The following is a 72,089-nucleotide window of genomic DNA, read 5'->3' as shown; positions in this document are numbered from 1 at the left end:
GGGGCATTATATAGAGAAGGGGGGGGGGAACAGCCTGCATGGGGCATTATAAAGAGAAGGGGGGGGGACATCCTGCATGGGGCATTATAAAGGGGGGGACGACATCCTGCATGGGGCATTATAAAGGGGGGGCAGCCTGCATAGTGCATTATGTGGGGGGGAACAGCCTGCATGGAGCATTATAAGGGGGGCTGCCTGTATGGGGCATTATGTGGGGGGGAACAGCCTGCATGGAGCATTATAAGGGGGGGCTGCCTGTATGGGGCATTATGTGGGGGGTAACAGCCTGCATGGAGCATTAAAAGGGGGGGCCTGTATGGGGCATTATGTGGGGGGTAAGAGCCTGCATGGAGCATTAAAAGGGGGGGGGCCTGTATGGGGCATTATGTGGGGGGTAACAGCCTGCATGGAGCATTATAAGGGGGGGACAGCCTGTATGGGGCATTATGTGGGGGGTAACAGCCTGCATGCAGCATTATATGGGGGCCAGTATCCTGTATGGAGAGTTATAAGGGGACCGGTATCCTGTATGGAGCGTTATAAGGGGACCGGTATCCTGTATGGAGCGTTATATGGGGGCCAGTATCCTGTATGGAGTTTTATAAGGGGACCAGTATCCTGTATAGAGCGTTATATGGGGGCCAGTATCCTGTATGGAGCTTCATAAGGGGACCAGTATCCTGTATGGAGCGTTATATGGGGGCCAGTATTCTGTGTGGAGCGTTATATGGGGGCCAGTATCCTGTATGAAGCGTTATATGATGGCCAGTATTCCGTATGGAGCCTTATATGGGGGCCAGTATTCTGTGTGGAGCGATTCACCGGTTTCTGAGCTATTGTGGAATTTACAATAGATATCACTCATGTAATGTAAGAAGTGAAATCTTTGCATTGTACTATATATATATAGTATATATATATATAGTATATATATATATATATATATATATATATATATATATATATATTTTTTTTTTTTTTTCTCCGCTGTATCTCTGCATCATGAATCGTGGTATGTGTTGAAGGGGCCCACTGAGACTCTTTCGCCCGGGGCCCAGAAAAACCTGGAGCCGGCCCTGGGGCAGGTAATGAGATGTCTAGCAGTTTAGGGCAAGCAATGGCAACCCCGGCAGCAGCAGTACAGTTTAACATTATAAAACACAGTGTGGAGATGTGTGGCTTTGCAGTGGCAATGGCAGAAGTTGCATAGAAGAACATTAGGAAGGGGAAGCAATGAGATGTCTGGCAGTATAGGGCCACCAATGGCACCCTTAGCAGCAGCAGTACTACAGTGTAGATGACTTGATAGACAGGGAGTAGATGTCTGGCTGATTATGGGTCATCATCACTGGCAGCAGCAGAAGGGTGTAGATGACAGACCACATACAGTCTGAAAGACTATTATTAAATATTACATATTTATTATAATATTATATTTATTATTATTAAATATGGGAGATTTAATCATTGTAATCAGCCGTTGGTGATTGAAAGTTGGCACTGATCCATGCCTAATTCATTTTGGATAATGTAAGGTTTTCCATGCTTGTGGCAGATAATTTAACCTGGTCCGTTTGTGCTTGACAAAGACACCGGCCATGCTGAATACACTCTCTGACATTACACTGGAAGCTGGACATGACAGTATGCTCATAGCAAACTGGGCAACTTCTTGCCACTGGTCCAATTTTCTGAACTAGAAGTCCATGGGATGATGTTAAGGACAAAAGAAAGAGAAAGGACAAAGTAACCTGGACAAAGGACCTGGCTGTTATTACGGTGTAACTGTTTGCCGATGGGCATCAGGTTTGTGCAGCAGCACATAAAACATCTGGTCCATCATGTCAGATATACTGTATTCACTGCTGCAGCCTTGCTTGTTTGTTGCAGCTGTAGTTCTGGCATACGCGGGGAAATACTGTCCCAAAATAGCATTCACAATTTTGTCAAAAATTAAAAATTTTGTAAAGAAAATTGCATTACAAAATTCCAAGAATTTTGGTTTGATAATTTACAGACATTTTTCCTTCTGTGCCTCTGCAGGGGCCAGACATGTGGGGAAAAGTTGACTATGCAGCCAGCAGAGAGGGTTCTCCTAGTCAGACATATGGTCGTCAGCTGTCTGCTCTGCAAAAGCTTAATGAAGCAGTGAACACATATTCTAATGGTAATAAATTAATCTACCTGCCACAAAAAAACATTAAGAATTTTGATCAAAATTGTGAACTTTAACCATTTTACCACTTTGGGTTTTTCCGTTTTTGCATTTTCGTTTTTTGCTCCCCTTCTTCCCAGAGCCATAACATTTTTATTTTTTCGGCAATATGGCCATGAGACAGCTTATTTTTTGCGAGACGAGTTGTACTTTTGAACGAGACTATTGATTTTGCCATATGGTGTACTGGGAAATGGGAAAAAAAATTCCAAGTGCAGTGAAGTTGCAAAAAAAAGTGCAATTCCACTAATGTGTTTTTTTTTTTTTTACTATGTTCACTAAATGCTAAAAATGACCTGCCAATATGATTCTCCAGGTCATTATGAGTTGATAGATACCAAATGTGTAGTTTCTTCTTTATGTAAGTGGTGAAAAAAGTGGTGAAAAAAACAAAGTTTGTAAAAAACAAAATAAAAAAATGGTGCCCTTTTCTGAGGCCTGCAGCGCCTCCATTTTTCGGGATCTGGGGCCGGGTGAGGGCTTATTTTTTGTGTGCCAAGCTGACATTTTTATTGATACCATTTTGGAGTAAATATGATGTTTTGATCGCCCATTATAGCATTTTAATGCAATGTTGCGGCAACCAAAAAAAGGTAATTCTGGCGTTTTTTTTTTTTTCTCATTACGCCATTTACCGATCGGATTAATTTTTCTTTTATATTGATTGGGTGAATTTAAACTCTTTTTAATTGTTTTATTTTGAGTGGGGTGAAAGGAGGGTGATTTGAACTTATATATTATTTTATATTATATTTATATAATATTTATATTTCATATTATAATTATATATATACAGTACAGACCAAAAGTTTGGACACACCTTCTTATTTAAAGATTTTTCTGTATTTTCATGACTATGAAAATTGTACATTCACACTGAAGGCATCAAAACTATGAATTAACACATGTGGAATTATACACTGTGTTCCAAATTATTATGCAAATAATAATTTTCTCAGATTTTCCCAAATTACCTATATGAATTGCAGTCATTGTAATTTTCCAGTCAAATAACTATTAGAGTACAATTGAAAGGTTTTTGTACAAACTGCCTATGATAACAGTATATTTTAAAAAAATAAAAAACTCAAACTGCACTCAAAATGCATGTTCCAAATTATTATGCACAGCAGAGTTTTCAACCTTTTCATTTTAATAAAGACCAAAAAAATGGTCATTTTTGAAATTATAAGCATTAGCAGGTTATTACAAACTGAAATCAAACAGTTTTCAACTCAAAACTTTATTCTAGGTGATGTTACATTTGCACATAGGACCCCTTGTTCGAAAGGAGCTTGTGAACTCTCTCGTCCATTGAATTTGTCAGGTTTTGGACATCCTCCATCCATCCTCCACTCCATCCATCTGGACCATCGAGATCATTTCATGCATGATAATGCACCGTCTCATGCTGCACATAACACATCTGCATCTCTGGCTGCTGTGGGCATAAAAGGGGACAAACTTATGGCGTGGCACCAATGCTACCCTGACCTCAACCCCATTGAGAACCTCTGGAGCATCATCAAAAGGAGTGTCTATGATGGCGGGAGGCAGTTCACATCTAAGAAACAGCTCTGGGAGGGTATTCTGTCCTCATGCAAAACAATTGAAGCAGAAACCATCCAAAACCTGACAAATTCAATGAATGAGAGAGTTCAGAAGCTCCTTTCGAACAAGGGGTCCTATGTGCAAATGTAACATCACCTAGAATAAAGTTTTGAGTTGAAAACTGTTTGATTTCAGTTTGTAATAACCTGCTAATGCTTATAATTTCAAAAATGACCAATTTTTTGTTCTTTATTAAAATTAAAAGGTTGAAAACTCTGCTGTGCATAATAATTTGGAACATGCATTTTGAGTGCAGTTTGAGTTTTTTATTTTTTTAAAAATATACTGTTATCATAGGCAGTTTGTACAAAAACCTTTCAATTGTCCTCTAATAGTTATTTGACTGGAAAATTACAATGACTGCAATTCATATAGGTAATTTGGGAAAATCTGAGAAAATATTATTTGCATAATAATTTGGAACACAGTGTATACTTAACAAAAAAGTGTGAAACAACTGAAAATATGTCTTATATTCTAGGTTATTCAAAGTAGCCACCTTTTGCTTTGATGACTGCTTTGCACACTCTTGGCATTCTCTTGATGAGCTTCTGTACTGTATATATATTTTACAATATTTTTTAAAACTTTTTTTTTGCACTTTACACTGGCTTCAATAGTCTCCATGGGAGATTAAAAGCTGCGATCACCTAATCGCCTCTTACACAAGCAGAACTTTAACCCAGCTATGTGTAACAAAAAATGCTCATCTGCTATGAACGCTGACCACTGGATGGTGCTCATAGCAGATCGTTTATGACAACCACAGGGGTCTACTGCAGACCCCTGGTTTTCATGCCAACCCATCGGTGACCTGTGGTTATGTGACACGGGCATAAGACCGGGCGGGTCTTATGACTCGACGTTTAACATGTTAACAGCCTTTGGTGGATCGTGATTCCACCCACGGCTGTTAGGGGCACATGACAGCTGGTCAGATCGGCTGTCATGTCCACGGAAAGTAGCAGGCTCATTGACGGAGCCCGTGCCAAAGAGGGGGATGCAGAAAATGTAATTTACAGACTTCCAAGAATTTTGGTTTGTTAAGTTAAAATTGTGTTCTGCTTTGTGACATATTTTGCATTTTGTGCCAAAACCCGGCAGGCAGGTTTTTTTTACTTCCTAAAATAATGTATCATCTATTGAGGATTCAAATCATGACTAAGGCTCCTATAGCCGAAATGCGTTGATCCAGTCAGGAGCCACGGTGTGGTTTGCTAGTCTAGTTTGGTTTTTGATGGACCAATAAAATTAATTTTTTTACTCACCTTTCATCACTGGAGATTCCTTTCTTTGCCTCATTCTAGTAACCTGGACCAGGGCGGCTCCGTGCGGTGATTTTCTACAAGCAAGGTGCATCTGACGATTGGTGAGCTGACTCTCCCTCTCCCCCTTCCTTCCTATATATCTATTGAGGATGACTGCATAAAATTCTTCTGCAAAAGGCAGTACAATTGAAGTAGTTTGGCATTGGTTGTTGTGAACTTCGACATCTTAAAGCTGTTTCCAAATAAACTGATGACTAGACGCATATTTCTTGGGTACACAAAAGGCTAACTGACAATGCAATGGAGGGAAAGGAGGAAAAAGTGCAGAAAGAAGTAGATAAGGATAATGATGGGGCTGATGACAACTGCAACAACAACAGTATTGATTTGTGGGTATGGACTAGTTACCAGAAAGATGATCATAAGGAGAAAAAGGACGCTGGATCCTTCCTAATCTTGCTAGTCTGGTCAGTTTGCTTTACATTCAAATTGACTCCATTTCATTTGCTGATGGAGTGACATAGTTCCTAGTCGATGTGTGCAAGCATTTACATTACTTATTTTCCAATAGCACAGCCTATACTTTGCCATAGTTTAGCCATCTGGCAATGTGGAAAAAAATTCCAACACCCGAGATGCATAAACAAAGGAATCACTACCCCCATACCTTACAGGTACTGATGAGCCTCCTCCACCAACAGCACATGCAGCATCAGCTTCTCCAGAGCTGACCACAGAAGAAGCAGATTTTGGCCCAGAGGATCTTTTTGACTCTCCTATCTGCTGAGGCCAACATCCTGCTTCCCTGATGACATCTCATCGGCGGCCCTGTCAAGTTCTCTGGTCTTGTGCACCACAAAATTGTCATCATCGTCAACCGTGACAGTTTTTTATGTGAAGGAAACAGCCTAAACTCCTTGTGCCCCTGCCCGATTCCCACCTCGAGATTTGCCCTTGTATACAATGCAGCTATCATTGTCATTACTCCACTGTTCGAATCATGTCTTCCATCTCCTCCTGCCCGATATCATCACAGTACGAAGGCTGACTGCTCATCTCTTCCAATAAATCAACAGAGTAAGTTATTCTGCTACAGTATCTTCCTTAGCATCCAAGGTGCTGTGGGTTCAGGAACTAAGGGGTAGAATTTAAACAGGTATTGATGGAATAGAAATTCTGTTCCTACAACATTAACCCCTTTGTAGCATTGGCGTCTCTGCTCCCTGACAGGCAGAGACGCCGTCCCACTCACCGCCGCGCTCCCTGCCCGGCGTCCTCCGGCGCTCCTGCCTCTCTTGCTGCCGGCACGCGCAGCTCCCCGGGCACTGTGCTTAGGGAGCGCGCTCCCTCCCTCTTAAAGGGGCCACGCTCGCCGTCCTAAAGAGTCCCCGGCCAATGGCCGGAGGACTTCCCCTATAAAAGGCACCTCCTCCAATATGGAGATGCCCGTGCAAGGTTGTTGCTCTGTATGCTAAACTCTGCTTCACCCCACAGGTCCTGCTGCCTGTCTGACTACCAGTCTAGTCCGTCTGACTATCAGTTCAGTCTGCCAGCCTGATTACCAGTCCAGCCCGACAGTCTGCTTACAGCCCAGTCCGCTAGTCTGTCTATGGGCTTGGCCAGTCCGCTTATCCGGAGCCTTCACCTGCTACCTGTCTCCGCCTGCCAAGGACACTCTCCAGCCCGACGCTCTGCCTACGGTCAAACCCGCCAGTCTGTCTATGGGCTAGGCTAGCCTGCCTTCTTGGAGAACTTGCCTGTTACCTGGAGGCTCCTGCCTGCACCTGCCGTGTATACCTGACAGCCTACCTAGAGGCTCCAGCCTGCACCTGCTGTGTATACCTGACAGCCTACCTAGAGGCTCCTGCCCGTCAATTGCCGTGACCACCTGACAGCCTACCTAGAGGCTCCTGCCCGTCACTTGCCGTGACCACCTGACAGCCTACCTAGAGGCTCCTGCCCGTCACTTGCCGTGACCACCTGACAGCCTACCTAGAGGCTCCTGCCCGTCACTTGCCGTGACCACCTGACAGCCTACCTAGAGGCTCCTGCCCGTCATTTGCCGTGACCACCTGACAGCCTACCTAGAGGCTCCTGCCTGTCACTTGCCGTGACCACCAGACAGCCTACCTAGAGTCTCCTGCTAGTTCCCAGCCGTGTCTGCCAGCTCGTCTGCCCGGATATCCCGTCAGCCTGCCTGCCGTGCTCATCTGCTGTACCGGTCAGTCTCTGCCTTCTGACTCGTGGGAGTCACCAGCTCTCATACAAGGTCGGTCCCCAGAGTAGCACCTGGTCCCTCTGCTCGGTCCTCCCCTGGTCACGAAGTCGATTGAGCCGCCGTACGGCCTTGGTCGGTCCGAGTTGATACCTAGTTACGCCCCTCTGGTCCCTCCTTGCACCGCAGCACAGAGGTTCCACCACCCGGATCCATAAGACCCTTTACGACCTTACAAGTATCCATGCGTCCAAGTCGCCTGCTACTTACCGATCTTGGACATATGGATACGTCTAGGCGATTCTGCGCGCACAGCAGCTGTGCGCACATGATCACCGCCGGGTGTCAGCTGATTCTGACAGCTGACACCCGGCTTTGTGTCGGGAGCGGTGCCCACACCACTCCAGGCACTTTAACCCCCTAAATGCTGTGATTGCAGAATTTAGCGAGCAGGCAGAGTGACAGAAGCCCCACTGCTCTTGGATCGGCGAACCCACGACATCATCGCGGAGTCCCGATGGTTGCCATGGTGACCCGATGTCGTCATGATCTAACTAGCTTGTGTCTGCAAGGCTGTCAGCTATAAGGCATAGCAGTGATCCTGCACTGCTATGCCTTATAACTGCAATCACAGTGGAGAAAGTTAAAGTCCCATAGTGGGACTAAGAAAAAAAGAAAGTTGTAAAAATATATATTTTTTAAATTACAAAATAATATATATTTTTTTAAATATTGCACCCATAAATAAATATTATGGAAAAAAAAAAAAACGCAATAAAAGTACACGTTTGGTATCTGGAACGACCCCACTAGCTAACCCCTTTAGTGTACATCGTTAAAAAATAAAAATAAAAACCGAGGCAAAAAACAATGCTTTATCATCAGATAAAGCCAAACAAAAAGTGGAATAAAACGCGATCAAAAAGACGAATTTAAATAAAAATTTTACTGCTGGAAACGTCCCACAAAAAACAAGCCACCATACCATACAGCTCCATCAGGGAAAAATAAAAAAGTTATAGCTCTCAGAATAAAGCAATGAAAAAAATATTTATTTTTTCTACAAAATAGTTTTTATTAAACTATATATAAGGGGTATCGCTGTAACCGTACTGACACGAAGAATAAAGTCGTCTTATCAATTTTACCATACGCAGGACGGCATAAAAAAAAATCCCCAAAAAACAATTCATGAATTGATGTTTTTTGTTTATTCTGTCTCCCAAAAATCTGAATAGAAATAGATCACTGTTTAGGCACATCAGGGGCTCTCCAAACAAGACATGGCTTCCCCTAATTATTCCAGCAAATTTTGCATTCAAAAAGTCAAATGGCGCTCCTTTCCTTCCGAGCCGTGCAGTGCGGCCAAATATTGTTTTTCCCCCACATATGGGGTATCTGTGTGCTCAGGAGAAATTGCACAACAAATTTTGGGGTCCATTTTTTACTGTTACCTTTGCGAAAATAAAAAAAAATTGGGTCTAAAGTAAAATTTTTGTGAAAAAAAAGTTAAAATGTTCATTTTTTTTCTTCCACATTCCAAAAATTCCTGTGAAGCACCTGAAGGGTTAATAAACTTCTTGAATGTGGTTTTCAGCACCTTGAGGGGTGCAGTTTTTAGAATGATGTCACTTTTGGGTATTTTCTGTCATATAGACCCCTCAAAGTCACTTCAAAATGTGATGTGGTCACTAAAAAAATGGTTTTATAAATTTTGTTGGAAAAATGAGAAATTGTTAGTCAACCTTTAACCCCTATAACTTCCTAACAAAAAGAAATGTTGGTTCCAAAATTGCGCTGATGCAAAGTAGACATGTGGGAAATGTTGGTTACTAACTATTCTGTGTGACATAAAGTTCATAAAGTGACAGTGGTCAGAATTGTAAAAATTGGACTGGTCATTAATGTGCAAACAGCTTTGAGGGTGAGGTGGGGGGTAAAGGGGAACCTGCCATGCAAGTAAAAAAAAAAAAGCACTATTAACCTTAGATATAGAGATCATCAGCAGATTAACGGTATTCTGAAGCCATGTGGCCACTGCACTGAGAGCCCCATTGCTGGGATGAAATGAGCTTAATTCCTTCTGGCAGCCTCAGGTTTCAGTTATAGCGGTGCAGCCGGCGTGGATTCAGTGGCTGCTCAGTACATAGTGAGCGGTGGGGCTGTAACCACGCCCCGGCACTGACAGCCAGCTCAGCATTAGAGCCGACTGTCAATCGGTCAATGACAGGGCATGGTTACACCCCCACTGCTCACTATATACTGAGCGGTGACCGAAGCCGGCGTACACCTATGACTGAGGAATAAAGTCCATTTCCTCCAGGCAGCAGGGCTCTCAGTTCGGCAGCTGCCCAGCTTCAGAATGCCATTAACCTTCAGATTAATAGCATTTTTTTCACATGACATGTTCCTTTTAAGTGTTATGTTTGCGGAGGTGTACTCTGCTTTGGCCTTCTTCTGTCCCTATGTGGCATGAGCTGTGCACTCTGACCTCATGTTTCTATGCTGTTAAAGCATAAAATGGTGCCGGCCCTCATCTTTCAGACTGCCTGGGATAGTCTCTTGCAATCAGCTGCGCTAAACATCGATCAAATGCAAACAGTGTTTAGAACAGCGCAGCTCCATCGCATGGCCACACTTGGGTATAGCAGATCAGCTCCATTCTTTGCTTGAGCGGACAAGTTTACTTCCTTCAGACGACAGGCCTACAAGCTAACATCGACCCAACCTCAGCAGTCATTAGAAGATTCTATTTCTTTTTTTTTTACTTTTTGCTTATTCTGGGCCAAACCCTGATTTCAAGAGAAGCCTAGTTAGTTCATCACATACAGAATCACATTATTGATGTATTCAGCGCATAAAATTCTGACTGCATTAAGGAGCCTTTATTCTCATCTAATGCACCTTCAGGATCCATCCATGTCATTACTAGTACTGGGGTCATGGGTAGCAAATTTGGAATGAATATGTTTATATATTTTGTAAGGCAGCGCTAGTCATCATAATGGGGGATACTCGCTGCACCGGGTCAATTAAGGCACATAAGCAATGTCCTTCCGATATTTCACAATGCAGTTTATTATTTCGCCATAAACCACTAATCACACAGTCCATCTTAGTATACGCCCGGCATGTTTACACCTATCACCTCCGGGAGCTTCTCAAGTGGCAGACCGGCATATTACACACATCACACTCGGGAGCCTTTCCAGCGACAGATACGTCCACTTGGCTCCCGTTATAGCCCTCGGCTAGGCAACAACATAAATGTCCATATAACGCGTTTTACCTTTAGCGGGTTTTGGCTACTACAGTTCGTTTATTCCGCCACCACTGTGGCTTTGCGGCTTTCCCAGGTGGGGGTCTCTAGCTGTCGTCCCCTCGTAGGCTACTGGTATGTCTTCCACACTTGACATCCAGCCTGCGCCTTTCAGGGTTCTGCACCAAGCCAGCTCTCCCTCAAAGGCCACTGACATCCACGCACCGGATCCAGGCTCGGCCTTCCAGGCTGCCAGCCTTCACTCTCGGCCTCCCTAGGCCTCTCACAAACGGTGTCCCACACAAACGGAGCACAAGCCTCATGCCTCACACCGAACACACCTGTCTCAAATTACCAGGGTTTATATATCCTGTGCACACACACACACATACTGACAGGACCTTGCTGATGTCACAGTCATGTGATCAGTCAGCTGTGTGTATAGGTCCTGTGTGCTGTCCCAGTCATGTGTACAGACCTTTACTGTGCATACAGGACCTGTGTGATGTAACAGTCATGTGACCAGTCACCTGAGGGGGAAGGTATATGGTCAGGTAAAACACATCCTAGACCATTACCGTAATGCCAGCAAGTCGCTGCATTACAATTTATTATATCTACTTATAGTATGTGGATCATATGGAAACAAGTACAGATTCAATTATTAATGCACGTGAGACAAGTAAACTAACAATATCACAAGCGACTCATGTATAAAATAGGTTTATTCAGAGTATAATAGTTATTCTTGATTCTTTTCTGACGCTCAGGCTTTGTAAATACTAGAGATGGGGGAACTGTTCTTCACTGCTGTGCTGTCACACACTATCTATAATGATTATTTACTGTTTTATGTCTCTCTCTCACAAATGCAAACCTGTGACGTCCTCTCACCATCCAGATTCACTCCAAAAATGGCTGCTGCATTTCCTGCATCTACACTGCTCAAAGAAATAAAGGGAACACTCAAATAATACCTCCTAGATCTGAATGAATGAAATATTCTCATTGAATACTTTGTTCTGTACAAAGTTGAATGTGCTGACAACAAAATCACACAAAAATCATCAATGGAAATCAAATGTATTAACCAATGGAGGCCTGGATTTGGAGTCACCCCCAAAATTCAAGTGGAAAAACACACTACAGGCTTATCCAACTTTGATGTAATGTCCTTAAAACAAGTCAAAATGAGGTTCAGTATTGTGTGTGGCCTCCACGTGCCTGTATGACCTCCCTACAACGCCTGGGCATGCTCCTGATGAGGTTGCGAATGGTCTCCTGTGGGATCTCCTCCCAGACCTGGACTAAAGCATCCGCCAACTCCTGGACAGTGTGGTGCAACGTGACGTTGGTGGATGGAGCGACACATGATGTCCCAGATGTGCTCAATCGGATTCAGGTCTGGGGAACGGGCGGGCCAGTCCATAGCTTCAATGCCTTCATCTTGCAGGAACTGCTGACACACTCCAGCCACATGAGGTCTGGCATTGTCCTGCATTAGGAGGAACCCAGGGCCAACCACATCCGCATATGGTCTCACTAGGGGTCTGAGGAGCTCATCTCAGTACCCAATGACAGTCAGGCTACCTCTGGCGAGCACATGGAGGGCTGTGCGGCCCTCCAAAGAAAAGCCACCCCACACCATTACTGACCCACTGCTAAACCAGTCATGCTGAAAGATGTTGCAGGCAGCAGATCGCTCTCCACGGCATCTCCAGACTCTGTCACGTCTGTCACATGTGCTCAGTGTGAACCTGCTTTCATCTGTGAAGAGCACAGGGCACCAGTGGCGACTTTGCCAATCCTGGTGTTCTGTGCCACATGCCAAGCGTCCTGCACGGTGTTGGGCTGTGAGTACAACCCCCATCTGTGGACGGCAGGCCCTCATACCACCCTCATGGAGTCGGTTTCTAACCATTTGTGCAGACACATGCACATTTGTGGCCTGCTGGAGGTCATTTTGCAGGGTTCTGGCAGTGCTCCTCCTGTTCCTCCTTGCACAAAGGCGGAGGTAGCGGTCCTGCTGCTGGGCTGTTGCCCTCCTACGGCCCCCTTCACGTCTCCTGGTAGCGCCTCCAGCCTCTGGACACTACGCTGACAGACACCGCAAACCTTCATGCCACAGCTTGCATTAATATGCCATCCTGGATGAGCTGCACTACCTGAGTAACTTCTGTGGGTTGTAGAGTCCGTCTCATGCTACCACGAGTCTGTAAGCACAACCAACATTCAAAAGTGACCAAAACATCAGCCAGAAAGCATTGGTATTTTTTTGAGCAGTGGACTTTTATATAGGCTATGATATCCCATTCTGATTGGATGTGTTACATCACGTGATGTGATAGCTGGAAAGTACACTGCTCAAAAAAATAAAGGGAACACTTAAACAACAGAATATAACTCCAAGTAAATCAAACTTCTGTGAAATCAAACTGTCCACTTAGGAAGCAACACTGATTGACAATCAATTTCACATGCTGTTGTGCAAATGGAATAGACAATAGATGGAAATTATTGGCAATTATCAAGACACACTCAAAGGAGTGTTTCTGCCGGTGGGGACCACAGACCACATCTCAGTACCAATGCTTTCTGGATGATGTTTTGGTCACTTTTGAATGTTGGTTGTGCTTTCACACTCGTGGTAGCATGAGAGACTCTAAAACCCAAAGTTGCTCAGGTAGTGCAGCTCATCCAGGATGACACATCAATGCGAGCAGGGGCAAGAAGGTTTGCTGTGTCTGTCAGCATAGTGTCCAGAGGCTGGAGGCGCTGCCAGGAGACAGGCCAGTACACCAGGAGATGTGGAGGGGGCCGTAGGAGGGCAACAGCCCAGCAGCAGGACCGCTACCTCCGCCTTTGTGCAAGGAGGAACAGGAGGAGCACTGCCAGAGCCCTGCAAAATTACCTCCAGCAGGCCAAAAACATGCATGTGTCTGCACAAACGGTTAGAAACCGACTCCATGAGGGAGGTATGAGGGCCCGACGTCCACAGATGGGGATTGTGCTCACAGCCCAACACGGAGCAGGACGCTTGGCATTTGCCACAGAACACCAGGATTGGCAGTAGCCACTGGCGCCCTGTGCTCTTCACAGATGAAAGCAGGTTCACACTGAGCACATGTGACAGTCTGGAGACGCAGTGGAGAGCGATCTGCTGCCTGCAACATCCTTCAGCATGACCGGTTTAGCAGTGGGTCAGTAATGGTGTGGGGTGGCATTTCTTTGGAGGGCCGCACAGCCCTCCATGTGCTCGCCCGAGGTAGCCTGACTGCCATTAGGTACCGAGATGAGATCCTCAGACCCCTTGTGAGACCATATGCTGGTGCGGTTGGCCCTGGGTTCCTCCTAATACAGGACAATGTCAGACCTCATGTGGCTGGAGTGTGTCAGCAGTTCCTGCAAGATGGAGGCATTGAAGCTATGGACTGGACCGCCTGTTCCCCAGACCTGAATCTGATTGAGCACATCTGGGACATCATGTCTCGCTCCATCCACCAACGTCATGTAGCACCACAGACTATCCAGGAGTTGGGGGATGCTTTAGTCCAGGTCTGGGAGGAGATCCCACAGGAGACCATCCGCAACCTCATCAGGAGCATGCCCAGGCATTGTAGGGAGGTCATACAGGCACGTGGAGGCCACACACAATACTGAACCTCATTTTGACTTGTTTTAAGGACATTACATCAAAGTTGGATCAGCCTGTAGTGTGTTTTTCCACTTGAATTTTGGGGGTGACTCCAAATCCAGGCCTCCATTGGTTAATAAATTTGATTTCCATTGAGGATTTTTGTGTGATTTTGTTGTCAGCACATTCAACTTTGTACAGAACAAAGTATTCAATGAGAATATTTCATTCATTCAGATCTAGGATGTGTTATTTGAGGGTTCCTTTTATTTTTTTGAGCAGTGTATTATGGGGAAGCCTGGCCAGCCATACCTGAAGTCACGCCAATCTTCTCTGGCTGATTGTGTAAAATGATGGCTGACATTTTTGGCACTGTGCGCAAATCAAATTGTGAATAGTTTAAAGTCTCTGGGTACAGCGAATTTCCAAACATTTGACAAATTAAATTCACATTAAATCAATTTGCTCATCTCTACTAAATACCAATATAATGAATGAATGATTTTTGTTAACTAATTTTGAAAATAATTAACATATTTAGGAACGTGCAAAACACAAAGGAGAACCTGTCAGCAGGATTTTGTAGTGTAAAGACGTAGCAAAAATGGCACCTTAATACAGATTAACCTCATACCTTTGGTGAAGAAATCTGATTTGCTTTTCTTCTATCCCCATTTGAAGCTTTCACTTAATTAGATTTCGGTGCACAGGGGCCGGACTGTGCACAAGGTCTCTCTCCTCCCTGCCTGTGATTCCCCGGCCCCTCCGCCTGCCACCGGCCTGTGAATGACAAGTCATTGCTTTTCCAGTGATCTCCCTCCTTTGTCTGAAATCTCCTCTTCACATAGAGGCGGAGGGGCCAGGGAATCACAGACGGTCAGGGGAAGACTCAGCCCCGATATCTAATTAGCAGAAAACTTAAAACACAGATTAAAGAACAACAACGCAGATTTCTTCATCAAAGGTATCAAATGTAATCAGTATTTCAGCTCCTTTACAGCCATGTCTTTACTTTACATTATAAAATTGTGCTGGACAGGCTCTCTTTAAAGAGTAACCATAGTTACATTTTTTTTTTACATATATCAATAGTAAAGTAAGAAACTTTGTAATATATTTTATTAGAGATACGCAAGTGTTCTGATAGATGACAGTTGGTGCTCATAAAGTTCTATGGAGCAATGCAACTGTAATTTAAGGGGAACTTGCAACAGAATATCTATGGTCCATCTCTAGCTTCTTTCCTCTCCATAAAATTTAAAAGCACCAACTGCCATCTCCTATCTCAGTAAGGAGAAAAATCAGTCTACACTGAATACAGATATTTCTCATAAATTGGGAATGAAAGATGAAAAATTCTCCCAAAAGATAAACTACAATTTTGATTATTTTCATGTATATAACTGATGAACTAAAAATCAAAACCCCGGCTGCATTAATAACATATGTAGGCTGCAAAATGGGATGAACTTTTATTTAAAGGTAAAAAAGTAACTTATGAGTGAGCTCCCTCATCTGGTTATTTCGTATATTGCAGAAGCTATCATTTAGAACTCTAGAATTGCCTTTCTTCAGTAACCTCACGTCACCTAAAAAAAGCAATAAAAAGTGATTAAAAATTTTACATACCCAATAAAAGCATTAGTAAGCTCGCCATGTAAAAAGCATAACTTGATACACATCCATCGAAACATATTCGTTACAAATCTTTAACCATTTCTCCAAACTTTTTTTTCAAATACATTATATTATTAAATTAATGGCATCACTAAAAACCACAGCTAAAGCAAGTGACTATATTGAAGGAAAAACCAAGAAGATATGGCTTTTGGAAGAAGGAAAGAAAAAAAAAATCACTAAATTACAAAGTGATCATAAAGCCTCTGTGTTCCATACAGTGTGTATGTGTATGTATAAATGTCTGCCTAAGTAAAGCTTTATTAAGATTGAAAAAAATGGGAATGCATTATAGCTCTTGAAATGAGGACTGTCTACCGGTAAATATGATTGAGAAAAATTGAAAGGGGCACACATCTGTAATGAAAAAAAGTCTGATAGGGAGGAGTCAACTTTTTTTCTAAGATGTATTCTTAGTGTCAGCCTCCAGGTGGCAGCATATTAACCTATGGTTCCTATGTCTCCAATGAAGAGACAGAATTTTTTTTCTCCTGTCACAGCCCTGATCCACGGCTGACAGATCTGTCTGCGCTGTAATGCTGCTCCTCTGACAGTTGAGACACGTCTCAGTCAGTGTTTCTTCAGGCTGCAACCCCTCTAAACACGTGACTAAGATGAGTTGCAGGTTGAAACTGGTGCCGGAGCCACTTTTATCACATTAATCGCACTCCTTTAAGCTAACCAAGCCATTACTTTTGTCTTCTCCCTAATACACAGAATAAAGAAGATAAGAGCAAAAAGATTCAGGGCACAGTTAAGAATTTCAAGGTCCACTACAAAATTCTTGGGATCCTAGTAGATCATCTAAGGAATAGTAATAATCCCCCCTTTCCATAGTTTTGTCAACTTTTTCAGAAAGTACACAAAAGGCAAACTGATAGTTTCTTTTTTAATAATTATTACATTTAGCATTGCAATAATAGAAAACACCCAACTAAAATACACAAAAAAATACAAAAGTTGCTGTTAACGTGTCAACTGAATAAGTGTAACTTACTAAACGTGTGTTCCCAGACCTTCAGTCCTTTACAAGTGCTTTGAAACTTGCTACGAGAACCACAATCTGCCAATGTGGCACAAATGGCGGCTGCTGAATCTACACCTGGCTTCTGATACTTCAGAACTGCCTTCGCGCGTTAATTGCCATCACAGCTAAAATTAGTAATTGTGTAAAGGTCTACAGTAAAAACTGAAATGCACTTTAGTGTATAAAGATTAGTACCATTCAGTACCTGAATTTGCAGATCAGAAGTCTGCAGGTGCCCAGATCTTAGCACCTCAGGGTAGCACTTATATGCAGTGTCCTACTAGCTGCATTGGAAAGATCAAACACTCACGTGCCACCAATCAAGTCAGCTAGGACAGGAACATTAATGTAGATGGGAATGTGGATCATGAAAACGTCCAGTGACCCAGAAACAAAGAAGTGTTACCATGAGGACCTAAAAGTAGTGCACCACAGGACTGAGACTACTAAAGTAGTAAAATATTACTACACACTTTTCATATACATTAAAGAGCATTTACTATATCACATCTTGAACTTCTCCTTTAATCTCGCGTCTCCGCGGGTGGCTCTGGTTTGTCTTCCTTCGGGAGGCTGTGATGAAGAACTTTGTGGTCCCAGCCAACAGTGGTAAAGCCTGACAGATCAGTAGGAGACCAAGCCACTCCTGTGACAAAATCTTTGTGGGAATGATCCTTGAAACTGCAAACAAGTACAAACATAACACTTTAAGGTAATAGAGATCACAAATATAGGTAATTCTAGATCCAAGCCAGGATCCTTACATGTGACAGCTGTCAGATCAATGGCTTACCAGGATAAATGAAGCAGGCTGGATTATGTGGCTGGTGTTTAACTACTTGCAGACCAGCCATACATTTAAAATGTAGGGGTAGCCTACATAAGTTCTAAAAAGTCTTTGCATAGTATGTGCTTAATTGTAAATTGCTGCGGAATATGTTGGCGCTATATAAATAAAAATTATTATTATTATGTAGCTGCATGAGATCGGCGTCTTATTTTCTTTCCTTGATTAATGTGGATGACAAATCCTACGGTATAAGATTGCTGTGAATCTTGTACCTGTGCAGGCGCTCTATGCTCTCCCCTACTAACCGCAGAGCAAAGTCCTATAATGAGCTGGTACCTATTAATCCAGAAGTGAAGTTGATGCTGGTTCATGCGAAGTACAGGACTTTGTTCTACCCTTAGTAGGGGAGCCCTTGCCCGCTCCTGAAACAAAGCGTCAGTGACGCTCATTTCTGAGGCTGGGCTAGTCCTTGTGCTGTGCACTGTGCACAATGACAGCGCGCTCTGTTGTCGGCCATGGTCAGCAGAAACGAGCCGGCAACAGGGTGGTGTCAGAGATCGGGGTCGCCCCCACAAGTGACATCACTAAACTCTGCGTGCGGGGTATTCTGACAACACGCTATCCTGTAGTCTCGTTACTGCTGATCTGAGCCGACAACAGAGCGTGCTGTGATGATGAATACAGAGACAGAGCAGGGACTAGCCCAAACCCTGAAAAGAGCATCACTGATGACGCTTTGTTTCATGGAGGGGGCAGGGGCTGCGGCAGTGACTCTGCCCCATGATGCCTTTTCGTTTGAGTAGCTCAGCATGCACTGGGATTCTCAAACGCAACGTCATCAGAAAGGAAGTAAGGGAAAAAAATAGAATGGCAGTTAGAGTAGTTGGGGAACGGTAAGGAATTTTTAATGCAAGTATATTAGAAAATAGCTTAGATTATGGCACTAAATAGATAAATCTTTCCAATGAAAATTACTTTGCCTTTGGACCACCTCTTTAAATAAAGATCGATGGACTGCAGTAATAGAGCAGATAAAGGTGGTGGCTTTAGTTTATATTGGGAAACCCTAGTGACAAGTTCCCTTAAAATAAAATAAGCAGTGGGTCTGGTAACATATGGGAAGTGATGCAAATGATTCGCCCTATGTATACAGACAATAAAAATATGTTAGGTTTGTTCTTACATTTCTGAAGAGTCAGCGTCCAGGACCACAACGGAACAATCCTCACTGATAGAAGCCAATAATGGAGAACTGGAAAACACATAAGATTATCTCGGAAAATGTTACATTTGTTTTAGAGATTTGCTTAAACGGATCCTATTAAAACACACAATACAGACATATTGGGGCAGTGTCCATACCTGTGTGTGGAAATAATTAGCATTGGGGTTTATTGAAGCCTTTCCATAACTACTTTGCACATTTCATATATGCTGTACATTACAGCCTGTAAGCAATGACGTATCTCTGAAACCCCTTCACTGCTAACAGCGTATGTAATACAATACGTCATGATTTTACACACTTGCCGTAATCCGAGCGCTTACACTAAGTCACAGTGTAAAGGTGCAGCACTTGTGTGAGTCAAGAAGAGGCATAAAATGTTATACTTACTGGTTGTGCGCATCTGGTTAAGGGATCTGTATGTGGGAAGAAGCTACAAGTAGCATCAGGAAAAAAGATCGCAGCCCTTTACTGTCATCACTCCGCCTGTACAGTCTCCACTGATCCCAGGGGCAATGAAGGAACTTTTCTCATGTTATCCTTTTAAATCAGGGAGGATTTGTGCCTTCACATTTAGGAGGAAGATTTTTTTTTTTTTAATGAAATTAGATTTTTTTTTTCAGCAAAATCTAAATTTCTGTTTGGATCAATTAATAAGACTCCTTTTACATAGCGTTTTTGGCCACCGTCAAGGCTCGCATCTTAACCCCCCACAAAATGGGATTTGGGAGCATGTGACAACGGGGCCATACACTATAATGTTGTCATGTGCGGGCTCGGCGCCGGAGCCCGCATCAAAGGCAGGGACACGACCTTTTACGTATCTATACATCAAAGGTCTTGAAGGGGTTAAAGGGAACGTCTTTTAAAAAAAAATGACAGTTTTAAATCAGGCATTTGTAATGTTTTTTTAAATGTTTTAAAATCTTTATATCCATTGATGCGCTATTCAAATCACCGCTGCAGCCAAACACATGCCACAACGGTGCGGCAGTGGGTGACGTGTCCACTGTCACTGCTTGGGCAGATTATGTTGCAGCTTATGCTGAATTTGAGGTTGGTGCTGTTAGGCGAGGATTTATGCGTTTGTAATATACTTTTTTAACACTTCAAGTAGCCTGGGCAAGCTTATATTATGCCACGACAGCCCCTTTAAAGTGCATAAATGATATGACAATGTTTTTTCCTACCTGTGGTTAGAATATGCCAGCCCTGTTACAGATCTGGAATGTGCCACGACAGCCTGAGCCGATTCTGGATTGTTCACATTTACAACATAGACGTTTCCTATTTCATCACCTGACAACGACAACAGAGTTAAGACGGGCAGGACAGATCCATATTCTGAATGTAATAAAACCCAAAAAAAAACAAGCAAGTGCAAGCTAAAAACTGGAGAAAAAAAGCAGTTGCCACATACCACACGCAAAAATGTCATCTTTGTTCGGATGCCAGGTCACATAAGTAGGGGAAATATTTGGGGCGCAAACGTCTGAGGAGAAGAAAAACACTAGTCAAAATTATATATAACATTACATGACACATGCAAATGACCCAAGCATTAGCTGATGAACATTACGACAGCACACGGACGCCCCTTGGGAACGGACCCAGAAACATATTCCAACTGTGAAAAATTGGGGATAATAATTAAAAGGGCTCTCCGAGAAGATGTCCGAAAAAGGCTGTCGTCACATATTTCAGGCAGGCATTGGGACTGGTTGGCGGGAGAAGAGCTGCTTGGGACAGATGTCTGAGTGACATTAGTGCAAACTCCTGTCGGGCTGAGGGGCAGCGTAGTGAAGGAGCATAACTGATCTTCTCACTCAGCCTGACAGGTTTACAACTGGACATGAAGCAGGAGAAAAAAAATAACTCCTCAGCTGTCTTCTTGGGAGAACCCCTATTATAATGACTATATGGCACCAGCATGCTACCACAGCTCCTACTGCTTCTCATATAGAAATTCTAACGACTTGTCTAAGCCACCAGTGCTGGACCACCAGGTGGTGTCAACTGCAGTCAGTCGGAGACAGTAAGCGGTGGTGCAATATACGTGTATTAACGTTTTACCCATAAATACGTATAAAGCCCTACTGTGCCCTCACTAATCTGATTTCACATTGTTATAGTTATATATCTTTTTTTTCTCATTTTGAAGTGTGTTCTGGAACATTCAGAAACCAGGTTGACCATGTGGGTGCGGGGCAATGACTTTCCTTAAAGAGGACCTTTCAGCAAATGTTTCATGCTGAAGTGGTCACACGATGTAATAGTGGCTGCAGAGTAAAATAAACATTTTTGTTTTTAATTTTGCCTCGTCGTTACGGAGATAATAGCAATCAAAGTATTTGACAATAACGTGTTTTTTTTGTGGGCATAACCCACTTCAATGGGGGCATGTACTTCTACCTTCTGTGTGACTCTGACCACCTGAGTGTAAGACATGTACTGACAAACAGTCTGTTCTTCTCACTACAGAGTGATGATGTGCTGGAGCACAGCAGACCTGGGTGTGATTACATGACAGCTTTCACCTCTAGTAGTCTCATTATAAAAACTTCTAGTAACTCTTCAATAAGCCCTTCTAATCAAGCAGGCATCAACATACTAGGAGAAAAAGAACACGCCCCAACTATAGCTTAGAACAGGCTCTGTGTCTGCTCTCTTCACTAGAGTGATTACATGTGCAGGAGCACAGCAGACCTAAGTGTGATTAGCAGCTTTCATCTCCAGTGGTCAGTGTGGGGGGGGATGAGCAGTACAGCAGAGTTGGCAGCAATACACTTACTTTAGCAATGCTAATATATATTTGGGCCTGCCAATTAAGCTCATTTGAATTTGAGAGGAGAGCTACTAAACGTGTTTGTAATGAGACTCTGTCTTATAGATTGTAAGCTTTAGAGCAGAGCAACTGTTGAACTGTGTGTCACTTGATATTGTCTGTACATGTCCCAGCTTATTTATAAAGTGCTGAGAATTATGTTGGTTCTATAAAAATAAAATTATTATAAAATGTGCAGTACTGCCCATTCCCCCACATTAACAGCTGGAGATGAAAGCTAAAGTAAAAGCTGTCAGTTACTCACTCAGGTCTGCTGTGCTGCAGCACGTCATCAATCTGCAGTGAGGAAAGCAGACGGACAATACATGTCTCACACCAAGCCGGGCCTACTCAACTATTGTAAGGGTGTGTTCTTTCCGCAGTGAGCTGCTGCCTGCTTATGATTGGTCACAGGCCGCATGTTGCCCCCCGGTCCAGCTTTATTAAGCCGTAGTATTTGCTTATTATTGACTATAAACAACTTCACTATGTATGGGTGAACCAGCAAAACATCTCTCGTAATGCCCACCGTCACATTTATACAGCCTGTTTAAGGCTGTGTGCACACGTTGCAGATTTGGTGCTTTTTTTTTTCAGCGTTTTTTTCCTGCGCGGATGTGACAAAACTGAATGAGAAACCTGGAGTGTCATGCACACGTTGAGTATACTTGACTTGCAGATTTGGTGCAGAAAAGGATCTGCAGGATGTCAATTCTCTGTGCGTTTTGTCCCTGCGTTTTTCACCATTGACTTTACTCAAATCTGTCAAAAACGCGGGGTAAAAAAGCACCAAAACCGCGGGTATTTTCTGTTGTGTTTTTGCTGCCAACAAATTCCAAAGAGATGCAGCAACGTTGCAGAAATTTCTGCAATCAAATACTCAACGTGTGCACATAGCCTTACAGGGCATCATCATCTGGTCCAGAACATAACCGAAAAAATTAATGTTGAGGCTCAATGGTACAAATATACTTACTAATACGCTTGGCTGGTTTAGGATTCCTTGTGTCCCACAGTAACACTCTATTATCCTTAAAAGAAAAAAAAAAAGGTATTGCAGATAACGATCACTTTTTAGTCTACATCTTTTTTTTTTTTAGCAATAATTGCATTTCAGTAAATTTGAGTCAATAAAGATTTTACACTTTACAGTCATGTCGCAGTTTTTCCCTTACTTTTTTTTTTTTTTACTTTTTTACAAAAAAGTAAATACAAAACGCAGACTTTCTAAAAAAAATAAAATAAAATGATGCTGCATAAGAGCAACGCTTGTTAACTGCTTCTATGAAAAATATTGCCATGGAATAAATGGCGAAATAATAATAATAATAATCAAATATAAATAAAATAGGTCAAGGAGTAGAAGTTTTTTCCAAAGTGACAATGCTTTCCTAGCAGGGGAAGCCATTCTGAACAGGAAGAATAGCAGAGACCAGTTGATATTTTCATCAAAGGATTGCTTACCTAATGAAGAATAAAAAATAGTATATAGGTGTCAGATAACAATAAAACCCGGACCGCACCGCATCGTGAAGAAAAAGTACACATGCACCGGAAAATTATATTACTCAAATTATAAAGAACAGATGCCACAACCATGGATCCCTACCTCACCACAAGAAAGAAAGATTGCTTCTTTGCCAGGGCATGTGGAAACACAATTCACTTGGCTGGAATGTGCTAAGAAATAAAAAAAATAATGTTAAAAAACACATGAAAGTTAAAAGAAAATGCAATAGTAGAAGTACCGTGGTTAATAGTGATAAAAAATTAAATACAATCAATATATCATATACTTCTCAACTCACAGTATTGGTCTAAGAGAAATTATATTTAGGGCTCATACATAAGGCAAAGCCCTGTGCAAGGGGACTGTATGGCAGCACAAAGTCACATGACCTCTGTGTACAGCATCAAAGTAGTGACTTATGTACAGATAGATCTTTTTCTAAAAGTAATGTCTCCAAACAGCACCTAGTATATGCCATTATGTTGTTGGATTCAAAATAAAAAACCCCTCTGTATGTGATAGGAGGCAGTGCAGCAAGGGCCAATACATGTAATAATAATTTCTTATTGCGTTCAATGTATTACACTATGCTGCAGGCTCTTACACTTCCGCTAAAATTTTAGATTTAAAGCATAAATTTCCTTTTTTTTACCATTTAAGCTGCGAATCTCCACTAATTGGGGCTGCTCCACTGATACTGGGACATTTTTTATTTTTCTTCTGTGCCGCCATTTTTATTTATTTTTTACAAACTTTGGATTTTTTTCACCACATGAAAGAACCTATACACGTTTGGCATCTATGAACTCGTCATGACCTGGAAAATCATAATGGAAGGTCAATTTTAGCATTTAGTAAACATGGTAAAAAAAAAAAAAAAACAATTGCGGAATTGCAATTTTTTTGGCGGCGGGGAAGGCGGCATATATACATGGATTGAGAGGGGAAAAGGCAGCATATATACATGGATTGGGGGAAAAGGCAGCATATATACATGGATTGAGAGGGGAAAAGGCAGCATATATACATGGATTGGGGGAAAAGGCAGCATATATACATGGATTGGGGGGAAAAGGAAGCATATATACATGGATTCGGGGGAAAAGGCAGCATATATACATGGATTGGGGGGAAAAGGAAGCATATATACAAGGATTGGGGGAAAAGGCAGCATATATACATGGATTGGGGGAAAAGGCAGCATATATACATGGATTGGGGGGAAAAGGAAGCATATATACATGGATTGGGGGGAAAAGGAAGCATATATACATGGATTGGGGGGAAAAGGCAGCATATATACAAGGATTGGGGGAAAAGGCAGCATATATACATGGATTGGGGGAAAAGGCAGCATATATACATGGATTGGGGGGAAAAGGAAGCATATATACATGGATTCGGGGGAAAAGGCAGCATATATACATGGATTGGGGGAAAAGGCAGCATATATACATGGATTGGGGGGAAAAGGAAGCATATATACATGGATTGGGGGAAAAGGCAGCATATATACATGGATTGGGGGGAAAAGGCAGCATATATACATGGATTGGGGGGAAAAGGCAGCATATATACAAGGATTGGGGGGAAAAGGAAGCATATATACATGGATTGGGGGGAAAATGTAGTATATATACATGGATTGGGAGGGAAGGCAGTCAGCATATATACATGGATTGAGAGGGGAAGCAGGCAGAATATATACATTATTATTATTATTATTATAGCGCCATTTATTCCATGGCGCTTTCCATGTGAAAAAGGGGTATAATACAAGAACAATTACAATAATCTTGAACACAATGTGACAGCGACTGGTACAGGAGGAGCGAGGACCCTGCCCGCGAGGGCTCACAATCTACAAGGGATGGGTGAGGATACAGTAGGTGAGGGTAGAGCTGGTCGTGCAGCGGTATGGTGGAGCGGTGGTTACTGCAGGTTGTAGGCTTGTCGGAAGAGGTGGGTCTTCAGGTTCCTTTTGAAGGTTTCCACGGTAGGCGAGAGTCTGATAAAATTGGGGTAGAGTTCCAGAGTAGGGGAGATGCACGGGAGAAATCTTGTATGCGATTGTGGGAGGAGGAGATAAGAGGGGAGTAGAGAAGGAGATCTTGTGAGGATCGGAGGTTGCGTGCAGGTATGTAACGGGAGACTAGGTCAGAGATATATGGAGGAGACAGGTTGTGAATGGCTTTGTAGGTCATGGTTAGGGTCTTGAACTGGAGTCTCTGAACAATGGGGAGCCAGTGAAGAGATTGACAGAGAGGAGAGGCCGGGGAATAGCGGGGGGACAGGTTGATTAGTCGAGCAGCAGAGTTTAGGATAGACTGGAGGGGTGCGAGAGTGTTAGAGAGGAGGTTGCAGTAGTCGAGGCGGGAGATGATGAGGGCATGCACTCGTGTTTTTGCAGATTCATGGTTGAGGAATGTGAGGATCCGGGAGATATTTTTGAGTTGGAGTCGGCAGGAAGTGGAAAGGGCTTGGATATGTGGTTTGAAGGAGAGATCAGAGTCCAGGGTTACCCCAAGGCAGCGAGCTTGAGGGACTGGGGAGAGTGGGCAGCCACTGACGTTGATAGATAGGTCAGTTGGGGGGGTTGAATGAGATGGCGGAAAGATGATGAATTCTGTTTTGTCCATGTTAAGTTTTAGAAATCTGGCAGAGAAGAAGGATGAAATAGCAGACAGACATTGTGGGATTTTGGTTAGTAAGGAGGTGATATCGGGTCCAGAGAGGTAGATCTGTGTGTCATCAGCATAGAGGTGATAATGAAAGCCGTGAGACTCTATGAGCTGTCCCAGGCCGAAGGTGTAGATGGAGAAGAGCAGCAGAGGTCCTAGAACTGAACCTTGGGGGACACCGACAGATAGGGGGCGAGATGAGGAGGTGGTGTGTGAGTGGGAGACACTGAATGTCCGGTCTGTTAGGTATGAGGAGATCCAGGATAGGGCCAAGTCTGTGATGCCGATAGATGAGAGAGTCTGTAGTAAGAGGGAATGGTCCACTGTGTCAAAGGCAGATGACAGGTCTAGGAGGAGGAGGACAGAGTAGTGTCGCTTAGATTTGGCGGTTAGTAGGTCGTTGGTGACTTTAGTCAGTGCAGTTTCAGTAGAATGGTGCGGTCGGAAACAAGATTGTAGGCGGTCAAAGAGGGAGCAGGAGGAGAGGTGGGAGGACAGTTCAGAATGAACATGTTGTTCCAGTAGTTTTGAGGCATAGGGGAGAAGTGATATGGGGCGATAGCTAGACACGGAGGATGGGTCAAGGGAGGGCTTTTTGAGGATGGGTGTGATTGAGGCATGTTTGAAGCATGAGGGGAAGACACCAGTTGTTAGTGACAGGTTGAAGAGGTGAGCTAGGGCTGGGATGAAGATAGTGGTAAGGTTTGGGATGAGGTGGGACGGGATTGGGTCAGTTTACAGGTGGGGAAGTGTGATTTGGAGAGTAAGGAGGAAAGTTGATCTTCAGAAATGGTGGAGATGGTGGTTTTGGAGGAAGAGGGTTGAGTAGGTGTGGGGAGGGGCAGTGGGGGCTTTAGGCAAAAGCTTTGTCTGATGGTGTCAATCTTCTGCTTGAAGAATGAGGCAAAGTCTTCGGCTGAAATAAGAGGAGAGGGAGGAGGCACTGGGGGACGGAGGAGATAATTGAAGGTGTTGAATAGTTGTTTGGGGTTGTGAGACGGAGGATATGAGAGATGTGAAGCATGTTTGTTTTGCTGCAGTGAGTGTGGACTTGAAAGTAGTGAGGGACTGTTTGAATGCGATGAAGTGCTCATTGGAGTGGGACCTTTTCCATCTACGCTCAGCAACCCTGGAGGCCCGTTGCAGTTCTTTAGTTAGGCTGGTGTGCCAGGGTTGTCTGTTGATTGTGCGAGGGGGGCGACCGAATCGAGAGCTGCAGCGGTTGTGGTGTTGTATAAAGTGGCAGCAACATCTGCATCATGTAAGGAACTAATGTCTGTAAGAGGGAGGAGGGATTGGATTGGGGGGGCAGCATATATACATGGATTGGTGGAAAAGGCAGCATATATACATTGATTGAGAGGGGATGGCAGGCGGCATATATACATGGATTGAGAGGGGAAGGCAGGCGGCATACAGTACAGACCAAAAGTTTGGACACACCTTCTCATTTAAAGATTTTTCTGTATTTTCAGGACTATGAAAATTGTACATTCACAATGAAGGCATCAAAACTATGAATTAACACATGTGGAATTATATACTTAACAAAAAAGTGTGAAACAACTGAAAATATGTCTTATATTCTAGGTTCTTCAAAGTAGCCACCTTTTGCTTTGATGACTGCTTTGCACACTCTTGGCATTCTCTTGATGAGCTTCAAGAGGTAGTCACCGGAAATGGTCTTCCAACAATCTTGAAGGAGTTCCCAGAGATGCTTAGCACTTGTTGGCCCTTTTGCTTTCACTCTGCGGTCCAGCTCACCCCAAACCATCTCGATTGGGTTCAGGTCTGGTGACTGTGGAGGCTAGGTCATCTGGCGTAGCACCCCATCCCTCTCCTTCTTGGTCAAATAGCCCTTACACAGCCTGGAGGTGTGTTTGGGGTCATTGTCCTGTTGAAAAATAAATGATGGTCCAGCTAAAAGAAAACCGGATGGAATAGCATGCCGCTGCAAGATGCTGTGGTAGCCATGCTGGTTCAGTATGCCTTCAATTTTGAATAAATCCCTGACAGTGTCACCAGCAAAGCACCCCCACACCATCACACCTCCTCCTCCATGCTTCACGGTGGGAACCAGGCATGTAGAGTCCATCCGTTCACCTTTTCTGCGTCGCACAAAGACACGGTGGTTAGAACCAAAGATCTCAAATTTGGACTCATCAGACCAAAGCACAGATTTCCACTGGTCTAATGTCCATTACTTGTGTTCTTTAGCCCAAACAAGTCTCTTCTGCTTGTTGCCTGTCCTTAGCAGTGGTTTCCTAGCAGCTATTTTACCATGAAGGCCTGCTGCACAAAGTCTCCTCTTAACAGTTGTTGTAGAGATGTGTCTGCTGCTAGAACTCTGTGTGGCATTGACCTGGTCTCTAATCTGTGCTGCTGTTAACCTGCGATTTCTGAGGCTGGTAACTCGGATAAACTTATCCTCAGAAGCAGAGGTGACTCTTGGTCTTCCTTTCCCGGGGCGGTCCTCATGTGAGCCAGTTTCTTTGTAGCGCTTGATAGTTTTTGCAACTGCACTTGGGGACACTTTCAAAGTTTTCCCAATTTTTTGCACTGACTGACCTTCATTTCTTAAAGTAATGATGGCCACTCGTTTTTCTTAACTTAGCTGCTTTTTTCTTGCCATAATACAAATTCTAACAGTCTATTCAGTAGGACTATCAGCTGTGTATCCATCAGACTTCTGCACAACCCAACCCCATTTATAAGGCAAGAAATCCCACTTATTAAACCTGACAGGGCACACCTGTGAAGTGAAAACCATTTCTAGTGACTACCTCTTGAAGCTCATCAAGAGAATGCCAAGAGTGTGCAAAGCAGTCATCAAAGCAAAAGGTGGCTACTTTGAAGAACCTAGAATATAAGACATATTTTCAGTTGTTTCACACTTTTTTGTTAAGTATATAATTCCACATGTGTTAATTCATAGTTTTGATGCCTTCAGTGTGAATGTACAATTTTCAAAGTCCTGAAAATACAGAAAAATCTTTAAATGAGAAGGTGTGTCCAAACTTTTGGTCTGTACTGTATATACATGGATTGAGAGGGGAAGGCAGGCGGCATATACACATGGATTGAGAGGGGAAGGCAGGTGGCATATATACATGGATTGAGAGGGGAAGGCAGGCGGCATATATACATGGATTGAGAGGGGAAGGCAGGCGGCATATATACATGGATTGGCGGGAAGGCAGCATATATACATGGATTGGGGGGGGGGCTGTGACTTGAGAAGGATTGAGAGAAGGATTGAGAGGGGAAGGCAGGCGGCATATATACATGGATTGAGAAGGGAAGGCAGGCGGTATACAGTACAGACCAAAAGTTTGGACACACCTTCTCATTTAAAGATTTTTCTGTATTTTCATGACTATGAAAATTGTACATTCACAATGAAGGCATCAAAACTATGAATTAACACATGTGGAATTATATACTTAACAAAAAAGTGTGAAACAACTGAAAATATGTCTTATATTCTAGGTTCTTCAAAATAGCCACCTTTTGCTTTGATGACTGCTTTACACACTCTTGGCATTCTCTTGATGAGCTTCAAGAGGTAGTCACCGGAAATGGTCTTCCAACAATCTTGAAGGAGTTCCCAGAGATGCTTAGTACTTGTTGGCCCTTTTGCCTTCACTCTGCGGTCCAGCTCAGCCCAAACCATCTCGATTGGGTTCAGGTCTGGTGACTGTGGAGGCCAGGTCATCTGGCGTAGCACCCCATCACTCTCCCTCTTGGTCAAATAGCCCTTACACAGCCTGGAGGTGTGTTTGGGGTCATTGTCCTGTTGAAAAATAAATGATGGTCCAACTAAACGCAAACCGGATGGAATAGCATGCCGCTGCAAGATGCTGTGGTAGCCATGCTGGTTCAGTATGCCTTCAATATTGAATAAATCCTCAACAGTGTCACCAGCAAAGCACCCCCACACCATCACACCTCCTCCTCCATGCTTCACGGTGGGAACCAGGCATGTAGAGTCCATCCGTTCACCTTTTCTGCGTAGCACAAAGACACGGTGGTTTGAACGAAAGATCTCAAATTTGGACTCATCAGACCAAAGCACAGATTTCCACTGGTCTAAGGTCCATTCCTTGTATTCTTTAGCCCAAACAAGTCTCTTCTGCTTGTTGCCTGTCCTTAGCAGTGGTTTACTAGCAGCTATTTTACCATGAAGGCCTGCTGCACAAAGTCTCCTCTTAACAGTTGTTGTAGAGATGTGTCTGCTGCTAGAACTCTGTGTGGCATTGACCTGGTCTCTAATCTGAGCTGCTGTTAACCTGCGATTTCAGAGGCTGGTGACTCGGATAAACTTATCCTCAGAAGCAGAGGTGACTCTTGGTCTTCCTTTCCTGGGGTGGTCCTCATGTGAGCCAGTTTCTTTGTAGCACTTGATGGTTTTTGCAACTGCACTTGGGGACACATTCAAAGTTTGCCCAATTTTTCTGACTGACTGACGTTCATTTCTTAAAGTAATGATGGCCACTTGTTTTTCTTTACTTAGCTGCTTTGTTCTTGCCTTAATACAAATTCTAACAGTCTATTCAGTAGGACTATCAGCTGTGTATCCACCTGACTTCTGCACAAGACAACTGATGGTCCCAACCCCATTTATAAGGCAAGAAATCCCACTTATTAAACCTGACAGTGCACACCTGTGAAGTGAAAACCATTTCCGGTGACTACCTCTTGAAGCTCATCAAGAGAATGCCAAGAGTGTGCAAAGCAGTCATCAAAGCAAAAGGTGGCTACTTTGAAGAACCTAGAATATAAGACATATTTTCAGTTGTTTCACACTTTTTTGTTAAGTATATAATTCCACATGTGTTAATTCATAGTTTTGATGCCTTCAGTGTGAATGTACAATTTTCATAGTCATGAAAATACAGAAAAATCTTTAAATGAGAAGGTGTGTCCAAACTTTTGGTCTGTATTGTATATACATGGATTGAGAGGGGAAGGCAGGCAGCATATATACATGGATTGAGAGGGGAAGGCAGGCAGCATATATACATGGATTGAGAGGGGAAGGCAGGCAGCATATATACATGGATTGAGAGGGGAAGGCAGGCAGCATATATACATGGATTGAGAGGGGAAGGCAGGCAGCATATATACATGGATTGAGAGGGGAAGGCAGGCAGCATATATACATGGATTGAGAGGGGAAGGCAGGCAGCATATATACATGGATTGAGAGGGGAAGGCAGGCAGCATATATACATGGATTGAGAGGGGAAGGCAGGCAGCATATATACATGGATTGAGAGGGGAAGGCAGGCAGCATATATACATGGATTGAGAGGGGAAGGCAGGCAGCATATATACATGGATTGAGAGGGGAAGGCAGGCAGCATATATACATGGATTGAGAGGGGAAGGCAGGCAGCATATATACATGGATTGAGAGGGGAAGGCAGGCAGCATATATACATGGATTGAGAGGGGAAGGCAGGCAGCATATATACATGGATTGAGAGGGGAAGGCAGGCGGCATATATACATGGATTGAGAGGGGAAGGCAGGCGGCATATACACATGGATTGAGAGGGAAAGGCAGGCGGCATATATACATGGATTGAGAGGGAAAGGCAGGCGGCATATATACATGGATTGAGAGGGGAAGGCAGGCGGCATATATACATGGATTGAGAGGGGAAGGCAGGCGGCATATATACATGGATTGAGAGGGGAAGGCAGGCGGCATATATACAAGTATTGAGAGGGGAAGGCAGGCGGCATATATACATGGATTGGGGGGAAGGTAGCATATATACATGGTTTGGGGGGGAAGGCAGCATCTATACATGGATTGAGAGGGGAAGGCAGGCGGCATCTATACATTGATTGAGAGGGGAAGGCAGGCGGCATCTATACATGGATTGAGAGGGGAAGGCAGGCGGCATCTATACATGGATTGAGAGGGGAAGGCAGGCGGCATCTATACATGGATTGAGAGGGGAAGGCAGGCGGCATCTATACATGGATTGAGAGGGGAAGGCAGGCGGCATCTATACATGGATTGAGAGGGGAAGGCAGGCGGCATCTATACATGGATTGAGAGGGGAAGGCAGGCGGCATCTATACATGGATTGAGAGGGGAAGGCAGGCGGCATCTATACATGGATTGAGAGGGGAAGGCAGGCGGCATCTATACATGGATTGAGAGGGGAAGGCAGGCGGCATCTATACATGGATTGAGAGGGGAAGGCAGGCGGCATCTATACATGGATTGAGAGGGGAAGGCAGGCGGCATCTATACATGGATTGAGAGGGGAAGGCAGGCGGCATCTATACATGGATTGAGAGGGGAAGGCAGGCGGCATCTATACATGGATTGAGAGGGGAAGGCAGGCGGCATCTATACATGGATTGAGAGGGGAAGGCAGGCAGCATCTATACATGGATTGAGAGGGGAAGGCAGGCAGCATCTATACATGGATTGAGAGGGGAAGGCAGGCAGCATCTGTACATGGATTGAGAGGGGAAGGCAGGCAGCATCTATACATGGATTGAGAGGGGAAGGCAGGCAGCATCTATACATGGATTGAGAGGGGAAGGCAGGCAGCATCTGTACATGGATTGAGAGGGGAAGGCAGGCAGCATCTATACATGGATTGAGAGGGGAAGGCAGGCAGCATCTATACATGGATTGAGAGGGGAAGGCAGGCAGCATCTATACATGGATTGAGAGGGGAAGGCAGGCAGCATCTATACATGGATTGAGAGGGGAAGGCAGGCAGCATCTATACATGGATTGAGAGGGGAAGGCAGGCAGCATCTATACATGGATTGAGAGGGGAAGGCAGGCAGCATCTATACATGGATTGAGAGGGGAAGGCAGGCAGCATCTATACATGGATTGAGAGGGGAAGGCAGGCAGCATCTATACATGGATTGAGAGGGGAAGGCAGGCAGCATCTATACATGGATTGAGAGGGGAAGGCAGGCAGCATCTATACATGGATTGAGAGGGGAAGGCAGGCAGCATCTATACATGGATTGAGAGGGGAAGGCAGGCAGCATCTATACATGGATTGAGAGGGGAAGGCAGGCAGCATCTATACATGGATTGAGAGGGGAAGGCAGGCAGCATCTATACATGGATTGAGAGGGGAAGGCAAGCGGCATATATACATGGATTGAGAGGGGAAGGCAGGCAGCATCTATACATGGATTGAGAGGGGAAGGCAAGCGGCATATATACATGGATTGGAGGGGAAGGCAGCATATATACATGGATTGGGGAGGAAGGCAGCATATATACATGGATTGGAGGGGAAGGCAGCATATATACATGGATTGGGGGGGAAGGCAGCATATATACAAGGATTGAGAGGGGAAGGCAGGCGGCATATATACATGGATTGAGAGGGGAAGGCAGGCAGCATATATACAAGGATTGAAGGGGGGAAAAGGCAGCATATATACATGGATTGAGAGGGGAAGGCAGGCAGCATATATACATGGATTGAGAGGGGAAGGCAGGCAGCATATATACATGGATTGAGAGGGGAAGGCAGGCAGCATATATACAAGGATTGAAGGGGGGAAAAGGCAGCATATATACATGGACTGAAAGGGAAGAAAGGCAGCATATATATATGGATTGAGGGGGGAAAGGCAGCATATATACAAGGATGGGGGCATATATCAAGATGTGGGTGAGCACATTCTTTATTTCTGCAGTCTGATACCCCTGCTCCTTTCTGTGGCTGCTCTCGCCTGCTCTCTGTATGAGTTGTTTTTTCTAAACTAAAACCTCCGTATTCGGGTTAATTTGCCATGTTGGCACTTGGCGATAAATAAGTGGGTTTTGGGTTGCAGTTTCGGCACTCGGTCTGTAAAAGGTTCACCATCACTGCCCTAGCATATTAGTAAAGCCATCAGCATTGGTCTGGACTTACCTTTATAAGACTTCAGGGGAGTTTTCTGCGAGAGATCCCAGATCTGCACACTGAAATGAGATCAGAATTAGGACATTTGCCAGAAAACACCAAAATTGTGTTCTACAAATCGCAAAATCCAACCTGAAATCCTTGCTCCCGCTGACAGCCAGCGTCCCTCCGGAGAATACACTGACGGACGTGACAATGTCGTCATGTTCATATCTGGTGAATTTATTAACAAGGAGAGATTCATTGTCCAGCAACTCCCACAGCTCCACGGCCCCTGGAAACAGACACGTCATAAGGAACCACCATCCATAGTGCTATGGGTACGACTAACGCCGATCCTTACAATACTAATGAATGAACAGGATGGACACAGCACAGGAAAATATACATTACCAGAATCTGAGGCCACCAGGATGCCACGCTCAGGTACCCAGGCCACATCTGCTATGCCTGTCTCCGTCTGTACCCCAGCCGCACACAGGCTCTCATTGGGGGCTGCTGCAGGATCCTTGAAAACCCAAATGGAGCCTCCCCATGTCCGAGAATTCAGACTAGAGGCAGAGAGAAGCAGAGCGCCATCTGGAAGGCGAGAACAGAATAGTAGTAGGTGGAATCATTCACATAAAACATTGCGGCATTCTCACTCTTTAAAGGGAATCTGTCACCAGATTTCAAAATTCAAGCTGCATACTTTATTAAATAGCGCTATTACATCTGATATGGCTGCTGTACTTACTGAAAAAGGTTTAAAAGGAACCTGTCATGTGAAAAAACGCTATTAACCTGCAAATGTTGGGTTAATCTGCAGGTTAACAGCGTTATGAAGCTGCTCGGCGACTGCACTCAACTTTATTTCTCCCAGCAGCGTTTGGCATTCAGTCAACTCTCTGACTATAGACAGCGGGGATTGTAACCGACCACGGCACTGACTGACAGAAACTCAGCATTAGTGCCAGTGGCGCTGTTACAGCCACCACTGCATACATACAGTGGTGGCCAAAAGTATTGACACCCCTGCAATTTTGTCAGATAATACTCAGCTTCTTCCTGAAAATGATTGCAATCACAAATTCTTTGGTCTTATTATCTTCATTTAATTTGCTTGCAAGGAAAAAACACAAAAGAGAATGAAGCAAAAATCAAATCATTGATCATTTCACACAAAACTCCAAAAATGGGCCAGACAAAAGTATTGGCACCCTCAGCCTAATACTTGGTTGCACAACCTTTAGCCAAAATAACTGCGAACAACCGCTTCCGGTAACCATCAATGAGTTTCTTACAATGCTCTGCTGGAATTGTAGACCATTCTTCTTTGGCAAACTGCTCCAGGTCCCTGATATTTGAAGGGTGCCTTCTCCAAACTGCCATTTTGAGATCTCTCCACAGGTGTTCTATGGGATTTAGGTCTGGACTCATTGCTGGCCTCCTTAGAAGTCTCCAGTGCTTTCTCTCAAACCATTTTATAGTGCTTTTGGAAGTGTGTTTTGGGTCATTGTCCTGCTGGAAGACCCATGACCTCTGAGGGAGACCCAGCTTTCTCACACTGGGCCCTACATTATGCTGCAAAGTTTGTTGGTAGTCTTCAGACTTCATAATGCCATGCACACGGTCAAGGAGTCCAGTGCCAGAGGCAGCAAAGCAACCCCAAAACATCAGGGAACCTCCGCCATGTTTGACTGTAGGGACCGTGTTCTTTTCTTTGAATGCCTCTTTTTTTTCCTGTACACTCTATGTTGATGCTTTTTCCCAAAAAGCTCTACTTTTGTCTCATCTGACCAGAGAACATTCTTCCAAAATGTTTTAGGCTTTCTCAGGTAAGTTTTCGCAAACTCCAGCCTGGCTTTTTTATGTCTCAGGGTAAGAAGTGGGGTCTTCCTGGGTATCCTACCATACAGTCCCTTTTCAGCTGTCAGTCAGGATGGGCTTTAGCTGGACTCAATGTGGTGGCTTTGTGCATCTTGCTCTGTTTGCATGAACCTGTGACTGCTACATCCAATTACTGACCACAGCGTGATGCATCAGGAGAGGAGTGCTGTCTACATTCAGTTGCTGACAGTTACAGCTGATCGGTGGGAGAAGCCCACCAACGTGATACTGATAACTTGTGCAGATGGGTTATCAAGGTCTTTGTAGTTTAAAAGCCCTTTAAAATGGTTGTCTGGCCTTCTGATGAAAATCTGCAGTCACTTTATACAACTGCAGGCTCTTGAATCGTTACCGCCTGCTGTCAGGATTCTCCGGGGTTGTTGGTGAGAGAGGGCAGTCATGGGACTGCAAGTATGTGAACACGTGCCGACTAGACGTGCTTGGCCTCGCTTAATACAAGTGAACTGAGCGAGACCAAGCAAGTTTAGTCGGAATGTGGTTGAAACATATTCCGACTAGACTTTGAAGCAACACCAGAGAATCCTGACGGCTTGCGGTGCGCATAATCTAAAGATTCAGAAGTCTGCAGTCGCACAGGGGGACTGCACTTTTAGCAGACCACCAGACAACCCCATTAAGGGAATGGGTGAACTGCAGTACAAAGACAGACTTGGGGTTATTCAGTGTAGAATAGCGAAGGCTTAGGGGTGATCCTATTACAACGTAGACATACATGAGGGTAACGTACAGAGATCTTTCTAATGATCTTTTTACACTTAGGCCTGTGTCGGTGACTATGGGGCATGCTCTATATCTAGAGGAAAGAAGGTTCAAGCACAGAAAGTGATTCTTTACTGTAAGAGCACAGACCATGAATTCTTTACTGTATGAACCTCATTAATTTTCACGTAGGCAAAAAATGTAAAAAAACAATGGTACGAATTTCATTAGCATTTCATTTTTCCCATGATTTTCATGTATGAACAAATGCAAAGCTTCTCCAACTCCCGGGTAACCCAGGACAGCCCACTGATGCCACCCGTGCGAGGTCTGTTATTTTCATGGACGCACAGACTTGTATCAGTGAGTTTCAGATGTGACATTCATAAAAAATGAACACATCTGCTATTTTTTTGTGGTCACATGATCTGCAAAAAAAAAAAACAACACAGCCAGCCCTCCCCATAGACTATAACATGTATGTGGTCTATCCATAGAAGTCACTGATGGAAGAGTGGACACATCTGAATGAGGCCGCACTGCGAGAAAATACACTGTGGATTCTTCACAGTAAGAGCAGCGAGACCATGGATACCTCACTGTGCGAGGAGTGAAACGGGAACTCGGCCCCAATATGTTATGACTGTTCATTGGACAATGGCCCTGGGTATAATATGCCGGCTATGGGCGCTGGATCCGGCGATCTAGTCTGATTGCTGAAATCCCCCTAATATGAGGCATCAGCCTCCTCAGGGGGAACACATTAGGTTATATGATGAGCCACTGGTAGCTGTGGGAAGCAGCGGCCGATCACCAGTCTCCCACAGACAGTGCAGCTGCCAATCACCAGTCTCCCACAGACAGTGCAGCTGCCAATCACCAGTCTCCCACAGACAGTGCAGCTGCCAATCACCAGTCTCCCACAGACAGTGCAGCTGCCAATCACCAGTCTCCCACAGACAGTGCAGCTGCCAATCACCAGTCTCCCACAGACAGTGCAGCTGCCAATCACCAGTCTCCCACAGACAGTGCAGCTGCCAATCACCAGTCTCCCACAGACAGTGCAGCTGCCAATCACCAGTCTCCCACAGACAGTGCAGCTGCCAATCACCAGTCTCCCACAGACAGTGCAGCTGCCAATCACCAGTCTCCCACAGACAGTGCAGCTGCCAATCACCAATCACCAGTCTCCCACAGACAGTGCTGCTGCCGATCACCAGTCTCCCACAGACAGTGCTGCTGCCGATCACCAGTCTCCCACAGACAGTGCTGCTGCCGATCACCGATCTTCCAGACCAGAAAGGTGCAATGAGACCCAACACGCCGGATGGGGGTCTGCAGCCCCTGGTGAGATGACAGCGCCGGTCACCACACACAGAGGTCTCTATCCTCAGTGTGTACAGGGCATGGCCGCATCTTCGCCCTCCCCTCCACAGAGCACTGCTGACCTCTGCGGTACCGCACGGCTCCCAGCTGCGTCTCCATACACGCCGGGGCCCTCATCGGACTCCCCCACGGACTCGCTTTACTCATTTTCCCTCACACGTGCAACTTCCACACCGATGAGTGTCTGCGATCCTTCCCGCCAAGCACCGCGCCTCCCGGCCCCGCCTACTCGTCACTGACACCACGCCCACTAACGTACGCCCTTGAAGGAAATGAATATGGAGACATCTTTGAACCGGTCCCGCCAGCTCTCCGGGACTGTACAGTGAACGCAGTTCAGTATTACACGTATAGTGGGTACAGAGCCTATACTGTACGGACTGTCGGGTAGTTCTGCACCCCTTATGAGAGCCACATCCTTCTCTTCCTCACTGATGTAAAGGGCGTTACCTCACTAAAGATGGCGGATTTGACCCTTAGCCGTAAAGTGAGGCGTGAAGTCGTCAGAGCTGGGCGTGTCCTGCGCCATCTTGATCCTTGGGCTCTTGTCAGGGACACTGAGGGCACCGGTGTGACCGGCGGCGGCTGTGTGGTTTATCTCTGTGCTCCTGTTTCCAGCCCCGCGCCATGTTGTCCAGAGCCTCCCTGGTGACGGGTGAGTTGTGAGGGAGGCCCGCGGTGTATGCCGGGAGATGGCGTGTGTCCCCACAGTGTAGCTGTATGGGGCCCAGTAGGTGTCCTGTCACCTCAGCCTCCAGCTGCCCCATCTGCTGTGACCTTGTGCAGAGCAGTCCCTGCTGCCATCACCAGGGAGATCACTAATACATCGGTGCCCTAAACCCCACTGATCCCACAATGGGGCACTTCTATCCTTTAGACCGATGGTGGGCTCTGATCATAGTGCCCCATTGTTGAGATGTAGCAGTACAAGTACAGATCTCAGCAGCCCCATAGGGAATTGGTAGAGCAGCAGATGAACTAGGTTGACGGTGCTCGGCCCGCCGCTGGGGCGTCCGGGGGGACGGTGCTCGGCCCGCCGCTGGGGCGTCCGGGGGGACGGTGCTCGGCCCGCCGCTGGGTGGGGGGCGGGGGGACGGTGCTCGGCCCGCCGCTGGGTGGGGGGCGGGGGGACGGTGCTCGGCCCGCCGCTGGGTGGGGGGCGGGGGGACGGTGCTCGGCCCGCCGCTGGGGGGGGGGGCGGGGGGACGGTGCTCGGCCCGCCGCTGGGTGGGGGGCGGGGGGACGGTGCTCGGCCCGCCGCTGGGGGGGGGGGCGGGGGGGACGGTGCTCGGCCCGTCGCTGGGGCGTCCGGGGGGGACGGTGCTCGGCCCGTCGCTGGGGCGTCCGGGGGGGACGGTGCTCGGCCCGTCGCTGGGGCGTCCGGGGGGGACGGTGCTCGACCCGCCGCTGGGGCGTCCGGGGGGACGGTGCTCGGCCTGCCGCTGGGGGGGGGGCGGGGGACGGTGCTCCGGTGCATGCCACTGACTTCATTGCAAGTGTCTTTTCTTTCTCTTTGTAGTTGCCAGTTTGAAGAAGTCGGCCCCCGTCACGGCCGGGTAAGTACGGTTTAGCATTTCTCCATATAGTAAGTTGATTGTCGTTGCCTGGTTTAGGATCTGTTGACTTTGGCATTGTGAAGGCAGATCATAACAGCGGCTGATGGACCCCATTGACTGGGGGCCTATGACTACAAGCTGAGCTATTCTTATCACTGGAGTGATATAGACCCTGACTCGGGATATGAGCCATTTTCAAATACTCTATTAAAGGGGTTCTCCACCTCTGGGCAGCCTCCTGTCAGTGACCCCAGGGTGCTGCATAAATGAAGAAATAAATGTAGATTCACTCCCAAACCAGTGGCATTCCCCTTCCCTCTCAGCCCTGTGTCCACCGCTGATCACAGAAGAACAGTGTTTTTGTTCCTGCTAGGGCTTTACTGTGAAGGCTGCATCTGATCAGTGACTGACTGGCTGCAGTGGTCATACGACATTATTTATGTCAGGAGATAAGTGGAGTAGCAGCGCCGCCGTTCTGGGAGATAAGTATAGATTTCTTCTTAGTTTATGCAGTGCCTTGGGGAGGAGTCCTGAGGAGATAATTTGCATATTCCCACTGCATTTTGGGGTAAGTGAAGAGTCTCCGCGAGCTGAAAGAACACTGGATTTTGGCTGTTGGAGCTGAAAAGAGGACATCGGTAAACCAGGGGAGGAGTCCTGAGGAGATAATTTGCATATTCCCACTGCATTTTGGGGTAAGTGAAGAGTCTCTGCGAGCTCAAAGAACACTGGATTTTGGCTGTTGGAGCTGAAAAGAGGACATCAGTAAACCAGGGGAGGAGTCCTGAGGAGATAATTTGCATATTCCCACTGCATTTTGGGGTAAGTGAAGAGTCTCCGCGAGCTCAAAGAACACTGGATTTTGGCTGTTGGAGCTGAAAAGAGGACATCGGTAAACCAGGGGAGGAGTCCTGAGGAGATAATTTGCATATTCCCACTGCATTTTGGGGTAAGTGAAGAGTCTCTGCGAGCTCAAAGAACACTGGATTTTGGCTGTTGGAGCTGAAAAGAGGACATCAGTAAACCAGGGGAGGAGTCCTGAGGAGATAATTTGCATATTCCCACTGCATTTTGGGGTAAGTGAAGAGTCTCCGCGAGCTCAAAGAACACTGGATTTTGGCTGTTGGAGCTGAAAAGAGGACATCGGTAAACCAGGGGAGGAGTCCTGAGGAGATAATTTGCATATTCCCACTGCATTTTGGGGTAAGTGAAGAGTCTCCGCGAGCTCAAAGAACACTGGATTTTGGCTGTTGGAGCTGAAAAGAGGACATCAGTAAACCAGGGGAGGAGTCCTGAGGAGATAATTTGCATATTCCCACTGCATTTTGGGGTAAGTGAAGAGTCTCCGCGAGCTCAAAGAACACTGGATTTTGGCTGTTGGAGCTGAAAAGAGGACATCGGTAAACCGCGCGCCTCCCGGCGCGCGCATTTTGAAGCTTTTTTTCACTGTTTTCAGAACATTAACAGTAAGAACATGGAAGAGTCCAGGAGCCATTTGGTGAGCTGCATATCCTGCTACATGTTCACAGACTTGCCAGTGGAAAAGCCAAACTTCACATGCCAAAAATGCAGCTTGTGTCCCTGTTGGAGGAAAAGTTGCGAAATCTAGAAGAGAGGTTAACTACCTTGAAAATCATTAAGGAAGGTGAAGAGTTCTTAGACAGAGCAGAATTATCTCTTCATGATTCAGAAAGAGAAGAAATTCGAACTGCACCTGATGAAACAGAGGAATGGAAGCATGTGACCCACAGAAGCAGGAGGATCGAGAGGCAGTCAGCACCCATACTGCTCAGGAACCAGTACCAGGCTCTCACGCAGGAGAACCATGAAGAAATACCGCAAAATAAGACTTTGCCAGCAATGAATAACCTTGTAAGCCCTCAGAATCCTCCTGGATGGAGAAAGAAGAATGTTGTGAAGAAAAAACGGAGAGTGGTGGTCATGGGGGATTCCCTGCTAAGAGGAACAGAGGCCGCTATCTGCAGACCAGACATAACCTCAAGAGAAATGTGCTGTCTTCCAGGAGCAAAAATTAAAGATGTGTCTGACAGGATATCAAGACTCTTCAGACCTACAGATTACTACCCATTCCTGCTAATACATGTGGGGACAAATGACACCGCAAGAAAGGACCTGGAAACCATCTGCAGTGACTTTGAAGACTTAGGCAAGAAAGTGAAAGAATTGGGAGCGCAGGTGGTCTTCTCATCCATCCTCCCAGTGGATGGCCATGGAACAATGAGGTGGAATAAGATTCTACAGGTGAACAACTGGCTACGTCGATGGTGCCGTCAACAAGGATTTGGATTTCTGGATCACGGAATGAATTACCTATACGATGGACTACTTGCTAGAGATGGGGTGCACCTTACGAAGACTGGAAAACGTGTATTTGGAAGTCGCCTTGCTACACTCATCAGGAGAGCTTTAAACTAGAACAATGTGGGAAGGGAAGCAAAAGGCCAGAAAAAGCCATACAGCTGACAAATACTATTGAGATCTCTGCTACTGGAAGTGGAAAGGAAGAACAAAGACAAAACAATTTAAATAATAAAAATATGGGAGGAAGAGAAACCAATCACAAACTAAAATGTTTTTATACAAATGCACAAAGCATGGGCAACAAACAAGGAGAAGTAGAACTACTAATGCAGGAAAAGGAATATGATGTCATTGGAATCACTGAAACTTGGTGGGACGATACACATGATTGGAATACAAGGCTAAAAGGATACAACTTATTTGCAAGAAACAGACTTGATAAACGAGGAGGAGGTGTCGCATTGTATGTTAGAAAAGCGTATATCTGCACAGAGATTGAAGCTTCAGAGACTGGGAGTTCTGTGGAAACTGTTTGGGTAAGAATACAAGGAGAGAACAATGGAAAGGACACCATTGTAGGCATTTACTACAGGCCACCTGGGCAAGCTGAAGATATGGATGAACTCTTTATGCATCAAATGACCAAGTTCTCCAAAAAATATGACGTAGTGGTCATGGGAGATTTCAACTATCCAGACATTTGTTGGGAATCTCTCTCAAGTAAAGCTAACAGGTCAAGCAAATTCTTATCCTCTCTTGCTGACAACTTTATCTTCCAAAAGGTAGGGGAGAAAACAAGGGGATCTGCTACTTTGGATCTAATCCTTATAAACAGGGAGGAAATGGTTGAGGAGGTAAAGGTGGCTGGGACCCTAGGAGGCAGCGATCATGCTATTATAGAATTTTGGATAACTAGAGGAGGAAGACATGTGAAGACTCAAACTTCAAGGTTAGATTTTAGAAAGGCAGATTTTAAGAGACTCCGAAAGAGAATAGGAGGGATCCAATGGCTGGATGTCCTTAAGGACAAAAATGTCCAGGAAGGATGGGAAATTTTTAAAAATGAGATTCTCAAAGCACAATCGTTAACAATCCCGAAAAGTAGGAAGAATGGGAAGCATTTAAGGAAACCAGGATGGATGAACACAGAACTTAAACACATGCTAAAAAGAAAGAAAGAAATGTTTATTAAATGGAAAGAGGGAGGCATATCTAAAGAAGATTATAATGCAGTCTGCAGATCCTGCAGGGCACGTATCTGGTTAGCTAAAGCTGACAATGAATTAAGGCTTGCAAGAGATGTCAAAAGCAATAAAAAAGGATTTTGGGGGTATGTCAAAAGTAAAAGAAAAGTCAAAGATGCTATAGGATTTTTACAGGATGAAAATGGAGAAATGGTAAGAGAGGCTGTTGAGAAGGCCGAACTTTTTAACTTCTATTTTGCATCTGTTTTCTCTCAGAAAGAAAATGTAACATCAACTAATCTTAACTTGGATTCCTCTATTCCTTTAAAAGGACAGTGATCTGTAAACAGAAAGATTGTGAGGGAATATTTAGCTAACATAAATGAGTTCAAGTCTCCAGGTCCAGATGAATTACACCCCAGAGTACTGAAGGAGATCGTAGAAGAAATTTTAGAACCACTCTCCATAATCTTTGAAAATTCTTGGAGAACAGGAGAAGTCCCAGAAGACTGGAGAAGAGCAAATGTTCCTATCTTCAAAAAGGGGAAGAAGGTGGACCCAGGGAACTATAGGCCGGTGAGTCTGACTTCTATACCAGGAAAGATCTTTGAACAAATTATTAAACAACATGTATGTAAGTACCTGGATAAGAATGAAGTGATTAACCAGAGTCAGCATGGGTTTGTAACTAACAAGTCATGTCAGACTAACTTAATTTCCTTCTATGACAGAATCACTGACTGGGTGGATCAGGGAAATGCTGTAGATATAGTATATCTTGACTTCAGCAAAGCATTTGACAAAGTATCTCACACCATCCTTATTGAAAAAATGACCAAGTATGCAATGGACCAGGCAACTGTTAGGTGGATTCATAACTGGCTTAGTGATCGGACTCAAAGGGTGGTTGTAAATGGCTTCACATCCAGCTGGATGAATGTCTCAAGTGGGGTACCACAGGGCTCCGTCCTGGGACCTGTATTGTTCAACATCTTTATCAATGATTTAGATGAAGGAATTGAGGGTAAACTGATTAAATTTGCTGATGACACAAAGCTAGGAGGGATAGCTAATACTAGAGAAGAGAGAGGGAAGATTCAAAAAGACCTAAATAAACTGGAGCAGTGGGCAGCAACCAACAGAATGGTTTTTAACAGGGAAAAATGCAAAGTACTACATCTGGGCAATAAAAATGAAAAAAGCATATACAGAATGGGAGGAATAGAGCTAAGCAACAGTACATGTGAAAAAGACTTAGGTATACTAATAGATCATAGACTGAACATGAGTCAACAGTGTGATGCAGCAGCAAAAAAGGCAAATACAATTCTGGGATGTATTAACAGAAGCATACAGTCTAGATCACGTGAAGTCATTATCGGTCTTTACTCCTCTTTGGTCAGACCTCATCTGGAATACTGTGTACAGTTTTGGGCACCACATTTTAAAAAAGACATAGACAAACTGGAGCAAGTTCAGAGAAGAGCGACCAGAATGGTGACTGGTCTGCAAACCATGTCCTATGAGGAACGGTTGCAGGATTTGGGAATGTTTAGCTTGCAAAAAAGAAGACTGAGAGGAGACTTAATAGCTGTCTACAAATATGTCAAGGGCTGTCACATTGTAGAAGGATCATCTTTATTCTCATTTGCACAAGGAAAGACTAGAAGCAATGGGATGAAACTAAATGGGAGGAGACACAGATTAGATATTAGAAAAAACTTTTTGACAGTTAGGGTGATTAATGAGTGGAACAGGCTGCCACGAGAGGTGGTGAGTTCCCCTTCAATGGACGTCTTCAAACAGAGGCTGGACAGAAATCTGTCTGAGATGATTTAGTGAATCCTGCTTTGAGCAGGGGGTTGGACCAGATGACCCAGGAGGTCCCCTCCAACTCTACCATTCTATGATTCTATGATTTATAAGGGGTTACCGCTTTAAGGAATATTCATCTGCAGCTTTGTAGTAAACATTTTTGCAGGTGAGAATCCCCAAATGTGAATAAGATTTCTGTACCTGGTGCATGGATGTCTGCAAGACCTGTTCAGATGTCTGGAACATTGGCTGTGCTGTAAAAAGGGTGGTTTCCTAATGATTGCCTGCAGTGATTACATCAAGCTAACACTAACCTTAGTTGTCATATATAGTACATGCCAGCGTCACCGATGAGATCAATGATAGGCAGCAGTGGTGACGTCAGGCTAAAATTAAGTAACACCATCTGTATTGCACTGCAACTGTTCATCGGTGACGCTGGCATATACTATACATGACCGCTGAGGGTGGTGATTGTCTGCAGTGGTCACGTGAATGATTTAACGGCACATTGACTAGTGCTGGAACAGCCGGGGATTCGGAAGATAGCTTGTCATTTAATTCCATTTCCTGCAGTTAGACATTTTATAAATCTCAGAATTTTTTTTTTTCTGTTTAATTGTCCAAAGGGCGCCTGGTAGAGTGGTCACCTATAGCAGCGCACAACGCAGGGGAAGTTCACACAGGACAGACATGTTTCATGGGGGCTTGTGGCCATGAATTCCACAGCAGAATACATTAGTAGGCAAGATGAACAAATCTCATACACGTCTTGTAAACCGACAGATAATTGATGAAGCAGTATACGGGCTCGAGCCGCCCCCTGCCACTCTCCTGGTGTCCGGCTGCCCAGCCAGTCTCTTTACGATGACCTTCAGTGATCACACATGTCATTGTTGGAGGCTCATGTACACAGACGAGAAGGGCACCAGGCAAGTATCAGCATTAAGAGAAGAGGTGTCTAAGGTAGATATAAGTGATGATCGAGAGTGTTTCATTAACCCTTTCCAGCGAGCACGTGCTCGGGATTTCTTTTATTGTCGCTGCAGCTGGAAAGGGTTAATGAAACATACTCTATCACTAGTAGATATAGTTTTATTTATTTCTTTTTTGTTAGTAATTTTTTTTTCTCATTTAACCACTTACCAACCTCTACCATCTTCTTCACAGGTCCCTGTAAGGGCTGTATGGAGCAGGCTCAAGAGATGAGCCTGTTTGATAGCTAGCAGATGCCATTTTCCTGTTACAGCAGCAACCTGAGCAGTTTCTTAGCTCTGCTATTAACTATTTACATACTGCTGGCAATCATTGAGAGTAACATTTAAATGGCACAGTTGTCGCTGCATTCATTCCCGTCAACTCCCCCATGACACAATCGGGGGCAGCCAATGGGTTATCATGGCAGCTGGGGGCCTGCTGAACAACAAAAAAAAAAAATACAGGTCTCAGAATATGGTGACTAAACTTTTTTTTTTTTTTTTTTCGTTTTATGAGGTTCTGGATTTTTATTTTTTTTTACCCACTAAAATATGCCTAACTTCTCATCTTCACATTGCCAGGTCATTTTTACTACTCCAGAAATACTGGAATGACAAAATTATCCCTAAAATGGTAGAATTGTGGGTTTCTTCTCCATTTTACCGCACTTGGATTTTTTTTCCTATTTTTCAGTGTATTACATGGTAATCGGAATAGTGTAATTCAGAACTACAACTAAGTCCACAAACAAATCCCCATATTGACTACTGAAAAATAGTTTATGGCTTTTAAATCTCAGCAAATTGAATACTGCGGGAAGAGATATATATGAGCCCACTTTTTGTTCCTTAAGGACACTGAGGATATGATCTCTATTTTACCTCAGTATTTGTAAGTCAAAATCAGGTCAGGAACCATCAGAGATAAAGTATAATAAATGCAGAAGTGATGACGTGTTTCTTTTATCCAATCCTGGTTTTGGCTTACAAATACTGAGGTAAAAAACTGAACGTGTGAACATGGCTTCAGGTGGTTCGTGGGTATCTATCGGCGCAGGACAATGACCGGGTCTTATCGTATCTGAAAATGAACTTTTAAGGGTACTCTATGGTAATTCTCCACAGCAAATCATGCAACATCAACAGAGACGTCCTCACCAAATTGCGTGGCTTGTCCTGTGAATTACTCTTGTGATCTAACCCCTTCACCACCTTTTGGGTTTTTGCTTTTTCCTTTCTTGCTCCTCTTCTTCCCAGAACAATAATTTTTTGTTTTCCCTTAAATATTGGCAAGTGGGGCCTTGTTTTTTGCTTGGCGAGTTGTACTTTTGAACGACACCATTGATTTTTACCATATAGTATTCTGGGAAACATGAAAAAAAAACTCCAAATGCAGTGAAATTGCAAAAAAAAAAAAAGTGCAATTCCACAATTTGTTTTTCTGTGCTCGATTTGCCAATGAAGCCGTAATCCGAAGGCCAGGTGATATTTGTATGATCGGTGGTTGTCTAACTGCTGAGATCCTTACTAATCATGAGAACGGTCCCATAAACCCTTGCCGGGGGGGGGCCCCAATTTTTGTTATCAGCGAGGGTCTCGCAGAGACCACCCCCCCCCCCTCCTTCCCAATATGTGGGTGGTGGTATTAGAATTACTGCTTTGATGGCATATTCCAAACAAATGTCAGCAAAGCTCAATTAAGCAGTGCCTGAATGAACAACCTACCCCCCCCCCCATACCTACTGACACCGTACCTCGTATATGGTGCATTACATATATTTATGTACCCCTGTTTCTATTTCCTTATTTTTTTCCTTTCTTCCTCCATCAGAGTCTTGAACACATGCCGACCATTCCACACCGGACAACCAGCCTTGGCCCCTGTGCCGCCCCTACCAGAGAAACCAGGGAAAGTTCGCCATGGGTTGATTCCTGAAGAGTTCTTTCAGTTTCTTTACCCCAAAACAGGAGTCACTGGTATAAAATAATCATGATGATATCAATTAATGCTCAGCAGTGTTTCCTTCTGATTAATTTGCTCTACGTGGATGTAAAACCATCTTGGCATTATAGCCCCCAGCCATCGCTGGAACATAACCTCTGCAGATCTCTGCCCCATTGGCCTCATCAGTCTTCATTGGAAGTGAATGGTCATGGCTGGGAGCTGCAACCACCTTTTGTTATTGGCATCTCTGGATAATGATTTAGCTTTTCTTATTTATTTTTCTGTAGAGCTGAGAAAGGCGATCTCTAAGTATATGTACCATTTTAAGATTTAACTTTTTTTCTGTGTAGGCCCTTATATGTTTGGGACTGGTCTTCTTGTCTACCTCCTGTCGAAAGAAATATACGTCATAAATCATGAAACCATTTCCATGCTTTCAATGGGATTGGTCAGCATCTATGCAATCAAGAAATTCGGCCACAAAGTAGGAGAATTTGCTGACAAACTCAATGAAGTAAGTGATGTCGTCGGTGGTCTCCTTCTTCCCAGCCTACATTTAACCCCTTTCCGATCAAGTCAGTAATAGTACGTAGCTGCGCCCTGGGACTTATGGACCAGCTACGTACTATTACGCATAATGCGATCGCGCCCGCACACAAGCGGTGCGGGGTGATCACCGCCAGTTGTCAGCTGATTGTCATGGCTGACACCCGGTGCTATGTGCAGGGAGCGGTCCAGCACCGCTCCCAGCACATTAAACCCCGCAATGCTGCGATCGAAGTCGATTGCGGGGGCAAAGGGGGAGGTAAGCACGATACTCACCTCCTCTCTGGCCTCCAGCGATGTCTGCGGTGGCTCCCGGATGTTGTCATGACAACATCTGGGTCATCGGGAGGCAGGAAATTACCATATATTCCGGCGTATAAGACGACTTTTGAAGACTGAAAAATCTTCTGTCTAGTCTGGGGTCGTCTTATACGCCGGTAATGCTTTTGAACTTTCAGAAATTGACATGCGGGGATACTCTGGGGGTGTTAATAAGCTGCCGTGGCCGTATCCCTGCCATGTCGGAGTTAATATAAGGTGGAGGGAGTTAAAATACGGCGGCGGTAGGTCCAGACAGTCAGCGCTTCTGTGCTGAAACTGACACATCGCTGCATATTCCCAGCTCCGGACACAGCGCAGGGCTTCTGTGCCGACAGCTTTCACTTGTCACAGAAGCGCTGCGCTGTGTCCGGAGCAGGGAAGTTCGCATCGCTTCTGTGACAATATATGAAAAGCCGGCAATTCAGCAGCGGCATAAGCCGGCACCCGACAATTTAGAATAGAAAGAATAGAGCTTCACACATAGATTAGATAGATAGAAACATGTCAGTCACATATATATGAAGTACAGTGACAGTGTTGCTTACTGTACTTGTCATTTAGTGTAAAGGATTTATTAAAACAAATAATAATGTTTTCATGCACTGTCTCTTTAAAAAAGCCGGCCGGCAATTCAGCAGCGGTACCCGACAATTTAGAACAGAAAGATAGAGCATCACACATAGATTAGATAGATAGAAACATGTCAGTCACATATATATGAAGTACAGTGATAGTGTTGGTTACTGTACTTGTCATCTAGTGTTAAAATAACGGATTTATTTAAAAAAAAAATTGGCGTGGGGTTCCCCTTAATTTTAGTCTCTAGCGGAGGTTAAGCAGACGGCTGGGGCAGATGTTTGAAGCCTGGGAAGGGGGTAATACCCACGGAGCTTCCCAGGCTACTAATATCAGCCCCCAGCTGAATACATAGCCTTTACTAGCTATTAAAATGGGGGACCCCCCAAAAAAAATGACGTGGGGTCCCCCCTAATTTAATAGCTAGCAAAGGCTAGGCAGACAGCTGGGGGCTGATATTAATAGCCCAGGAAGGGTGCCATGAATATTGGCCCCCTCCCAGGCTAGAAACACCAGCCGTCAGCCGCCCCAGAAATGGCGCATTCATAGGATGCGCCAATTCTAGCACTTAGCCTCGCTCTTCCACGCTGCCCTGGTGCGGTGGCAGGGGGTAATAGGGCTGGGGTTGATGTCAGCTTATAATGCCAGCTGACATCAAGCCCAGGTTAGTAATGGAGAGGCGTCTATAAGACACCCCCATTACTAACCCCATAGTAAAAGTTAAAAAAAAACACAAACACCCAGAATAAAGTCCTTTAATTGAAATAAACACACAATTCTTTATTGTTCTAAATTAAACCATACTTACCATCACGCCCATTCCAGCTGAAGCCAACGATCTCCTGCAATAAATGTAAAATAATAAAGCAACCTCATCCTTACCTTTCCATGGTTCCCAGGACAGCTTCAGCTCTGCTACATCGAGATGACAGGCTGGACCGCAGCAGAACGCTGCCATCCAGCCTGTCATCCCGCAGACACTGAGAAGCGCAGGCATGCTTGCGCTCTGCAGTGTCTGGCTGTGACGGCATCCAGATGAGCCGACAATGAACTCAGCTCACCTCCTGGACGTCCGTCACTGACAGCGTGGGAAACTTCTACTGCGCATGTGGGGAGCAGGAGAATTTTCCCACGCTGTCAGTGACGTGCATGAGGTGAGCCGAGTTCATTGGACATGATCTCGGCTCATCTGGATGCCGTCACAGTCAGACACTGAGGAGCACAAGCATGCCTGCGCTTCTCAGTGTCTGCCGCATGGCAAGCTGAACGGCAGCGTTCTGCTGCGGTCCAGCCTGTCATCTCGATGTAGCAGAGCTGGACCGGTCCTGGGAACCATGGAAAGGTAAGGATGAGGTTGCTTTATTATTTTACTTTTATTGCAGGAGATCGTTGGCTTCAGCTGGAATGGGCGTGATGGTAAGTATGGTTTAATTTAGAACATTAAAAAATTGTGTCTTTATTTCAATTAAAGGACTTTATTCTGGGTGTTTGTGTTTTTTTTAATTACTTTACTAGAAATTCATGGCGGTCATGTCTAATATTGGCGTGACCCCATGAATTTCGGGCTTAGGGCCAGCTGATAATGCCAAGCTGGCCTTAACCCCTTTATTACCCAGTGAGCCACCGCACCAGGGCCCTGGATGAGTTGGGTACAGCGCCAGAAGATGGCGCTTCTATGAACGCGCTATTTTCCGGGGTGGCTGCGGACTGCAATTTGCAGCGGGGGGGGCAGAAAGCTTGGGCCTCCCTGCGCTGCAGATTCCAGCCCCCAGCTGCCTAGTTGTACCTGGCTGGACACAAAAATAGGGCGAAGCCCCACGTCTTTTTTTTTTTTTTTTTTTTAATTATTTCATGAAATAATTTAAAAAAAAAAAAAGGGCTTCCCTATATTGTTGTGTCCGGCCAGGTACAAATAGGCAGCTGGTGGTTGGGGGCAGCCCGTTCCTGCCTGCTGTACCTGGCTGGACACAAAAATATGGCGAAGCCCACGTCAACATTTTTGGGAAAAATTAATTACAAAATTAATAATAATTTAGGGACTGCATCTTTATTAACCCCTCAATTGTCATTTAGTGTTAAAATAAAGGATTTTTTAAAAAGAAAATTGGCGTGGGATCCACCATCATTATAGTCTCTAGCGGAGGTTAAGCAGACGGCTGGGGCAGATGTTTGAAGTCTGGGAAGGGGGTAATACCCACGGAGCTTCCCAGGCTACTAATATCAGCCCCCAGCTGAATACCTAGCCTTTACTAGCTATTAGAATGGGGGACCCCCCCAAAAAATGACGTGGGGTCCCCCCTATTTTAATATGTTTGAGTGACAGTTTTCCTGCTATATACCTGCATGTCATAAGAATTTAAATTAAAAAAGGACCATGTTAAATTCAAATCTGTTTTTTTTAAATTTTTACCGGTGTTTGGTATGCGTTGGAAAAGGGGTAGTCTTATACGGTGAATATATCCTAAACTCTATATTTTAACAGGAAAGTAGGGGGGTCGTCTTATACACCAGGTCGTCTTATAATCCGGAATATACGGTACTTTGTTCATTCGCAATGTATGACCAAAGTAATTTCTCCCCTGTGTGCAGCGCTGACAGGCTGCATGCCATAGGGAGTTGCTACTCTGTATGCTATGCAGCCGATGAGGCTGCAAAAAGTGAAAGTCCCATAGTGGGACAATGTGTAAAAGTAAAAAAAAATAGGTCAGAAAGTGAAAAAAATAATTGAAAAAATAATAATCCCCCAAAAAATAAAAAGAATATTGTACCCATAATATTTTATTTATTATGGGGAAAAAAAAAACCCAATAAAAGTACACACATTTGGTATCGCCGCGTCCGGAGCGACCTGACCTATAAAACTGCCCTACTAGTTAACCCCTTTAGTGAACACGATAAAAAAAATAAAAATAAAAAACAAAGCAAAAAACAATTCTTCATCATCATACCACCAAACAAAAAATGGAATAACACGCGATCAAAAAGACGAATGTAAATAAAGATGGTACCGCTGAAAACGTCATCTTGTCCCGCAAAAAACAAGCCGCCATACAGCTCCATTATTCGAAAAATAAAAAAAGTTATAGCTCCTCAGAATAAAGCGATGCAAAAAAATTATTTTTTTCTAGAAAATAGTTTGTGTAAAAGTGCCAAAGCATAAAAAATATATAAATGTGGTACCGCTGTAAACGTACTGACCCGAGGAATAAATCTTCCTTATCAATTTTACCACACGCAGAACGGCATAAAAAAAAAACAGCAAAAAAAACAATTCCTGAATTGTTGGTTTTTGTTTATTCTGCCTCCCAAAAATCAGAATAGAAAGTGATCAAAAAATGTCACATGCTCGAAAATGATACCAATAAAAACGTACACTTGTCCCGCAAAAAAACAAGCCGTCGCATGACTCTGTCTGCCAAAATATAGAAAGATTATAGCTCTCAAAATATGGCAATGCTAAAACTAGTCTTTGGAAAAAAAAAAGCGTATTTTAGTGTGTGTGACAGCTGTCAATCATAAAAACCCGATATGAATCTGGTATCGCGGTAATCGTACCGAACCTAAGAATAAAGTCGTCTAATCACTTACGGCGTAAAAAAAATAAACTCTAGGGTTAGGGTTGTGTTGGGGTTAGGACTTACGGTTGGGATTTCAAAAGTAAAGAAAAAAAAATGACGATATGGTGATCAGTGTTGAGCGCAAGTGCTCGCTACTTGAGTTTGCATCGGGTGCTTGGGTATGCACTGAGTCGCGGGTGTTCGAGTGACATGCTCGAGTCTCCGCCCCATATGCATTGCGACCAAAAAAAAACGTTGCTGGGATTGCCTGCCATTCACGAGTGATCCCTGTATGTTTCTTTTGGGTGTCTAACAACAGTGAAACATGCGGGGCGGGGACTCGAACATGTCACTCGAGCACCCGTGATAAATGGTGCATACCGGAGTACCCGATGCAAACTCAAGTAGCGAGCACTTGCGCTCAAGACTAATGACAACATTAGGTCATCATATTGAATAAGTTATCAAATTCTGTCGTACCTCTGGGTTCAAAATGTACACTATACCCCTTGATAAAAGCCTTGAGGGGTCTAGTTTCCAAAATGGAGTCAATTGTGGGGGGGTTTGCACTGTTTAGGCACATCATGGGCTCCCGAAATGCGAAATGGCGTTCGCTTTCGATTCCAGACAATTTTGCGTTGAAAAAGTCACAGTGCTCCTTCCCTTCTGAACCCTGACGTGCTCCCAAACAGTGTATTTTCCCCACATATGGGGTATTGACGTACTTAGTAGAAATTGCACAACCGTTTTTAGATTCCATTTTCTCTTACCCTTGTGAAACTAAAAAAATTTGGGGCTAAAAGATCATTTTTGTTGAAAAAGTTTGATTTTATTTATTTTCATGGCTCCATATTATAAACTTCTGTGAAGCACCTGGGGGTTAAGGGTGCTCACCACACATCTAGATAAGTTCCCCGAGGGGTCTAGTTTACAAAATGGTGTCACTTGTGGGGGGTTTCCACTGTTTAGGCACCTCAGGTGCTCTCCAAACGCAACATGGTGTCCGCTAATTATTCAAACAAATTTTGCATTCAAAAAGTCAAATGGCGCTCCTTCCCTTCTGAGCCCTGTGGTGCACCCAAACAGTGTTTTTTCCCACGTATGGGGTATCTGCGTGCTCAGGGGAAATTGCACAACAAATTTTGGGGGTCATTTTTCCTGTTACCCCTGCAAAAATAAAAAAAATTGGGGTCTAAAGTGACATTTTTGTGAAAAAAAGTTAAATGTTCATTTTTTTTCTTCCCCATTACAAAAATTCCTGTGAAGCACCTGAAGGGTTAATAAGCTTCTTGAATGTGGTTTTCAGCACCTTGAGGGGTGCAGTTTTTAGAATGGTGTCACTTTTGGGTATTTTCTGTCATAAAGACCCCTCAAAATCACTTCAAATGTGATGTGGTCCCTTAAGAAAAAAAAAAAAAAAAAAAAAAAATGGTTCCAAAATTGTACACAAGTGGGAAATGTTATTTATTAACTATTTTGTGAGATATCTCTCTGATTTAAGGGCATAAAAATTCAAATTTTAAAAATTGCGACTTTTTCAAAATCTTCGCCAAATTTCCGATTTTTTTTATTTATTTTTTTCTCCACAAATAAACGCAAGTGATATTGAAGAAACTTTACCACTATCATGAAGTACAATATGTCACGAAAAAACATTCTCAGAATCAGCTGTGTCCGTTGAAGCGTTCCAGAGTAATTACCTCATAAAGTGACAGTGGTCAGATTTGTAAAAATTGGCCCTGTCATTAACGTGCAAACCACCCTCGGGGGGTAAAGGGGTTAAGAGCCAACTCTTATGGATGCCACAAAGTGTTAGAGAAATGCGAGCTGTAGATGTGAACAGCAGAGCTCCTTAATTTATTGCTGCATGTATTTTTTGGACCATAAGATGCACTTTTTTTCCCCCCAAATTTAGGAGGAAAATGGGGGGTGCGTTTTTTGGTCCGAACCTTACCACATACTTGCGGCGGTGGGTTCTGCGGCGAGGCAGAGCGGCTGTGCGGCGGCGAGGCAGAGTGGATGTGCAGCGCTGCAACGACGAGGCAGAGCGGCGGTGGGTGCACGGTGATCTACAGGAAAATGGCAGCCTGAGCCGTCTGGGAGCTCGGTCGGCCATTTTTTTTTGTGGATCACAACTTCATGAAGGTGGCCACCGGACAGCAGCGCATGCCGGCCCCAGGCCCCGCCCACAGGCCCCACTTCCGCCGGCTTCCTGAAGGACCCTGCCTCCTGTGGCCCTCGCTCTAACGCCCCCCAGGTAAGATACCTATTCAGACTATAAGACGGATCCCATCTTTTCCACCCCAAAATTTGGGGTGCGTCTTATAGTCTGAAAAATACGGTAGTTAATAAATAACAATTGCCTCATGTCTACTTTACATCAGCATAATATATGTATTTTTCTAGGAAGTTAGAAGGGTTAAAAGTTGATCTGCAATTTCTAATTTTTCCAACAAAATTTACGAAACCAATTTTTTTTAGGGACCACATCACATTTGAAGTGACTTTGAGGGGCCTATATGACAGAAAATATCCAAAATCCTCATAGTCCTCAGAATCACATTCAAGAAGTTTATTAACTCTTCAGGTGCTTCACACGAATTAAAGCAATGTGGAAGAAAAAAATGCTAATTTAACTTTTTCCCAGGAAAAAAATGTTGCTGTAGCTCCAAATTTTGCATTTTCACAAGCGTAACAGGACAAAATGGACCATGCAATTTGTGGTGCAATTTCTCCTGAGTATTCTGATATCCCATATGTGGTGGAAAACTACTGTTTGGGCGCACGGCAAGGCTCGGAAGGGAAGTAGCAGCATTTGATTTTTGGAGCACAAAATTGGCTATAGTCGATAGTAGATGCTATGTCAAATTTGCAGAGCCCCTCATGTGCCTAAACAATAGAAACCCCGCCACAAGTGACCCCATTTTGTAAATTAAACCCCTCAAGGAATGTATCTAGATTATAGGACATTTCCTAACTTTCCCAAATTTTTATAAAAAAAAAAAAAATTACAGCACATACTGCATTGAACTACTGTACCTTAATTATATATTTTAGAAGTCAGTTGGTCTATTTTATTCCGACTCCACAGGACTGTTTTACCCCACATTCTTTATTTTCACAAGGGTAACAGGAGAAAATGGACCCTAAAATTTGTTCTTCAATTTCTCCTGAGTACACAGATATGTGGGGGAAAACTACTGTTTGGGAGCACGGCAGGGCTCTGAAGAGAAGGAACGCCAATTGAGTTCTGGAGGTCAATTTTGGCTGGAATAGATTGCGGATGCTGTGCCACATTTGAAGAGCTCCTGACATGCCAAAAAACAGCAACCCCCCCCCCCCCCCCCACACACACACAATTTACCACATTTTGTAAACTATACATCTTGAAGAATTCATCTAGAGGGGTAGTGAGCATTTTTAACCCTCTGGCGATTCACAGCGGAACCCCCCTCATGAGTGGCCCCATTTTACAAACTACACCCTCCAATGAATTCATCTAGGGGTGCAGTGAGCATGTCGACACCACGTGTGCCTCACAGAATTTTATTCTCATGAGTGCACCAATAACCTATATTTAAATGGGAACTACTTTTCGGGCAAAGTGGAAAGCTCAGAAAAGAAAGAGCACCATATACAGTATAGTGATAATTTTTTTTTTTAATGTTTTGCCGATTTTACACAATGAAAACTATTTTATAGAAAAAATAATTGTTTTTGCCTCACTGTATTCTGAGAGCTATAACTTTATTTTTCCACTGACAGAACTGTATAGCAGCTTGTTTTTTGTGATGTTTTCAACTTTTTGATTGTGTTTTATTCCACTATTTAAGCAGTATGATGAAAAAAGCATAGAATTTTGTTACTTGTGTTTTTTTTTTTATTTTTATACAGTGTTCACTGAAGGGGTTAACTAATGTGACAGTTTTATAGATCGGGTCATTTTGGAAGCGGCGATACCAAATATGTGTACTTTATGTAAAAACAAAAATAATCACTGTATTTTTCGGATTATAAGATGCACTTTTCAGTCCTATGACTAGGACTGACTGCAATGCCAGGCAGACTCTACAAAATGTACGGACTGTCTCTTCGATTTGCTGAGCGGTGGGACTGCTGGCAGAACTCCCGATTTGATATTGATGGCCTATTGTAAGGAGGGGGCTTTTAGGTCAAAGTGGCAGAATGTTAATCATATACTTTTTAGAAACTTAGTAATTATTTGTCATTCATTTCTAAAGGAAATGGGGCTAAATACTTTTGGTCCTGTTTGTACCCCTTAGCCCTGATTCATCAAACAGTTTTCTAGCCTAAAACTGCTTGGAAGTGTCAGAATTTTTCCCAACTCACAATTGAGCAAATCTTTTGCAATATTTTTTTTTAATGACTTTATACCAATCTCAGCCAGCTTGTTAAGTGGGCAGAGCTCAGAAGGGATGTGGACAAGCTTTCCCTTTTAAATGAATCAGAAGTCGTGTCATAAAAGTGCCTTACATTGCAGCACAGTTGTACACCAGCCCCTTAATGGAGTACATCTCTTTTTGTGGCACACCGCCGATGAAAGATGCATCAAACTTAAGATGCACACACCTCCTAATGAATTTGGTGCATCTTGCTCCCGCGCACACGTTATCTTGAGTCAGGCCCTTAGGTTTCAGAAGTGTGTATGTATGTATGTTTATATATCTCTACTCTCTCTAGGAAAAAGTTAGTAAAGCTGCAGCTGTGAAGGATTCTGCCATCAAGGACCTGGAAATTGCAATCGACTCAGAAAAGCAAGAGCAGTGGAGAGTTGATGGACGTCAATATCTCTTTGACGCCAAGCGGGTAAGATAGAACTGGAATTTGTATGTAGAGAAAGTTCTGGAAACTTTTTACATTTGTTATTGATGAAATCTACAGCAAAAGACAAAACCACTTCTATCAAAGTTGTGACTAATCACTGGCCTGCTGTCCATGTAAACCTAGTGGTCAAAATGTTACCTACCAATTTCTTACTAACAACATTACTTTTTGACTACACTAAAAAACTGAGAGCACTAATGGAATTATCCAAGACACATCCGTGATGTAGGCCACATTTTTTATATTATAATAAGCATTTTACTGCAGTTAAGTCTCCCATTTTTCTATTGGTGCATTGTAGAAGCTCTGAGTCTCCAGACTATCTTGCACGGTTCTTGGCAGTATTTTTGGTGAAATGACCGTTCCAAGATGCCTTCAGCAATATATAGCAATTTATGAAAATATCTACACAGCACAGGCCCAATGCTGGAGATGCCTTTTTTCTCTGTTCCTTTGTATCCCTTGGGTGAATTCCCACACTGCAGATTTTGTATTCTACGTCCTATTTGGATGAACAGAAAGAACTTTCACTCTAAAAATAAATTTAAACAGGACCTTTCAACAACTCGAGCATGTTAAACTGACCACATCATGGAACAGTGGCTGCAGAGCGGAATAAAATGTATTTTTTTTTTTCTTCTCTATTTTGGAGATATCGACTTATAAAATTTAGGTTAGAATTTATTTTTAACTAGGCGTTAACAGAGATTTGTCTCTGGGATGGAGACTTCTTTCCCTGCATGAGGTTGACCAATCATAAGTATTAGGAGTTATGCAAGGGAGAAAAAAAAACCATCTCCTTTCCTTATTTATCTCTGCAGCTTCTGTGTAGAGATACAGCAGGGCTGAGGTACAGTGGCGACCAAAAGTTTAGCATTTTTAAAGTGTGATTACTTGTGTCTGGTTGTTGTGATGCCGTTTCCCTGATTTGAATTGAAAGCGCATGAAGTTGTCATCATGCAAGACCTTAATTTTAACCCACATGCTTTTGAATATAGGTATGGTCATTTAATTAAAGAAAACAAACTGCCAAGTTTTGCACATATTATTTATTGATCACAACATGGAGAGTAATTCATTGCTTACAATGCCATAACTTGGTACTTTGTAGCATAACCTCTTGCTTTACTTACTGCACCACACCGACGGGGCATTGAAGCCACTAGGCTATTCAAGACATCTTGAGGGATCTTCCTCCATTCCATTTGCAAATCTGCAAAAATTCCTCTTTATTGGTATGGGTACGGGCCCCAACTCGTCGCCCTAACTCATCCCAAAGGTGCTTTATAGGGTTTAAATAAGGTGATTGGCTTGGCCATTGCAACAGGCGAACATTTTTCTTTGCTAACAAATTTTTGACTAAATTGGATGTGTGCTTAGGATTATTGTCTTGCTGGAATTTCCATCCCCCTGCCTACTTTGGTTTTACCATGTGGCAGCATTACATTCTCCAGTATATCCTTGTACATGGTAGCATTCATATTTCCATCAATTCTATGCAGAACAGCAGCCCTAAACCATGACATTGCCACCACCATGTTTCTCTGTAGGTGTTTGGTACCTTACATCATTACATTTTGCAACTGGCCGGTATATAGTGCTTGCCATCACTACCAAACAGTTTGAACTTGGATTCATCCGACCACAACACCTTAGACCAATCGTATCTCTTTCCATTGGATGTGTTCTTTGTCAAACTCAAGTCGGACCTTCCGGTTCTTTGCAGATATGACAGGATTCTTGACTGAAATTTGTGTATTCAACCCTACTGCTCTTAGCCGTTGCACCACAGTTTGGCGACTCACTTTGACCCCATATTCTTCTTTCACTTCTGGAGAAATCTGTACAGCACTTTTATGGACATCAGATACTGACTTTTTCTTAATAATGTGTTCAACTCTGGAGGAAGTTTTCCATGGTCGTCCACTTCTAGGTTTGTCAGCTGTTCCTTAACCTTCTTTTTCTTTCTTTAATATATGTGACTCTTGACTCTGAGAACAGTTGAATTCCATAGCTAGCTTTTTGCCTTTTGCCTGACTTCACTCAGAATAATAAGCTACTTGACATTTGGTGATTAATTTTTTCTTTGTCTTTGCCATGTTTTAACCTAAAAACAAACTCACAAAAAAAAAAAGAATTTTAGGCAAAATTTGACTACCCATGACAAAATATGCAAAACATTTGGCCCAGCAAATGTTGAAAACTAACACATAAAGGGATAACACAATTTTCTCCCTTATAGCTGACAGCCACTTGCTTCCGGTTTACAAAAACTTCCAGGAAAATGGCATCACAACAACCAAACAGAAGTAATCACACTTTAAAAAAAAAAAAAAATTAACACTTTTGGTTGCCACTGTATATATCATTATCAGTGTTGAGGAGGGTCAGAGCTGACGGCACTGTGAGATGATCAGTCAGGAGAGGAGAACGTGTTTCTTTCTTTCTTTCTCCCCTGCATGACGCCTCCTGCTTATGATTGGTCAAGGTCATGCAAGGGAAGAAGAACACGCCCCCCCCCAAGACAAATCTCTGGTAAGCCCAGTTGAACTATAGCATAAATTATAACCTAAATTTTACAAGCTAATATCTCCCCAATGGAGAGGATAAACTGAAGAATAAAAACTCTCTTACTCAGCTCTGCTCTAAAAGTTTTCATTAAATAGAAACTCAATTGCTGTTTTTTTAAAAACTATGTAAGCCTTTTGTGCAGATCTTTTTTTCTTAAATACCAAATGAAGCAGCTTTCCAGATGGTCTTCACAAAAATGTCTAACTATTTTTCCACTGCAGAGCACATGTAAGTGCTTTCTATTTTGATTGGACTAGTTCTCAGACCATTTAATAGGTCAAAGTAAAAGACGACACACTGTCAATTTTTTTTTTTTTCTGCTTGCAAGAAAAATGGATGACGCACAGATGAAAAATTATAAGAAATAATAGTGGACACCATTGGGATACAATTAGGAGAAAGGGTGTGTTGACAATATTGCACTATTCAGGATTTCACCCCCACCCCCCCAAATTTATATGTGCATGTAGCTTTTTCAAGGACAAGTCCAGCAATCCCTTTACATGCCCTTTCTGTTCATCTTTTACTGAGAAATCGGCTTTAGAATTTATATGCAAATGAGGCTGAAGAACTATTGTTGATCTGAAGCCTCTGTCACTCCAGCTCTCTTCCCCTCCGCATCCTACTTCTAGACTGATCTCCTCTAAGCTGTGTAACTTTAGGCAAAGGAACAGTCTGTCAAGAAGGAAGAAGCTGGGTGGGGAATAGAGCTGGAGTGACAGAGGCTGCAGATCTACAGCTTAATTTGCATATTGATTTAATCTCTAATTTCTCTGTAATTGGGAAACAGACTGGCCATGTAAAGGTATTGCATAAATTGTTTAAAGGGAATCTGTCAGCAGGATTTCACTCCACCCCCCTCCAACCCTTCCACAATCTTTGATGAAAGACCTACAGTCACTTTGACTACAGACTACCGAATTGTGACAGTGTGTGATGTGCACTTTGTCACCGTTCCTCTGTATTCCCAGTGTGGGCAGGTAGGCGGTCGATCATGTGACTGCATGTATGTGATTTGCATACTTGTAGTCATGTGGCGTCTTGCCTCCTCTTGTTTCTCTCTATTCTCTGCTTTTGAGAGAGGGTGAGTGAGACAAATCGTTGTGTGACCCCCAAATACGCAAATCACATAGTCACCGCCGACTTGCCCAGGGAATGCAGGGGAATCGTGTCTATGTGCACATTACATTTTTTTTTTCTGAGGCTGGACAACCCCTTTAAGTAACACTACAAAGGGAAAATAAAAAAAACACCTGAAAAAAAAAAAAAAAAAAAAAAAAATACCACTGACAGATCTTCAGTGGCCGCTTACCAAGTGCGACTGCAAAATAGGGTCTGCTGCCAAATGTAAAATGCACATACAGGCAATATGAAATAATGCTATATTGGCATATACAGTATACAGGTGACCACATTGTAAAATCAGTATGAAGAAAAGACTAGCAATATCTTTATTATAAATTGTAATAAGCCTAGATAATGTGCAAAGGAATGCATTTCTCAGCAGTGAGACTATCTACATTACAGTGTTACTTTCTCTGCCAAAGATACAATGGCTGCTAAATGGTGCCGGTAAGCTGTTATGCCTACGGCAGTCAGATACTTCTGTATAGAGCACACATGTCAAACTCTGGCCCGGGGCCATTATTCTGTATGGGGGGACCATGTGGGGCCATTATTCTGTATGTGGGGCCATTATTCTGTATGTGGGGCCATTATTCTGTATGTGGGGCCATTATTCTGTATGTGGGGCCATTATTCTGTATGTGGGGCCATTATTCTGTATGTGGGGCCATTATTCTGTATGTGGGGCCAGTATTCTGTATGTGGGGCCAGTATTCTGTATGTGGGGCCAGTATTCTGTATGTGGGGCCAGTATTCTGTATGTGGGGCCAGTATTCTGTATGTGGGGCCAGTATTCTGTATGTGGGGCCAGTATTCTGTATGTGGGGCCAGTATTCTGTATGTGGGGCCAGTATTCTGTATGGGGGGACCATGTGGGGCCAGTATTCTGTATGGGGGGACCATGTGGGGCCATTATTCTGTATGGGGGGACCATGTGGGGCCATTATTCTGTATGGGGGGACCATGTGGGGCCATTATTCTGTATGGGGGGACCATGTGGGGCCATTATTCTGTATGGGGGGACCATGTGGGGCCATTATTCTGTATGGGGGGACCATGTGGGGCCATTATTCTGTATGGGGGGACCATGTGGGGCCATTATTCTGTATGGGGGGACCATGTGGGGCCATTATTCTGTATGGGGGGACCATGTGGGGCCATTATTCTGTATGTGGGGCCATTATTCTGTATGTGGGGCCAGTATTCTGTATGTGGGGACCATGTGGGGCCATTATTCTGTATGTGGGGCCAGTATTCTGTATGTGGGGCCAGTATTCTGTATGGGGGGACCATGTGGGGCCATTATTCTGTATGTGGGGCCAGTATTCTGTATGGGGGGACCATGTGGGGCCATTATTCTGTATGTGGGGCCAGTATTCTGTATGGGGGGCCAGTATTCTGTATGTGGGGCCAGTATTCTGTATGGGGGGACCATGTGGGGCCAGTTTTCTGTATGGGGGGACCATGTGGGGCCATTATTCTGTATGTGGGGCCATTATTCTGTATGTGGGGCCATTATTCTGTATGTGGGGCCATTATTCTGTATGTGGGGCCATTATTCTGTATGTGGGGCCAGTATTCTGTATGTGGGGCCAGTATTCTGTATGTGGGGCCAGTATTCTGTATGTGGGGCCAGTATTCTGTATGTGGGGCCAGTATTCTGTATGTGGGGCCAGTATTCTGTATGTGGGGCCAGTATTCTGTATGTGGGGCCAGTATTCTGTATGTGGGGCCAGTATTCTGTATGTGGGGCCAGTATTCTGTATGTGGGGCCAGTATTCTGTATGTGGGGCCAGTATTCTGTATGGGGGGCCAGTATTCTGTATGGGGGGCCAGTATTCTGTATGGGGGGACCATGTGGGGCCAGTTTTCTGTATGGGGGGACCATGTGGGGCCATTATTTTGTATGTGGGGCCAGTATTTTGTATGTGGGGCCAGTATTTTGTATGTGGGGCCAGTATTTTGTATGTGGGGCCAGTATTTTGTATGTGGGGCCAGTATTTTGTATGTGGGGCCAGTATTTTGTATGTGGGGCCAGTATTTTGTATGTGGGGCCAGTATTTTGTATGTGGGGCCAGTATTTTGTATGTGGGGCCAGTATTTTGTATGTGGGGCCAGTATTTTGTATGGGGGGCCAGTATTTTGTATGGGGGGCCAGTATTTTGTATGGGGGGCCAGTATTTTGTATGGGGGGCCAGTATTTTGTATGGGGGGCCAGTATTTTGTATGGGGGGCCAGTATTTTGTATGGGGGGCCAGTATTTTGTATGGGGGGCCAGTATTTTGTATGGGGGGCCAGTATTTTGTATGGGGGGCCAGTGTTTTGTATGGGGGGCCAGTGTTTTGTATGGGGGGCCAGTGTTTTGTATGGGGGGCCAGTGTTTTGTATGGGGGGCCAGTGTTTTGTATGGGGGGCCAGTGTTTTGTATGGGGGGCCAGTGTTTTGTATGGGGGGCCAGTGTTTTGTATGGGGGGCCAGTGTTTTGTATGGGGGGCCAGTGTTTTGTATGGGGGGCCAGTGTTTTGTATGGGGGGCCAGTGTTTTGTATGGGGGGCCAGTGTTTTGTATGGGGGGCCAGTGTTTTGTATGGGGGGCCAGTGTTTTGTATGGGGGGCCAGTGTTTTGTATGGGGGGCCAGTGTTTTGTATGGGGGGCCAGTGTTTTGTATGGGGGGCCAGTGTTTTGTATGGGGGGCCAGTGTTTTGTATGGGGGGCCAGTGTTTTGTATGGGGGGCCAGTGTTTTGTATGGGGGGCCAGTGTTTTGTATGGGGGGCCAGTGTTTTGTATGGGGGGCCAGTATTCTGTATGGGGGACCATGTGGGGCCAGTATTCTGTATGAAGGGCTCTGTTGGGGTCATCCTACTTTGCCAGGGTTGTTGAGGGGAGGTACAGTACAGTCTTCAAACCATACTTGTGGAGGAATTCACTATGGGGGTATCATACTGTGTTTGGGGGGGCAATTTTGTTTGAATCATACTTTATGGGGGCAATGAATATTAGGAAAATTACTCTGTAAGGGCTGCAAAGTTGTGAGATATGCTCCTCTGTGACCCCACCAAATATTAAGGTGTTTTTTGTTTTTTTTTCCTCCTGTTTTTTTTTTTTTTTTACTAAATATCAAGGGTGGCCCACGACTATGTCCAAGTTTTTAATTTTGGCGCTCTGTGTATTTGAGTTTGACATCCCTGATATAGACTGAAACTGAAATGTTGAAAGCAGAATTGCCCTTTAATTATTTTCTTTATTTTTTTGCAATCTACAGAACAATGTGACCATACTTCTGGAAATCAACTACAGGGAGAGGCTGCTTACAGTCTACAATGAGGTGAAGAAGCGCCTGGACTACCAGTTAGCCCTGCAGAATCTCCTGCGCCTCAAGGAACAAGACCATATGATCAACTGGGTGGAAAAGGGTGTGGTGCAGAGCATTTCTCCGCAGCAGGTACGGTGATATCTCTCTGAGGCCGGGGTCAGACGGCTGTCTGTCACGGTCTGTATACGGACCACAGTGCCCGGCCAAACCATACGTCTCCCTAGCTGATCTTACAGCTTCATATGTTCCTATGAGGCTGTACAGTCAGATCATTCCGGGCATTTCTGACCATTTACAGCCCGTGAAATATGCCGGTCCAAGCTGACACAAATATAGATGTGGAGTGTCATTATGGCATTCCTTTGGTTTGACACATGTTATGTTCCATTTAGTCCAGAATCCATGTCACGTGGAGCTACCGCATAATCTGAATGGCGTCCTTAATTCTTGTTTGGCCACTATATAAAATGTATTGCAGAAGTAAATCTGGGCCACTTATTAGCGGTGGGGCCTCGCTTGCCAGATTAGGATTGTTCTTCAACACTCACGGCAAAAGCGTTCTTCACACAGTTGTGTTCTTTTTTTGTTTCTGAGAAGTCATTAGGAAAACAATGCTCTACGCCTTTTTGGAGAAACGGAAAGTACGTTTCATATTCCCCTATTGTTTTTAGTTCACAATACTTGTCTGTTTTTCTGAGCTCGTATAAGAGCTGAAATGCTGAAAGTGGTTTGCCTAAATAAAGCTTCTGCTTTTACATGAATTTTTATGTAAATTTCCTCTGTGAAAACTGACACGTTTCTGTTTATTTGCAGCAAAAAGAAAGCATCGCCAAATGTATCACTGACCTGAAGCTTCTGTCTAAGAAAGCACAAGCAAGCGTTTGAGTCTCTTTATTTTGTGTTTTGGCTGCTAAATTGTACAGATAAGGATCCTAACTGTTCAGCTGTACCATGGTTAACTCTTAAATACATATTTCTCTACACCCGGCTCATCTTGTCATATTTTTTTTTTTTTTTTGCTATATGCAGTATGGTATTTGTTGTATCACTGAATAGAATGTCAGTTTTGTGCCAGATGTTTCGCAATAATTTTTACACCTCATATACATAAATCATTCCGTTTATATTCTCAAAAAGGCATATGCTTCCTCTTGTAAATGCAACCCTTCACTTTATTGTCATTGACCACTTAATTCATTTGAGTGTATGGATTTGTAAATAGTCAAGTCTTGGTGCTAAATAGTCTGACCCAGCCATGGGCTTTGGGTATGGCCACGTTGTGGGTTTTTTTTTGTGGGGGGGGGGATGCACCCACACCAAGATTCACATAAAAAAAATTCTGTTCTGTTTGAAATAAGCTTAACACTCATTCCAAAAGGACAGCATCATAATCTGTATCGGTATTTGCCATCAGATATGAGGAGATTCCAACAAAAAAGATTTTAAAACCTAATTCTTTATTAATTATAGACATAAAAACATCAGAAAAATTAAGAACAGACAGGGCAGAAAAAAACTCCAAAAAGAGGGAGATAACACAGCACAGTATGCAATTGGCTACATGGGGTGGTCAAAAGGAGTAAGCACCTCATTTGACTATGTCAAATAATGAGATGAGGTTTACTATATTGGTACTAACTTAAATGCTGGAAAAGGTGATTACAGATAGTGGTATGCAATTACCTGCCTTATATATGGATGCCCATGTAGTAACTATAAGTGAGGTGATTACTCATTTTGACCACCCCATGTAGCTAATTGCATACTGTGCTGTGTTATCTCCCTCTTTTTGGAGTTTTTTTTCTGCCTAATTTGGTTTTAATTTTTCTGATGGTTTTTATGACTATAATTAATAAAGCATTATGTTTAAAATCTTTTTGTTGGAATCTCTTCCCATCTGACAGCAAATACTGGTACAGCTTATGGTGTTGTATTTATATTGAAGTGTCTAACACTATAACCCTTCCCCTCTTTGGACATATGGGAATAATCATATCAAAAGGAAACTGCACCTATAACCTATGTATCAATGTGAATTTTAAAACCTTATGTCTTGGTACCCTTACATGAGCATGGATATTACTATTAGTACAGTTTAATTAAATTAGTGGTATGTGTGAAAGTAAATAATGCCTGACCAACTCAATGGCCTACCAATGTGTAAAGTAAACCATGCTGGTCCAATTCAACTCCCCTCTGCTGTTTTTACATGTTTTATGGTGTCACATAAGTCTTGTAGATTTAGAGTTTTTAAATTTGCGACAGCGATAGTGCAATGGATTAGGGAGACGAGGTAATTAGTTAAAATTCCTTTATTGGGTTACAAATCATTAAAATATGTAAAATTGAAATAGAATTGAATATAAGATAGTCCGTAAAAAGTACACTAGGTCTGGGTGTGTACAGTAAATTTTCAATAGTCTTGTATTGTTCATGCTTGCAAGGTGGAAGCAAAGCTGAACTTTGGTATCCTGAAAATCGCAGCAAAAGAGGGGCAGCAAAACCTGCTTTTTGGATGCAGCTGTTTTACTGCAAAAAGGTCAGGTTTTGGCTGCAGCAAAAAAACAATGTGTGAACATAGCATAAGAGCCCATGCCTACTCTTACCTTCTGTTCTCTTTTTAATTACATATGGATCCTACCGGCTCTATAAATTTCTAGGCCTCCGCCCAGGAGATGCAAATCTGATAGCGTATGTTCCCATCTAAAAAGAGGTTGCCATGCCGCTGGCAAATTGTTCACACAATTTGAACTGTGCGCTATGTACATTAAGTTTATACTGTTTGTATAGTTAATAAAGCAGTAGTAGGGTTCAAAATTCATATATTCAATGTTCAGATACAATTATGGCCAAAATGTTGGCACCCTTGAAACTGTTACAGAAAATTAAATAATATTTTTCCCAGAAAATTCTTGCAATTACATATGGTTTGTTATACACCTCTTTATTTCCTTTGTGTGTATTGGAACAACACATGAAAAAACAGAAAAAAGGCAAATTGGACATAATTTCACACACAACTCCAAAAATGGACCGGACAAAATTATTGGCCAAGGACTCAGTATGCTATTCCGCCTCTCAGTTAGCATGCTGTTCACTTTCTCTCAACTTATTTGAGGGCTCTTATTTGTTGGCTATGGGCTCAGTGCATCGTTCCTCCCCCTCAATTAGCACGCTGCACACTTTCCTTTTAGCTTGATTAACGGTACTTGCTTGCCCAGAGCGAGCAGTGTCTGTGCATTCCTGACCCTGGAGAAAGTCCAGTACAGAAATCATGGCGTAGGGCTGGGTCATTCCACAGTAAGTCCACAACGCAATGCCAAAACCCAGTTCAATACTCTTCAGAAGTTTGAACACACGGATGATAATTTCCTTTGCTACCACAACACAGTCAGGGCTGTCAGGCAGGAGCCCTAGGACCACAAATAAAGGGTTAACTGGATTTTTCATAAGCATTAGCCGATAGGATAAAGACCCAAGCCTGGAGGTCTTGCTGCTGGGATATGATGAGTCCCACATGATGGCTGTCAGAACCAGACAATTGTGGGTGGAGTATGAAGTACAAGCGACAGTTTTCCATAAAGATGATGGTCTTTACTGTCGCCTATAAATTGGTCGAAAATATTCACTTTAGGTTCTCAAATTGTTAAGGGAGCTGCTGCAGGGGTGTTGGCCTAAGCACTTAATGATATTGGCGTTATTCTGTAAAACTCTGGACCAACTGGGCAAGTCTTTGCATTTGATTGACCTCAGCTATTAGACGTTTTATATCGGTTAGTTAAAGGGAACCAATCGCCAGAAAAAACGCAATTAGATTAACTCTGCGGGGAGAAAATGAACTTTATTCTCTTCTGCAGCATTCACGTTTCAGTCACGGGGGTGGCGTCAGCACTTTTTCAGGCTTGCTTTGAGTATACAGAGCAGCGGCTGAAACTGCGCCCATGGCCCTGACTGACAGCCGGCCCTAATGCAGAGCCAGTGTCAGTCAGGGCTGGGGGCACGATTACAGCTGTCGCTCTGTATACTTAAAGCAGTGACCGAACCCGTGTCGGCGGCGCTCCTGTGACCGAAACCACGCCCATGGCCCTACCTGGCAGCCGGCCTCAATGTAGAGCAAGTGTCAGTCAGTGCCGGGGGCGTAGTTTCAGTCATGGGGTTGGTGCCGGCGATGGTTCAGTCACCGCTCTGAGAATACAGGGCTGGCTGTCAGTCAGGACTAGGGGCGCGGTTACAGCTGCTACTCAGAGCCGTGACTGATACTGGAACGCTGCAGGGGAAATAAAGTTAATTTTCTCCCCACAGTGTTGTAAGTGCAGGCACTTTCCAGCATGATAATGCCATTAACCTGTACATTAACCCCATAGCTGCAGGTTAATAGCATTTTTTCCTGGCAACAGGCTGCCTTTAATCTGTAAGGGTGAACTGTATGTGGAAACCTGGAAGATCTTGATAGAGCTTCTATGGACATACTTTGTGCAAGCCACTGTGCTTAGCAGGTTTCAGAGGTTCCCTGGCCTTCATCCTTCACTACCTATGCATGGATCCGGACTTACAGCAGTGACACCTGTGTTGTGTACAGTGGGTACGGAAAGTATTCAGACTCCTTTAAATTTTTACTCTTTGTTTCATTGCAGCCATTTTGGAAATTCTAGAAAGTTCATTTTTTTTCTCATTAAAGTACACTCTGCCCCCATCTTGACTGAAAAAAACAGAAATGTAGAAGTTTTGCAAATTTATTAAAAAAGAAAAACTGAAATATCACCTGATCATAAATATTCAGACCCTTTGCTCTCATATGTACGTCAGATGTTGTCCGTTTCTTTGTGATCCTCCTTGAGATGGTTCTACTTCATTGGAGTCCAGCTGTGTTTAACACTAGGACTACTGGACTCGTGACCCCGCCTAGAACTACTGAAAGGAGTCATTTTGACTCCTTGCTTGTTTTCGTTTATTTTTAGAGTTTCATTTGTGGTTATTTATTAATAATTATATTTTTTGTAATGTATTATTATTGTGAGATCCAACAGTAATGCTTTTGATTTTTTTTTTCTGCTTTTCTTATTTTTCTACAGAAAATAACAATAATTATAATAGACGTTTTTCAAACATTTTTTTTTATTCAAGTGCACACATATAAACAACAACTGAAGAACAAAAAGCAGAGAAAATGTAGGTGGAGGAGCATAAAAATGAAAATATGGCGCAGAATTCACCTTCTAAACATTTGGTGTTTCGCATTTTAGGCATTGCCTTTGATTTATGGCAGTACATTGCCCACACAAAGACTTACCACAAGTCTTACAATTTCCGACAGATCTATTTTTCTTGCACTTTTCTTTGATCTGGCAAAATTTTGTTTGAACCATCACTTCTGAGCATGTAGAAACTTGGGACGTGGAACCCTTTTCCCTATCTGTGACATAAGGACCACTCAACTCTCTCACAAGCGTTGGCAAAAATGCCTTGCGTGCCATTTTTTGGTGGGTAATCTCCTTGAATATTATCCATGCATTTATACCCGCAAAGTCTAAGGCATTTTCAAATGCATGAACAGGCCATCTCCTTGTGCATGTTCGTGTGGTATATTTTCGTGCCATCTGATCCACTACATCTACTCCATATTTTGTTTCATTGTAAAACTTTACCGTTTCTGGAGTTTTTTTAGCGGAATCAGACGCAACAACAACATCTGGATGGATGGAACTCAAAATGACAACATTTTTGTTGGGCTTTCCTTGATATACTGTAAGTGTAAAATTGTCTTCATTTCTAAACACTTTAGTGTTGTACAATTCCTCTTTCATGGATTTTATTTCTTTAGGCACTTCTCGCCTTATCTTGTTCAGTGTTCCCACGATGGTTGTTCCTTTGCTTTTTAGCTGTTTAGCTAATTTTACTGAAGTAAAATAATTATCGGTTGTAACATTGCGACCTTTTTTCAAAAACTGGTCCAATAACTTCATTACCACATGGTCAGCTAAACGGTCCTCAGCACGGCGTGTGTCATCTTTGCCTAGATAAGGGAAGCCATTTGCCAGATATTTGCTCCTCTTATCAACAGCTAGCCAATATTTGTGGCCATATTTATCTGGTTTGGAAGGCATGTACTGCGTGAATGGACACCTAGTTTTGCTTGGGAAAAGTTGCTCATCCACCGTTATGTATGGGCCAGGTTTGTAACACGCAATACAATTTTCAATAAACCTGTCCCACACAGTAGAAAATAGAGCAAACTTGTCCGTTTGCAGTCTCTCCGATCAAGTAGATTTCTCATCAAATCAGAGAAACCTCATAATTTCAACAAAGCGGTCCCTAGACATTGTCGCTTTGCAAAACGGTATTCCCCAGTCATTACACCAAATACTGCTAATCGAGTGACGGTTCGTGCCAGATATTCCACGAGCATAGAATATCGCAATGAATGCATCTAGCTCCTCATCAGATAGAGTAAACTGTAAATTATTGTTCCTGCATGCTTCTGCAAGCGTACAGTTCTTTATATGTGTCAATATATATGAATCAAAAAATAGACGCCATGCACTCAAAGGACTATCGATAATGATATTTCTTCTGGCGTATCCTGTAGGGCCAGGTGCTTCTCGAAGAATATTTTGGCTGTCATGCCTACCAGGCAAGTGTTCTCCAATTTCAACAGGTTTCCATTGAATACCATCCGCTGAAACTAGTATTCCTTCAGATTCGCCTTCTCTGGTGTTTGTTGTTGCATTACCTTCGCCGCCATCGTTATCTGTTGTTCTTTCATTTCTGGGACGTTTTGCTGATTTTTTCTGTCCACGACCAGGAGGATGGTCACGAGGCAACATAACTGCATGAGCCCGATCCCCAGTTGATGTGCTTGGAATATCTGTAAAAAAGTTGATGAATATTTAGAATTTTTGTTTTGTAAGGGTCCGTGCACACTGGCTGGATTAGCGGCGGAATATCCGACCGGATATTCTCACCACAATCCGGCCCGTACCTGCCCGCTCAGGTACAGAGCGGAGTTTCATACCTGAAGCTCCGCTCCAAACCCCGGGCTGGAGCCGCTGTCTGGGACGGAGCCGTGCTCGCGCGTAAGCAAGCGCTGCTCTGTCCCTGACAGCGGCTCCAGCCCGGGGTTCGGAGCGGAGCTTCAGGCATGAGCGGGCAGGTACGGCCTGTATTGCGGCAAGAATATCCAGATGGCTATTCAGCCAGAATTCTGCTAGTGTGCACAGGCCCTAACTCAGTGTGTGGAAGAACAAATAAATACACATAACTACTTACCTTCTGGATTTGTTCCTTCTGAGTCTTCAGATTCACTTGATATGTTCTGAGGAATGAAGTCTTCATCACTGTCAGAATCAAATACATGTTCCTGCAATTCGGATTCCGATTCATCCTCCGGTATGGATTGCAAAGTAGCCAGAATATCCTGAGGCTTTATCAAACGTCTTCTCTCCATATTCCTCACAAATTCCATAATTCTATATAGTTCCCTGCTGAAAAATAGAAATGAAATGAAAACTAAAAGAAATAATAACTGTTCTGCCACCTTCAAAAGTAGGTGGGCTGAATCAGTTGACAGACAGCTAAACTATTTCATAACAATTCATACCTGTATGAGTCTTCAGAGCT

At 43.8% G+C, this 72,089-nt stretch overlaps 2 protein-coding genes across 2 annotated transcripts; one reads left to right on the top strand and one right to left on the bottom strand.

Annotated features, from left to right (window-relative positions):
• Positions 1–16,754: 16,754 nt before the first annotated feature.
• WDR77 (WD repeat domain 77) lies at positions 16,755–38,086 on the bottom strand. Its single transcript, XM_073667196.1, has 10 exons — positions 37,881–38,086; positions 34,237–34,422; positions 33,976–34,117; positions 33,853–33,902; positions 23,355–23,425; positions 22,722–22,776; positions 20,342–20,413; positions 20,112–20,220; positions 18,880–18,948; positions 16,755–17,587 (listed from the first exon to the last, which is right to left on the bottom strand). The coding sequence occupies exons 1-10, from the start codon at positions 37,963–37,965 to the stop codon at positions 17,431–17,433; spliced, it is 996 nt and encodes a 331-aa protein (XP_073523297.1). The 5' UTR covers positions 37,966–38,086; the 3' UTR covers positions 16,755–17,430.
• Positions 38,087–38,309: 223 nt separating this feature from the next.
• On the top strand, positions 38,310–65,460 carry ATP5PB (ATP synthase peripheral stalk-membrane subunit b). The gene is made up of 7 exons (XM_073667197.1): positions 38,310–38,473; positions 39,338–39,374; positions 47,504–47,649; positions 47,968–48,131; positions 57,319–57,444; positions 64,422–64,601; positions 65,286–65,460. Exons 1-7 carry the CDS (start codon positions 38,446–38,448, stop codon positions 65,355–65,357), a joined length of 753 nt encoding a protein of 250 aa, XP_073523298.1. The 5' UTR covers positions 38,310–38,445; the 3' UTR covers positions 65,358–65,460.
• Positions 65,461–72,089: the final 6,629 nt, after the last annotated feature.

The sequence above is a fragment of the Phyllobates terribilis genome, unplaced genomic scaffold (assembly GCF_046119375.1).
Source record: "Phyllobates terribilis strain yellow unplaced genomic scaffold, ASM4611937v1 Scaffold_2__4_contigs__length_985480577, whole genome shotgun sequence".
In the NCBI taxonomy this organism is placed as follows: Eukaryota; Metazoa; Chordata; class Amphibia; order Anura; family Dendrobatidae; genus Phyllobates; species Phyllobates terribilis.
Note: the sequence above shows the minus strand (reverse complement) of the source record. Positions and strands in the feature narration are given on the sequence as shown.

Excerpts from the sequence above, each read along its gene's own strand:
- WDR77 (XM_073667196.1), bottom strand. The coding sequence starts at position 37,965 with ATGAGTAAAGCGAGTCCGTGGGGGAGTCCGATGAGGGCCCCGGCGTGT. Across the intron at positions 20,414-22,721 it reads TAAACCAGCCAAGCGTATTA|ACGTTTGCGCCCCAAATATT; the intron begins GTAAGTATATTT and ends TCTTCTCCTCAG. Across the intron at positions 17,588-18,879 it reads GACGCTGACTCTTCAGAAAT|TTTCAAGGATCATTCCCACA; the intron begins GTAAGAACAAAC and ends ACTTGTTTGCAG.
- ATP5PB (XM_073667197.1), top strand. The coding sequence starts at position 38,446 with ATGTTGTCCAGAGCCTCCCTGGTGACGG. Across the intron at positions 38,474-39,337 it reads CAGAGCCTCCCTGGTGACGG|TTGCCAGTTTGAAGAAGTCG; the intron begins GTGAGTTGTGAG and ends TTCTCTTTGTAG. Across the intron at positions 48,132-57,318 it reads TTGCTGACAAACTCAATGAA|GAAAAAGTTAGTAAAGCTGC; the intron begins GTAAGTGATGTC and ends TACTCTCTCTAG.